General features: G+C 42.4%; 1 protein-coding gene and 1 long non-coding RNA gene across 7 annotated transcripts; both read left to right on the top strand.

Moving 5' to 3' along the window:
- The first annotated feature begins 27,623 nt into the window (after positions 1 to 27,623).
- LOC147624648 (uncharacterized) lies at positions 27,624 to 29,375 on the top strand. Its single transcript, XR_015269120.1, has 3 exons — positions 27,624 to 27,755; positions 27,843 to 27,933; positions 29,247 to 29,375. It is a non-coding gene; the product is annotated as an uncharacterized LOC147624648 (long non-coding RNA).
- Positions 29,376 to 30,955: 1,580 nt separating this feature from the next.
- On the top strand, positions 30,956 to 51,552 carry LOC147624647 (potassium channel KAT3-like). Of its 6 annotated transcripts, none has more exons than XM_086819668.1 (13): positions 30,956 to 31,320; positions 31,589 to 31,804; positions 31,993 to 32,145; positions 32,231 to 32,288; positions 46,281 to 46,598; positions 46,686 to 46,925; positions 47,387 to 47,485; positions 47,632 to 47,664; positions 48,128 to 48,313; positions 48,531 to 48,725; positions 48,824 to 48,899; positions 50,100 to 50,735; positions 50,873 to 51,552. In XM_086819668.1, the coding sequence occupies exons 1-13, from the start codon at positions 31,115 to 31,117 to the stop codon at positions 51,052 to 51,054; spliced, it is 2,598 nt and encodes an 865-aa protein (XP_086675794.1). In that variant the 5' UTR covers positions 30,956 to 31,114; the 3' UTR covers positions 51,055 to 51,552. The 6 variants fall into 6 exon arrangements, with proteins under 6 accessions (XP_086675794.1, XP_086675795.1, XP_086675796.1 ...); XM_086819669.1 differs by having other exon boundaries at positions 30,957 to 31,320; positions 48,128 to 48,292; XM_086819673.1 differs by having other exon boundaries at positions 30,961 to 31,320; positions 46,309 to 46,598.
- Positions 51,553 to 72,089: the final 20,537 nt, after the last annotated feature.

Below are 72,089 nucleotides of genomic sequence, written 5' to 3'. Positions count from 1 at the left end.
GGAAGGTCATCATCGACACCAGTTGTTGCTGGTTCTCCATTTGGAACTCTAGACAGGTGGTCAGCCAACACATGATGTGTTCCCTTCCTTACCATGATAGTAAAGTCAAATTCCAACAACAATAGTAGCCAACATGTGATTCTTCCCATGGTGCAAGGCTTGTTCACTAGATATAGCAAGGCTTGATGGTCTACAAAAAATATGAATTTGTTTGCCCCCAAGAGATAATGCTGATATTTCTTGACTGCGTAGACCATGGCCAATCCTTCTCTTTCTGTAGTGGTGTAGTTCACCTCTGCATCATTCAAGTGATGACTAGTGAAGTAAACTGGATAGTCCAATTTGAACTCACCAGGGCTAGCACCAATAGCAAAATTTGACGCATCAATGTGTACGTGGTGGAATATGAGATCCCAATTGGGGGGTTGCAATATGGGTGCACTTGCCAAGGCTTACTTCAGTCAATCATAAGCCTCTTGACACTCCTTGGTCCACTCAAAGATAATGAGAAGTTTATACAAGGGTCTGGCTATCTCAACATAAAATATAATAAAGCATCGGTAATAACCCACATGACCCATAATGAGAAGTTTATACAAGGGTCTGGCTATCTCAACATAAAATATAATGAAGCATCGGTAATAACCCACATGACCCATAAACCTTTGCACTCCTTTGTAGTTGGGCGGTGGTAGCTCCATGATCAGTTTGACCTTGCTATATCATCTATGGATATACCATTTTTTTGAGACTATGTGCCCTAGTATCACACCATGCTTGAACCAAAATTGGCATTCAAGGGGTTTAATATCCAATATAATCAGCAGCATTCAAACACTTTCCTCAAGCAGGTCAAATAATCTTCCCATCGAGAATGTGCACGTAGATCATCAATAAACACTTCCAACCACTTTTGCAAGTAGTCCTTAAAATTTGTGCACATTAATCATCGTTGAAAGGTCACCGGGGCATTTGTGAGACCGAACGACATGACCTTGTAAGCAAATGTGCCCCACATGGTATTGAAGGCTGTCTTATGTTGGTCTTCTGGTGCTATGGACACTTGATTGTACCCGAAAAACCCATCTAAGAAGCTGTACGCTTCCCTCCTAGAGCAGCAGGAATCGTATGTTATACCACCTCTAGCAGTACCCCTTTCATTTCCTTGTTGTAATTCCAGGTGAAACAATCCTTGTATTCCTTGAGGAGAGCAATGAGCTCTTCTTCCTCTATAGAAGTCAATATTTAGCAATGTATACGGGCCTTGCCTCTTCCCCTGGTCTCGCAATATTAACCTCCTTGACTTCTATCGGGCCATCGTATGATGTCGACAGCCCTTCTTCTTTTACCCTAGTGGCTGTTAGAGCCAGGCCACTCATCTATTTTATAGTTCTTGAAATGGTTGAGCACTGAAAGCCCATCTGTTTTATCCTCATTGTCCTTTTTAGCCTTTTCCATGATTTTCTTGGCCTCACGCTCTGCCCCTGCCAAGGCTTTGTTGCGTTTTCAGCATCCTGCTTTTGTAAGTTTGGATGTATCAGTTTCTTGAAGGGTGATTTTCTCTTGGTGCCTCCCTTCTAATGATATTTTGCTCAACTCTTCACCCCAATCCTTTGAGAATTCATCATGTCACCTTGTAGCCTCAAGATATCTCTACCATTGGGCATCCGTAGGTCTACTTCGCTAGTAGTAGCAGGGTGTTTCGTCGGGATAGGTACCATTTCTATCTCCACCATCGTTTGAGGCATTGAGCACTGGTACGGCTTCGTACCACAATATCTTGTGTACTTGATGTCTCCCCTCCTGATTCCTCATCCATGGTTTGCCAATTAACCATGCAGATAGAAGTCATGGTGCGGACGGTTCCAGATTCCAAATAGTGGGTTCCCTTGGGTTGCATTACATCAATGGTAGACAACACATGCATCCAATTTTCACTGAAATCAAGGGAGGTAATGATGCATACATTCTCGTTTCCTCCTCATCCTCGGTCTCCTCGTCTATAGGTTGGCATATTTGTAAGGATGTGGTTTGCTCCGTTGTGACCGCGTCATTACCAAACAGTTGCCCTTCCATGGGGTGTGCTTTCCAAGCTCTTAGATCAATCTTCAAGATTTGTGTCCCTGCGTACATATACATGGTCCAAGGCCCAATCATGCACCAATTTGGATTCTCTTCATGAAGGGTCATCCCAATATTATGTCATATGTATCAGGTTGGTGTAGGAAGTCCATGACCACAAATGTATGATGATAGCGAAACGTAAAAAGTTTGAACTTAACATTTTCCAAGAGCCCACCCAATGGGTTTCAAAGATGTTCCATCAGCCATCTTAATGATTAGATCTACTCTTTTTAAATCCGGTTTTCCCCAGTTTTCTTAGCAATGTTTGATAATGATGCTGACACCTGCCCCACCATCTAGGATAGCCAATTCTTGGTATCCATTATGATAAATCGAGATGGTAGCATTCGTGTCGTCACTCTCATAGTAGCGTCCGAGTTGGTTGCCTGGTATTTTAACGACTCGCATTTCCTTTGTATGCTTCAAGGGTCTTTCTGCCCAAGGTAGTAGAGCCTCATCAATATTATCAGCTGGCCTTAGTCCTCCCTCGACCCATTCTTTTACATCTATCCATAAGGTGGGTGAATTGTGTACCAGTTGCCCCAAGGGCATCTGGGCATGTATGGATAGTATAGCTGCGAGACTTCCTAATATATCGCTAGGTTTCTTTGATATAGAGTGTTCTTCCCATCGAGGGGTCTTGTACTCTTCCAAGGGAAAGAAATGAATAGATTTCCCCAACCCATTTTCCTCAAACATTCTAGTCATTGTGTTTATTTGGGAGTCCTCTTCAGTTCCTTCCAAAATCGGGGTTGGCATGTTCAAGACCCTATTTCGGGGTAGTTCATCTCGTGGATAGATGGTATCCCTTACTCGACTGGCCCTTGGCTTAGTTTCATAAAGTTGTTGGTACTCTTCAACTAAGACTTTGACATCTTCTAGCTTCCTTATTTCTTCGTCAGCATTGGGATACTCACCAACCCCCTTTGGGGTTGCTGGTTGTTCTCCTTGCTTTCACAGGTCTAAGCCTCCAAGGTTGACCCCTTGACCCCCTTCTTCCTTTGATTGTGTGGATATGGTATCAATTGTATCTTCTTTGGATCTGTCGGATTGTAACCCGTGTGTCCCCTTTTCTTAATTTCTTCACTCTTCTCCTGCGGCCAGATCTAGAAATAGTCACATTCACCCGATTCTTTCCCTTGTCTCCTGATTGAGCTTGAGCTTATGTTAGAACATTGAGCGGTGTGATCTTCCCAAATTGCACACTAATGGTACGAATGGTGGTCTAATTTAGTAGTAGAAGTGGAACCACTTGCTCGGTAGGGATGATCTTTGATCAAATGATCAACTCCACATTTAGTGCATGTGAGCACTGGCATGTCGTTGGGCGTGGTTGCCACTTGTTGTGGTTGGTGTGTACGATTCATATTCCTGTTCGGGAATTCAGCTACTCGATGTGGCCCACCGCATAGCATTGTAAAGGTCCTCTTCTCAGATTTGAGTTTATTTCCTTGCCCTTCCACTGTACCGTGGTTTGAAACACAAGTACTGGCGTGTCGTTTTGTAGGGCATAGTAATATGGTGTGACCTCACCCATGTCCTCGTTGTATTCACCAATTGAATTCTAATTCCCGTACCAGCTCAACATCTTCTATTGGCTCTTCAATCAATACTTGATTAATCTTAGCTTGTGGTGGTTGTGGTGGTAGAACTGGTGGTGGTAAGGCTGAAGCATCTTGTACCCAAAACATCCCCCTAAGTAAGACGAGTTGGGTTGTGTTGCAGTGGTAGTGGTAGTGGTTTGCACGGGTGGTGTCGGCAAGGCCAATGGGGCTCTATTTGCTGGTAGTTGTGCCACATTCTGAAACCTTGGAAATTTACACATTGACATGTCATGATTACCCAATTTAACACAATGCGCACAATACAGTAATGGTCTGCACATGGAGCACCACACCAATTCCCTGTAGGGGTAAAGGTGACTATGCCCATGACCCGACGTCTCTCTTCCTTCCCTGACCTTTAATTTCTCCAATATGGCATTGCTGAGCTCAGTCATATGTTTGACTTGCTTGCTTTGAGTTCCAATTTCTTGGTGACTCAAGACACGCGAAGTCGTGGTTGCTACAGACATTCTAACATCCTCGGGTTGCGGCAATTCTAACATGTTATCTTCATATTCGATTGCCAATTTGCAGCATGCATCAAGAGTAGCTGGCCGGGCTACTACCAGGTAATCATGCATTGTATGGTATCTAACTCCTCTCCTGAAACAAGGTAACAATTGATCATATGTCAATCTTTCCCGAATTTTGCATCTTGAATTCAAGTGTAGTCTCTCATAGATGCATCTTCCTTTTGATTGATGTTATGTAGTTGGGCCACAAGGCTCCATCTGTCACCACTACATGCAAAGCTGGGCACAAAAACATTCTTTAATTTAGTGAAGTTAACCTTGTCCTCAGGCTTAAGGGTTTTGAACCATTGATGAGCTTTTCCCTCTAAGGTCAGCGAAAAAGCATGTAGATTCAAAAATCTCTACAATGCTAGATAGGATCCCCATCCCCAGAGAATTTTTGGACAAGTTTTGAGATGATATAGGGTTTCATCTGGGAAGGTCAGGATTCTAGAGTAGAACCTAACTCCCTGACCATCCCCCTACCCATCTCTACTGCCATATTTAACAAGTCTGCCCTTGTTGCTACATTAAGGTCCATGGCTGGATTGTTTCTAGGTCTCTGGAGAATTGCCCACCCCCCTCCTAGACCTCGTCCCCTACCTGTATTGGCTCTTCTAGGTATCTCAGGTTCATGGATTGGTCCAGTTGTGGTACCTTGGTGGGATTCACCAATAGCGGCCTCCTCTATGTGTATGTAATTAAGAGCTCCATGTCTTGTAAGAATGTAGGGTGATTGATCATTAACTCAATATCCTTCTTGGTATAGAGTTGGTCCTCTACTTCTACAGCCCAGTTAGCTATGTTACCCTCTTCTTCTCTCTAGTTACAAACCCTTCCTCCATTCTAGATTCCTCGTTTTGTTGATGGGTTCCAAGTTCGGAATGTCTCCATCGCTTCTAACTGTAGCAATTTCAGGTTCTTTTCCTCATGATTGGAGAGGGTTAGCACTTCCTGTCTCCTTTCTCTCAGATCTTGCCCTATGAGTATCAAGCTCTTGTTTCTTTAAGCTCAATTCTCGGAGTTGTCGTTCTACCTCACTTCGTTGGAGGTCCAATTCCATTTCCTCAATGGTGGGAAAGAATATTTGACCCGTCCTAACTACACTTTCCATATCTCGTCTAATTCGAGGGGTGCCCGTATTTGATAGCTTAGAGGGGGAAGAGAGCTTGAGCTCTTGCAAGCACACACACACTCACAAAACCCTAATAGAGAACACACAAGGTGAGAGGCTGAAAATCTTCTTCTTCTTCACTCAACACTCAACACACCATATACAAGATAAGAGTACACACATATGAAAAGGTACTCAACCAAATACATACAAGGGTTCTCTAGTGCGAACCCAACTAAATGAGATGGTGCTATAACTATACCAGTCTCTAGAATGGCTATCACAGCCTGTCATCCCACTGGCCGCGTATCACCCATGATCTCACCAACCATGCCAGTGGTGTAAGTGTGGGACCTATCCCCCAGGCGGGTCATCAGTGTCCACTGCCTCACTAGACGAGCTCGATATCTCAACACTCCCCCTCGAGCTCAACTCCATCTCATGTACACCAAGCGAAGCCCTGAATTTGCGAAGCTTCTTTGTACCCAATGCTTTGGTGAAGATGTCAGCTACCTGATCCTGTGTGTGCTGACATAAACAAGGTCAAGGTCTCCTGCCAAGACCTTCTCTCTGAAAAAATGGTAGTGGACCTCTATGTGCTTCGTACGCGCATGAAAAACTGGGTTCCTGGCCAACTGTATGCTGCTAATGTTGTCACAAAAAATGACGACTTGTCTATCCAACTGATAGACCCAAATCTGCAAGTAGCTTTCTCAACCAAGCTACCTCACATACTGCCATAGCAGCTCCTCTTGTACTCGGCCTCTGTACTAGATAGAGCAACCGTAGGCTGCTTCTTGCTGCTCCAAGTCACATCAGTACTCCCCAAAGAAAACATGAAGCCACTAGTAGATCTTCTATCTAAGATACTACCAGCCCAATCAGCATCTGTGTACCCATGTACACATATCTCTATCCCAGTTTCATAAAACAGTCCACAATGCAAAGTAGACCTCACATACCTCAGTATGCGTCTCAATGCATCTAAATGCGGTTTCCGTGGAACCTGCATAAATTGACTCACCAATCCAACATCATAGCTCAAATCTGGCCTGGTGATCGTCATGTAGATCAAGCTTCCTACTATGCGTCTATACATAGTAGGATCCTCCAAAATCTCTCCCTAAATGTGCATTCAACTTGCCATTCTGATCCAATGGCACTAAGATAGGCTTACAGCATGTCATACCATACTTGGATAACATGTCCGAGTGCCATACTTTCTCTGCAGTAATCCAATACCATGTGGTGACCTAATCACCTCAATGCCCAAGAAATATCTGAGCTCCCCTAGATCCTTCATTTCAAACTTCTATCTAAGCAAGATCTTTACATCAAAGATCTCTACATCATGGTCCCCCGTAATGATCAAGTCATCTACATAGATGACAACAAGCACAACCCCTCTATCACCATGTCTCACATACAGCGAGAAATTTGCATTGGCTACATGAAAGCCAATAGTGATAAGATATTCAGAAATCTTGGCAGACCATGCTCTTGGTGCTTGTTTTAAGCTATACAAGGCTTTCTTCAACCTGCAAACATGCTCGGGGTGACTCACATCCTCATAACCAGGTGGCTGCAACATATACACCTCTTCCTGCAAATCCCCATGCAAGAATGCATTCTTTACATCCATTTGATGTAAAGACCATTGCTTTGATGTAGCCATTGCTATCACAACTCTCACTGTTGCCATCTTGGCAACTGGGTTAAAAGTTTCCTCATAATCAATGCCATATGTTTGAGCATACCCTTTGGCTACCAATCTAGCCTTATACCTGTTTATGCTTCCATCACTATTGTGTTTTACTTTGTACACCCACTTGCATCCAATGGCTTTCTTGCCTTCAGGCAATTGCACTAAATCCCAAGTCTCATTTCCATATAGTGCATCCATCTCCTCATCCATAGCTTTCTCCCAACACACATTTCTAAACAGCCTTATCAATGCATGTGGGCTCTACAACCTGCACAACCTTTGCCATATATGCATAGTGATGTGCCACATAACCATCATATGTAAACCTTTGCACAGGATTCTTCACTCTCCCAGATCTTCACAGCTTTGCATCCTCGCAGCTTTGCATTCATGGCTTCCATAGCCTTCTTTACACCAGGTGTTCTCATAGCTGGGGTCCCAAGCTCCTCATCAAGGCTTATCTCTGAGCCACTAGACTCTCCATCAACATGAGAATGCCCTGCAGAAATATCAGGCATACCAAAGGGCTCAACCACTTTCTCTTTTCCTTTATGTGATGTACTAATCACATTTGCAGGATTGGTATTATGACGCAGCCTGCCACTCCATGGTCTATCAACTAAACCACTAGATGAGGACTCTTCTGGTCCACTCAAAGACTGCGATTGCTGACTTGCATTCTGTGCAACCACATTTCCACTTACATCAACCCCAACAGCTTCTTTTTTAGCAGCATACCAGCTGCTCATCTCATCAAAAATAACATCCTTGCTTACCCTAAACTCACATGTGGTAGCAGGGTTATAACACCTGTATCCCTTTTGCTCAAGGGAATATCCAATAAACACACATTTTTCAGCTTTTGGATCTAGCTTAGTTCTCAACTCATCTGGCACATACACATATGCAATGCATCCAAAGACTTTCAGATGAGACAAATCAGGTTTTCTGCCCACAGTAAACCTCTCCTCTAGAGTTACATCATGTATGGCTGCAGTTGGAGTCCTGTTCATGATGTAAACTGCTATAGAAACTGCCTCAGCCCAATAGCTATGCAACATATTCTTCTCTTCCATCAATGCTTGTGCAATCTCAGCAATGTGCTTGTTTTTCTGCTCAGCAACTCCATTTTGCTACGGAGTGTATCTGCATGTAAAATGTCTCCAAATACCATTCTTCTTCAAAAATTCAAAGAACTCATTGGAGAAGTACTCTCCCCCTCCATCCGACCTTAGGCACTTTACATATTTTCCTGTTTGCTTTTCAACAACCATAACTCTGAAATTCTGAAAGTGAGTGAACACCTCACCCTTCTCCTTCATGAAGTATACCCACACTTTCCTTGTGTGGTGATCAATAAATGTCACATAATACCTACAGCCTCCCATAGACATGGTCTTCGTAGGACCCCATACATCTGAATGCACAACATATCCGTTACGTAAAAATACATGCTTTGTTTGCTTTCCAAATTGGCATGCTGCACATATTCTCTACATACCTTCAACTTTAAATTTTGGCAGCCCTGTCACAATTCCTTTAGTTTGTATAGACTTCATTCTCTACACATTCACATGTCCAATTCTTTTATACCGAATGTCTGTGTCTACAATAATTCTTGAACCATTTTGCAAACATTGTAGCACTCACTTCAGGCATGTTTACATTTAACGTAAATATTCTGCCCACTCTGTTGCCTTTTGCAACCAACCTGCACTTGTCTTTAAAGTCTTCAACACAACAACCATCAGGGTTAAATCGAACTTGCAAACCCTGCTCAATCATCTGGCCACTAGATTCTTTGTTATGTTCGGTCACTTTGCCATCCTGCATAGACAATGGCACATCTCCAACATGGGCAACTGGATGAGCAGTGTCATCCCCTGTTTCCATAAAACTTGGTCTTTCCAGGTTTTTCATCTCCTTGAACCACTCCCATGACTTGTCATGTGGTTCGAAGCACCTGAATCAATGTACCATATATCATCTTTATGTGCTACTTCTACATTTTCAGATATGACATTCACGACATGCTGCATAACAAACAATCTTTCATTATCCTCATTGTTTCTGCTTGAGGATGCATAGTTGTTCTGGTGCAATTTCCCATTTTGCATGTCAGCCTACTTCTTATAACACTCTGTTTGCACATGTCCAAGCTTACCACAATAAAAGCATCCACGTGTGTCATTATACTGCCTTTACCAATTTTCACGACCTCCCCCTGCCTCTGAATTGGCCTCTTTCACCTCCATGTTGTTGTTGTTGTTTTTGTGAATTCTGGGACTGTTGTTGCTGTTTTTGTGAATTCTGGGACTGTTGTTGTTACTGCTACTGGCCATAATTCTGATTACCTGTTCGACCACCTCCTTGACTGCGTCCACAGTCTCCTCTACCTCGTCCTCTTCCTGAACTTGTGTAGAAGGCCTGTTGCTCTGAACTGTTTTTGTTTTGTGAAGACTGTTGGTCTTCATGCAAGCTCTTCTCTTCTATAATCAGCATAAACACCAAATCTGTAAAATTGGGAATGTTTTCCCGAGTCTGGAATAGACGTCTTGAATGCCTTGTATTGTGGCCCGAGACCACGTAGACATAATTCCACCTTATTATCATCATTTACTACTGAGACACCAATAGATGCAAGGGATTCCACAATACCCTTTATCTTCAATGCATAGTCATTCACAGATATACTCTTTTTCTCCACAGTATGAAGTTCCTTCTTCAACTGTATCTTTCGAGCCTTGGTATTTGTTTCATAGAGATTTACCAAGGTGTCCCACGCCTCCTTGGGGGACTTGGCATCCTGTATGTGCCCAGTCATGGTGTCCTGTATACTGATAGAGAGCCAATACATGACTTTTCTAGCTCCTTGGTTCCAATCCTTGAGCTCTTTCACATCTCCAGCAGTCGGATTGATATCCGATATCTCCGGTGCCTCTTCATGCTCACCTTCTATAGTCCCAGTAGCCCTTTCCCATCAGGAAATTCGTCAACCTGAACCTCCAAGCATGGAAGTTATTCTTATCAAGCTTCTCAGCAACAATCTGGGTTATGCCATCATTTGACATCTTGCCAGATACACAAATTTACTAGAAATAGCACTCTGGTTTGTCCTGCTGCACAAATTGCTGTATTTTTTGCAGCGGTATTGTAGTACACTCAAATGTCACAACCAGTGACCTCAATGTGCATACATACACCCAATGTCACCTGTTGAACTCTTTGCAGTACACACAGTGTCTGCACAGTCAATCTGTCTTCTTACAGTTCTTAAAATAGAGTTCTGTAGAGAGAATCGATGACTTACCCGCAGTGCTCGAAATCGACTGCTTTCTGAATAACGGAGGTCCAGATGTGCCCGTGGTTAGCAGAGGTCAGCTGAGGGCAATTGCTTAGTTATGAGAGGTTTTAGGACAAGGATTTGAAGCTAGCTGATGGTGGAGAGCACTTTGGGACTCTAGAGAGAAGATTTTTGATAGGATACAAAGAGAGGACTTCGGAGGTAGAATTTGAGCACTTTCATGTCAGCTGCTCTACTGGAGATGAGTTTCGTGTCGACTGGATGTCAACTATGGTCAAGGGAGGCTGTTAGGGGGTAGATCAGAATCATTGAAAGTAGGAGCTCACCCTAGAGGACAACCTGAGTCAGCTGTGTTGGATTGATTAGGGAGGTTGGAGGGTATTGAAGAATCCAATTGGAGCAGCTAAGGATCAGGGGACCTTTGTTTGGTGTGTTGGTACCTAGTGGTCTTTTTGCTAGGTTGTGATGCTTGTGTTAGTCTCCCCTCATGGTGGTGTGCTTTAGACAGAGCTATAGAGGCAATATCTCCTGAAGCCATCATCGGCAGTGCTTAGTCTGCCAAAATATTAAGGCCAAAAGGATAAAAAAATGCTAGGAAAGTTTCATTCTTTAGACATCCAAGTGCATATGAAATGGAAGTGCATAAGCATAGATTTCATTACTGGATTACCTCTAGTTAATGTAGGACACGATTGTGGTAGATTTTTTAATGAAGGTCGCTCATCTGTGAAAAGGACTTATCATCTACTCTTGATGTTGCTAAAGTCTTTTTGAAGGAAATATTTGAACTCCACAAATTTCCTAGAAGGATAGTCGAGATGCTAAATGTAGATCCCACATTTGGATGGCTTTCTTCAAAGCTATGGGTACCTCTCTAGATCTTAGTACTACCTATCATCCAATGGTCAAACAATAGAGAGGGTGAACCAAGTAATCAAATATATTCTTCACACATTATGTGGATGAGAACCTAAAAGATGGATGAATTATCTACATTTGGTAGAATTTTCCTATAATGTATCTCATCAGGGATGAGTCTATTTTTAAAAAATTATGGACAAGATTATGTAGCCAAATTGGTCAGATCCACTTAATGGACAAGATTTTGTAACACCATTAAATTGGTCCGATCCATGATCAAAGTGGAAGTGTCAAAGAAATTAATGTTAAATGAAATGGAACATCAAATGCATACTATAAAGGACATCAAAGTTGCTCATGATCAAGATAGAAAAAAGTAGTATGCCAATCTGAAGTGGACTACTAGAGAGTTTGATGAAGATGATATGGTCTTTCTTCATGTGCAACAAAAGAGAAGTTCACTCTCTTTAGAAATGTATGAGAAGGTCCAGATATTGTAGACCACATGTGATTATGTAGAGAGTCAAAGATCAAGATTATGAACTTTTACTTCCTTTCTACTTGAAATCCATGTTGTCTTTTATGTGAGTTTATCCAAGTCATATTTTGGATGATGAGCATGTTACTTTGCAAACCCAAGGTGAGAGGCTTCAATGGTTAGGAGTGATGGGATTTTGTGCAGAGTTGAAGAAGAGGCTAATTCTTGGATTTTCTTTTGAAGCTATTCTTGCTCTTCCACAGTCCATGTGTGCTTTATCTTAGCTTTCCCCTTATCTAGCTTTTGGGCATCCATACCTACTTTGACGTGACATGTCAATGTAGGGTCCTTGAGCATGATGATAATTTTGTTAATTTTTCTTTCATCGCTCTTGGAGGGTTACATCTTCATATGAACTACATCTTTGGCATCTAGATTTTTCTTCTTCCTGTTGGAATTAGGGTTGCAGGAAAGCACACAAAGCTTGGAGAAGAAGAAGCAAGAATGCACACAACACAAAGTGTATTAGATTGTGTCAATGTACAAAAGATAAGTTAGCCCTAGAAGGATGGGCGTATATACAAGCCGGGGGAAAAAACCTCCTAAAGAGAGAAAAAGTGCCCCGGCGGTCCTAAGTGTGTTCACACACATCACTGCCTATGTATATGGCAACAAATCCCCCCTGGGAGTGATGGTGTGAACGAGAGCTGGCACTCATGTATAGGGGAGTGCCATGCCCGAAGTAGATCAATCCACAAAGGGGAGCAAGCCCAAAGCTTTGCGGAAAGCTTCGAACTTCTCACGAGGAAGCGCCTTTGTGAAAAGATCGGCGAGGTTGTCCTGTGTTGGCACATAGGCCAAGCTGATCTCTCCTGCTGAGAGTCTCTCCCTGACATAGTGATAATGCACCTCAATGTGCTTTGTGCGAGCATGAAAAACTGGGTTTCTCGCAACTGCCAATGCGCTCTGACTGTCAGTGAAGATAGAGGTGGAAGACTCCTGTCCAACACCCAAGTCAGCCACCATAAGCCGTCTGAGCCACATACACCCAACCGTAGCTGTGAAAGCTGCCCTGTACTCAGCTTCACAACTAGAAGTGGCCACAGTAGGTTGCTTCTTGCTCAACTAAGATATGCATGAGCTACCGAGCATGAAACAAAAACCACTTGTGGACACTCTTGTGTCATAGCAACCAGCCCAATCTGAGTCCGAAAAAGCATGTAAATCTGGCGGCAACGATCCCCCCTTGGGATAAAACAACCCAAGATGTATGGTGCCACTCAAGTAGCGAAAGATGCGTTTAACTGCCTTCCAATGCTGAGACCCTGGGCTATGCATAAACCTGCTCACCTGTGAGACTGCAAACTGAATGTCTGGCCTCGTAATGCATACATAAATGAGGCAACCAACAGCTGTCTGATAGAGTGTGACATCAAAGTGATCTCCAGCATCATGAAGACTCAACTTCAAACCTGTCTCCATTGGAGTAGCAATAGGCTTGCAGTCTTCAAGGCCAAATCTCCGCAACAATGTTTCAATATACTTTGTCTGACACAAAGCAATACCTCCATCACACTGCTTAAATTGTATCCCCAAATAATGATGCAAATGCCCCAAATCTGACATCTCAAAAGAGGCATTCAAATCAGCCTTAAAATCAGCAATATGACTCTCATTTGGTCCTGTGAGCAGCATGTCATCGACATAGAGAGCAATGATTAGATGTACACCATCCACACGTTTAACATACAAAGTGCTTTCTGTTGGACTATTCTGAAACCCATGTGCAGTCAAATATGCATGTATCTTTTCATACCAAGCTCGTGGAGCTTGCTTTAAACCATATAAAGCCTTTTTTAACCTGCACACTTTGTTTTCCTGCCCTCTTTGAACAAAACCACGAGGCTGCGATACATACACCTCCTCATGCAAATCTCCATTTAAGAACGCAGTCTTTATGTCCAGCTGATGTACATTCCAACCATTATGAGCTGCCAATGCACAAATGCTACGAATGGTAGTCATACGACAAGTGGGAGCAAAGGTCTCATCAAAATCAATGCCCTTTTCTTGAGCATAACCCTTTGCAACAAGTCTAGCCTTATAGCGATCAACACTGCCATCTGGCTTTCGTTTCAACTTAAAAACCCACTTACATCCAATGGCCTTTTTATTAATAGGCAAATCACACAAAGACCATGTACCATTCTTCATTATGGCATCATATTCACTTTGCATTGCAGCCAACCAATTTTCTGAATTTTGTGCCTCATCAAATGAAAGAGGTTCTTCCTCTTCACACATATTAGACACAGCCAAAGCATAACAATCTGATGCATAAGAGGCATGCTGAAAACCTGAACGAGTACGACTAGGCATAGGTGCATCAATCTTACTATCACGCAAGGTTTGCACCAGCCATTTAGGCATACCTCTAGCCTGCTCATTTTCAGCCCTATCCTCATGAATTACATCCTGTAAATCTGCATCAGAAATAGGCTGATCTATGATATCGTTTGAAATCTGCATAGGCTGAATATTTGCCTCATTAGGACTTACATTTGAATTCCCACCTGTAAACAGAGGCAACAATGTATCAAATACATCCCGTGAGCTCACACCTGTCTCTTTGGTACATGATAACAAAGGCTGCACAGCATCTTCTACAAAAACAACATCTCGACTAATCAAGATACGCTTTGACTGTGGATGATACAATCTGTAACCCTTGCTTTCAGCACTGTAACCAACAAAAATGCATTTGACAGCCTTATCATCCAATTTTCTGCGTTGTTGCACAGGCACTAAAGCATAGGCCAAGCAACCAAAGACACGCAAGTGACCAATAGAAGGCTTCCTGCCATGCCAAGCTTCATATGGAGTAATAGACTGCAAGGCCTTAGTGGGACACTTGTTGAGTACATATGCAGCACACATGACAGCCTCAAGCCAAAACGCATGTGGCAAAGCTTGGCTCTTGACCATACATCGTGCCATCTCCATAAGTGACCTGTTCTTCCTCTCAGCAACACCATTTTGCTGAGGGGTATACGGCACTGTACATTGGTGTTTTATCCCACGACTAGCCAGAAATGCATCAAACTCTTTAGACATGTACTCCCCCCCTCGATCAGTACGGAGGGTGCCCACAGTACAATTGGATACATTTTCAACCATAAGAAAAAACTGTTTGAAGCACAATAACACTTCGGACTTTGCCTTCAGTGGATATACCCATGCATGCCTTGAGTAATCATCAATGAAAGTCACGAAGTACAAGTGTTTACCAAATGACGGAGTTTGCATAGGCCCACATACATCACTATGTACAAGCTGCAATTTGCGAGTGGCCCGCACAGTACCATCCTTTGGAAACGCAGAACGCTGCATTTTGCCCAAAATACAGCCTTCACAAACATGTTTCAATGGTGCCTCAAGAGGGGGCAATGAAGCAACCATATCCAATTTCTGCAAAACGCAGCAAACTAGCAAAGTTCAAATGACCAAAACGAGCATGCCATAGTTTTGCATCTGAAACTGCCTTTTCATCAGAAACTGCATTTGCTGAATCTTCCACACACTTGTCATAAGAATTGAGCCTATACAGCCCACGAAACAAGGTGCCAGATGCAATAATCGTATCACCAGAAGTCAAATCATGAACAGTACATCTGTCATCCACAAATTTGATTACAAATCCAAGTCTAGCAAGCGCAGAGACAGACAATAGATTCTTCTTTATCCCTGGCACATACAAAGCATCTGAAAGTGTGAAAGCGCTACCATTTGCAGCCGTAAGCATAATTTTACCAACGCCCTTCACTGGGTAAGAAGCATTATTGGCACATGTGACAGTATTCCCATTAGGGACAGCCTCAAGAGAAGTGAACATATCACGATGCGAGGTAATGTGCTTTGTAGCACCACTGTCAAAATACCATACATGAGAGTCAACAGAAACTGCCAAACATGCATCATGTACAGATGGGTCATACTGGCAATACACGCTAAACGCCCATTCTGTATCCTGCACAACATTTGCAGAATCTGCATTTGTAGAAGCATCCGCTATTGTGGCTGCATTTGACTCTTTCTTCTTTGCCTCTTTAGCCTTTAGCTTAGGGCAATTCTTAATGACATGATCATTTGCCTTACAATAGTTGCACACCTGGTCTTTTTCTTGCCTTTATCAAGAGCCTTCTCAGACTTATTGTTGCTACCTGTGGAAGTAGAAGAAGTTGCAGACCTACTAATAGGAGAAGAAACCGTGGAAGGGGCTGCCTTACCACTTCTTCTCTGCTGCTGGGCAGCCATAAATGCTTGATCAACTGCACGCTGCCTGGCCCTGTTTTGCCTGGACTGCGCTTCTTGCAAGAGCTTGTTGACTAAAGTATCATACTTGACAGCATCAGGTCTGTCCTCATTAAGAAGTCTCCACGTGGAAGCAAAAGTCTGATATGTCTCAGGTAAAGCATCAAGAACAGTCTGCACAAGAGAATGATCAGGAATAATCTCACCTGCAGATATCAACTGTTCTTTGAGATCTTTAATCTCAGCAAGAAAAACATTCATGTCATCATCTTCTTGCATAATCTTCAATTCTAGCTCTTTACGCAGGTAAGCAATTTTTGCCTCATTACGACCTGCATACAAACCAGCTAGAATATCCCAAGCCTGTTTTGCTGTTTTAGCTGAACGAATATGTGGGGTGATGTTCCGTTTGACAGAAAGTGCAATCAAGGCATGAGCCTGCGCATCTTTACCATCCCAACGAGCTTGTTCAGCAGTGGGTAAAACAGCAGCAACAGTAGAGCTGCTAGAACCTGCAACATCCTCAACAGATCCTACATCCACAGAACCTGGACGTACATCCATACCCTGCACAATGTTCCACACTCCTTTTGCAACCAAAACATGCTGCATCATGTATGCCCAAAGTGGGTAGTTGCTGTCTCCATCCAGTTTGTCTTCAGCAGACAACATGCGAAATACATCATTGCTGTTATCAGCCATGGCCACTGACTGAAACTGATGCAAAAGCTACCTGTAATGAAGCAAAGACTGAACAGAAGACAACTTGTGCTATGTAGCACGGTCCACAATAGAACACGAATGCCTGTTTTGCAGAAAACTGCACTGTCGAGATTTCTGCAGAAAATGACGAAAACAGCTGTGCAGAACTTGAAATGCAAAAACGGAGCCCGAAACGACCTCAGATGCAAATTCTGAGAACGCTGAGCCCTACGGGCATATTTGCAGAGTGTAGGGACCTGCAAGCGCTCGTGAAAACTCACCTCAATCGGAGAACGTGAGTCGGAGGGTACTGACGGTGTAGCCCTGGGAGCCGATGCCTGCTCTGATACCAATTGTTGGAATTAGGGTTGTAGGAAAGCACACAAAGCTTGGAGAAGAAGAAGCAAGAATGCACACAACACAAAGTGTATTAGATTGTGTCAATGTACAAAAGATAAGTTAGCCCTAGAAGGATGGGCGTATATACAAGCCGGGGGAAAAAACCTCCTAAAGAGGGAAAAAGTGCCCCGGCGGTCCTTAGTGTGTTCACACACATCACTGCCTATGTATATGGCAACACTTCCTTGGTGGTATTGTTGAGCTATTAGAGTACCTTGTGTGGTCACCCATCCCTATGTGGTTGAATCATTGTATGAAATTTGGTTTCTTTGTTGCTTCAAAATCCACACTAGCTTGTCATCAACTTTTCTCAAAATTTTGGGGATACTTTCCTTTGGAATCCATACATGTTTTGGCTTTTTGTTCTTGGGCTTTGGCTATTTGGCAGGCACATAAGTTGGCTTCCTTGGTGCCTTTAATACCCACACTTGCTTTATTTGGTTCCTTGGGCCTTTAGGAGAGAGTAAGGTAGCAAGATTGGAGGTATTTGTGCTAGCCTTTGGTTTCTCTTGCAGTGTCTCCTTGATTTTTTATGAAGCTTTTCCCCTTTTGGTTAGACTTTTGCCTCTTTGGCTTTTGATTTTATAGGTTATGGTAGGGGTTGATTGGATGAGGTTTTGATTTTATGGTTAAATTGACCTTACCAGCTTGATGGACTTACTTTTAATAGAATTAATAACTTTTGAATCTCTAGGCGCTACAAGACAGGGCTATGGTAGTCCATGGTAGGAGAGACACCACAATGACACGATCAATAATCAGAGCATGCTTATAAACTATGGTGAGCTTGCTAGATAGTATGATTTACAGGTTTTTGAGGTGTAGTCATGTAGAGTAGATCAAGAATTATAACATGCCGTGGACGTGCAATCTCGATATGGACAGGATTTTCCTCATTGCCCAGGTGTATTCTAACCCATCCCCACCTTTTGCATTTATTTCAATCTTTTTATAATTCTCCATCTACTGTTTGTTTGAGTGCATGCTTGCATGGTTAGGTATCTGATCTATCAATTTTCTAGTTATTACTTTTGGTAACATTTAGGCCCTGGTCCTAGTTCAATCTTCCTTGAGATCGACCTTAGAGCATGCCAAGTACTCCATCTTCCTTAGTGTGCCTGCTTTAGTTAGAATAGAGTCTCCTAGGTGAATTGTGAAAGTGAAACTAGTTTATGTAAATAAATTTAAAAAAAACAAACAAAAGCAAAAAAATAATCACCCGCAAACCATCATCATGTGTGATCTAGGTAGGACTTTTGGCTCTTAGGGATGTAGCCTTGGGACCGAAGCTTGATCTCCATGGGATGGGACCTTGTGGCTAAAAATCTATCAATAAAGGGGAAAAAAAACCATGGTTGTGTGGAGGTACTTAGCGGATCTTAGATACTCTTGTATGAGGTCTTTGCTCTAGAGAGTGGTGCCCTACTTTAATATTTTTAGAATCAAAATAACAAATGGTTATAATAACCACTTAAAGAAGTTTCATTTATGAGGCTAGATAATAGCTAGAGATGGTTTCACCAAAGGATAGTGTGTCAAAACTAATGTCATAACCCAAGGCATGCTTTTTACTCCTTCTTAGATTAGACTAAATTTGGACCAATCTTCATATTACCCTTGTCCTACCAGTCGTTAAATATCATTCCCCTCCACCACTGCTTGATTGGTGTTTGCATTTTGCTTAAATGCACCTTATTCGTGGTACCATGTTGCCTTACACACCTTCCAAGACCTCTGACATTTCATACATCTAGCAATAGCCTCAACCAATCTTCATCAACATATTCCGAGGATGAAATCTACATCAGGAAGGGGGGCATGTTAACCCTCATTGGAAACCTCTCCAGTGTCATTGTATATTTTACGTGTGTGATCACCGCTTGTCTATGAAATGCGTGCCACATGATTAATAATGGATATTGTATTCTTAGATTAAGTATTTGCATAAGCCTAGGCGGTCATGGGTGGATAGCCATGGACCTATAATGAATGTAAAGGGTTGTTGAGTCTTATCGGGGGTGTAACTTCTATGTTATGACTACATGTACAATGCTAAAACAAATCATCCTTGGAAGGTGATAGATAGTCAAACATGATTGCAACACAGATTGGACAATGAGAACAACCACAATCAAGCTTGCATAATAGACGATAAATGTTCTTCTTGTTGAAGCCAACATAAGGAGGATGCCGCATACAACATGCAATGCCTATAGTTAGGTAATGCATGGTGCAAGGGGATAGAATTGTAGGTAGAACAGTGGCTCCACAACATCTCTCCCCTAGTGGTGCATAAAAATAGTGTGAGTGGGTCTGGAAAGGGGGAATACTTATCTGCCCTCAATAGTACCATTCTTGGTGGAAATCTAGGTCCAGGATAGGGTCACTTGTGTCAGTCCACAAAAAGTCCATGCTTATGGCCTATAGTCACAACAAAGTCGTATTTCATTCTTCTATTTGATATGTGCTCCTTCTCATCATTTTTTTTTTGAAATGTGTATGGTTAGTTAGTTTTTTAGTATGTGTATAGTTGCTATATTATTGTGCATTGTTGAGTTAAGCTAGATTGTCATGCGTTAGCTTTTTTCCAATAGGCTCCCTCTTTATATGGACATAAATTTTGTCGAGGAGCAAAACATGGAGGAAAAAAGTAAAGAATTTAGCATAAGTCCCCCCTTCCTACTTTCTATCATACCTTGACCTCATGGAAGGTATTGTAGGTTTTTTGCAACTATTCCTTCCAACTTTGCTCCATCAATGTTTGTTGGCTACTAGGAGCTCTCTTTGTTCCTTGTTATGGTGGTAGGTCAACTTCCAGCTTTAATGGCACGGTAAAGGGCTCTCATAAGACCGGATGGAGCTTATGGTTTCACCAGTATTGATGAGCAATGGAGTTAACGTGGGTTGCTCGCGTTGGGGCTTGGATAGCCATCAATGGTTTTGTAACCTTTAGCGATGTAGAGGCTTCACCAATGATCACCATGTCTTGTGTGATAGGGTTTCTCTTTGGGATCTAAACTTTTTTGGGCGTTAGTAGTGAAGGTTCTTTTACAATAGCTTTTCCTTTATTGGCATTTGAGCCATTGAAGCCTTTGTCCATCATTGATGAGGAGGTTTGGAAATTGGTAAGTGGCGGTAGTGAGACTAGGAGTATACTTTTATGTTTTGGTATCCAAATACAATGGTTACTCTCGTAGTAGACTTAAGCTTTTAATAAGCATTTGGGGATCCATTTTGGGGTAACCTATGATTTGGACTTCCTATGCTAATTCTTGTGTTGAGGTCCTCCTTTCTTGTCGGTTGAGGTGGTATGGATTGAGAAACCTTGGGAATCGATTTCTAGGTAGATTTGGGTTATCGCTTTGTAGCCCGTCAAATCTATTTGTTCTTTTGATATGCAGGTGTCTATTGTGTGCAGGTAGAAGGATCAAGAGTTTTTTGAATATTGGACATTGAAGTGGAGGGAGTTGAAGCTTCCATAGATTTTATAGACGTTGAAGCTTCCCCTCTTTGCAACCCTCGATAATAGTGAGAGGGAGTTGAAGCTTCCATAGATTTTATAGATGTTGAAGCTTCCCCTCTTTGCAACCCTCGATAATAGTGAGAGGTGGCAGAGTTTTATGAGTAGATTGTTCAGTTATGGTTTCACCCACAAAGACACACCCTATCGACCAGTCAATCATACATTCTATAGCGTTGGTTTAGGTAATCTTCTGACAAGCATAACTAGGAAGTTTGCCACCACCATCAGTTGCTTGCTGCCATCACAGTATATCTCTATTTATAATAGCCCAAGAACCTTGTTATTTCTACCATGGATACCTTTCACCTTTAAGGGGTATCTACGAGTTGGGGTTTTCCCAACGGGTTCCATGCATTGAAGGAAATTATATTATGACTAGCCCCCATATCAAGCAATGCATTATAAAACACTTACCATAAGGACTAGGCAGTTGAATGGATGTTCGTAGAGGCACTATGTGCTCCTCTGTGTCCCCTTCAACTTCTCCCACAAAGGCTTGTGCAGTAAGTCTAAGGTTCCCTTCTTGTTGTTGTTGTAGTTTGGCTCCTCTTTCCCTTGCCTCCTCTTGGGCTTGGGTCTTCTTTTGAGCTGCCCTTTACTTGGCGGCTTTCTTGTCATGTGAAGCATGTAAGGATTCTTCAGTAAGAGGTCTAGAGTATTTTTTAAACTTACTTTCATTAAGGAAACCAATAATTTTAACTTTGTCAAGAGTCTCAACACATATAGTATCTTGTAGAGTAACTTCACAAACCCTAAAATGGTACCTTTTTAGTATATTTAAGCTTTTTCTTTTCAACTGTGGACCCCATACATGAGTATAAGATCTCATACCTTGATCTCCTTGTCCTTGAGGTTTCTGTCAACCATTTCTTTCTCAATCCTTTTCTGTTAGCATGTTTTTCACTACAATTCGTCTCTTTTCAGTGAGTTTTTCTAAAACAAATAGCCGATTTATTACCATCAAGCTTTTCACTTATAGATACCCTTAAGGTAGAGATCATGAACTCCCAAGGCATTACTGTCTCAACTCTGTACACCATCTTAAAAGGCATGTAATTAATTACAACTTTGTATGATGTGTGATAGTCCCATAAAGCTGTTGTGAGCTTAGACTCCTAGTAAGTGAGTCGAGCTTCAATAATCTTTGTCATTATTGAAATAAGAACCTTGTTGGTGCTCTTTGCTTGGCCATTTTCCTGTGGGTAATATGGCATTGACTTATGTGAGCAATCATGAATAGGTTAGTGAGATTTTTTATTACATCATTGTTGATAAAATGCTTACCTTGATCACGCACTAGCTCAAATGGACATCCAAAGTGTGTAATGATGTTCTCATAGAGAAACTTAGTAGTCACCATGGCATCCGCTTTTCGTGAAGCTCTTGCTTCATTCCATTTAGTTACATAATCTGTGGGGATGATGAAGCGTGCTTGTGTTCCACATGTAGCAGAACTAATAGGACCAATGAAATTTAAGCTCCACTTTTCGAAAGGTTAGTCGACTCTAATAGGAGAATGCAGTGGCATCATGTCCTTCTTCTATGGCTTTGCACATCGTTGGCACTCGTCACATTTCAAGTTGATGAGAAGAAAGGTATATCTGATTCCACTAGATGTCTAGAATTAACCCTTACACTTTCTAGTTATTGTGCCACTTTCTATATTTTTACAAACTGGGAAGCGTAAGGAGGGGACAACCATGGGAATTATGTATAGGAAAATATTTAGATTTTTCCTTTGATTGCAGAGGGTGGTTGAAATTAACGCATTTGCTGGGAGAGGCGGCCGGCAGCACAGCAGACAGAGACCAGGCCAAGGTCCATGGACATGATGCTGCGTTGGCGCACTATCTTGGTCGGCTTCCTGTGTGGGATGGCATCGCCATTATCCACAAGGACTACACCCCTCAATCTGCTTTTTGAAAGCCCTCTCTAAGGTGCTCTGTGTAGCCTCTATGGCATAGAGCACCAAATGTATAGTTTTGATTAAAAAATCCCTTGCCTTGATGTTTTTGGTTCTGGATTTAGGGGTAAGCTTCTTGCTCGTATAGGTATAGCCAAAAGCATAGGCATAGAGGATCCTCAAGAAATAGACCAATCACTCCTTGAGCACACTCTGCCCAATAACAAGAGAAGGAAGCTCAATATTGTAAGAAAGCTTTTGTAAAGATGATGTATAACTTCTTATTATGAATATAATACAGTTTTTCAAAACTTATTTTCATCAAGTATATCATTGTTTTTTCTAGTTTGTACCATCTATGTTTTTGTGAATGCATTAGAAATGACCCTGGGAGCTCGGGGGAGCAGTGCCAAAACAGTGCGAATTTTGAGCCTACACCGTCGCTGTAGAGCCCAAATTCGCACTATTTTGGCACAGCTTTCTCAGCTCTTTCAGGAGCAATTCTGATGCATTGGATGATAAATAATATATTTTTACACACGATTAAAGGTATTTTTATCTTATAAATTACTGTTTTTCATAATCAATGTACTCATCAGAAATGATTCTTAGTGGCTGGGGGAGTAGTGCCAGAACAGTGCGAATTTTGAGCCTGCACCGCTGTTGTAGAGCCCAAATTCGCACTTTTCTGGCATAGCTTCCCTAGCCCTCCAGGAGCAATTTTAATGCATTGGATGACAAATAATGTATTTTTACATATGATTAAAGGTATTTTTATCTTGTAAATTATTATTTTTTATAATTAATATACTCAACTTCATTATCAAAAATGATCGTGAGTGGCTGGGGGAGCAGTGCCGTCAGAACAGTGCGAATTTTGAACCTGCATCGCCATTGCAGAGCCTAAATTCACACTGTTCCTGGGCATAGCTTTCCCAGTCCTCCAGGAGCAATTCTGATACATTGGATGACAAACAATGTAATTTTACACATGATTAAAGCTATTTTTATCTTATAAACTATTGTTTCTCACAATTAGTGTACTCAACTTCATTATAAATGTATCAAAAACGATCCTGAGTGGCTAGGGGAGCAGTGCCAGAACAGTGCAAATTTTGAGCCTACATCGCCGCTACGCAGAGCCTAAATTTGCAATGTTCTGGCATAGCTTCCCCAGTCCTCCAGGAGCAATTTTGATGCATTAGATGATAAACACTGTATTTTTACACATGATAGTTACATGGCTTGATATGCACACATACATTTGTGCACCACATTTTTAACACCCTCCCTTGGTTCCCAAACGGTTCCCATCCCAAGAGAGTAATTTGACATACATGACATGGCATTCTTTGCCCCCCTTGATGGAGACACATATACATCACTTAGCCTACATCATTGGTGGGGCTAAATGATGTAGGCTAAGTGACATGCACACATACATTTGTGCACCACATTTTCAACACCCTCCTCCCTTGGTGCCTAAACGGGTCCCATCCCAAGAGAGTAATGTGACATCAACATGACTTCAGCTATATCAGGATCTATTTTCATGGCATTTACATTGGGTCTTTTCATTAAATCCTTCCAGCTAGAGCACAATTCCTCAGTTATCTTCAAGGCTTCTACATATTATAAGTACTATTCTTCCCTTGAGGCTTGGTGGGTCTCTAGCTCTAATCTTTGCTAGTTTCTTAACTCTTTTGAGTATAGCTTCTCTCTTTTGGAGGAATTCTCTAAGAAGGGCCTGGTGTTGGTGACACTTCTCCTTTGTCATTATTGTTCTTTGAGGAGCTTCTTAGTATTGAACCTACACTTAAGCCCTTGATTAGTAACATTTTTGGCTCTTTGGAAAACTTATTCCTCGTTTTTTATTGCTCCTTTCTCGGAGGAATTGGTGTCTCTATTTTTGGAAACATTGGGGTCACATTTCTGATTGGAATTATGTCTCTACCGTTCTCATCATAAAATTGTGTTCCCATTGATATAAGGCATGCATATATCATGGCTAGTAAGTGCATCTAGTTTTCCTTCTCTTCAAGGATTGTTAGTGAAGTTATGGGAGCTTCACTTTTAACTCGCATATTTTAGCACTTTTTTTCCATTGAAGTGGTGCATGTGTATTAAGTCCAAGTGAGCAGTCGTATCTAACCCTAAGTCATCAGTGTTATGGAGACTTCTTTTTTGTACTTATGGTCTTTTAGGTTTACCTTAATGGTATTCCCCTCTTCACAGAGGTGAATGACATCATAACCCCAATCATGAATCATAGACAATTGGTGCATGGATGGTCTCCCCAAAATTACATCGTAATTGGTGGCCTTCCAAAGTCAACAACAACAAAATATGTATGCTTGTAGATTAGGCCACGTGATGTTACATCTATGTCCTTCAAGATTCCCACTAGCTTGAGGACTATTTTTTCTCTTTTAAGGGACTTGCCCCCCCATCTTTACCACATGTCTTTTGTTGTAATGCTCACTCCCTCTCCCCCGTTAAGGATTGATTGAGGACTATTTTTGCTCTTTTAAGGAGCTTGCTTCCCCATCTTTACCACATGTATTTTGTTGCGATTCTCACTCTCTCTCCCTCTCCCTCTCCCTCGTTAAGGATCATAATGGTGGTTACTCCTCTCAATTTGATTGGAATGATGGCATTCATATCATCACCCTCATATTACTTCTCCAACTACACTAATTGAAACATACTTGAATGTCCATCATGGTTTATCTATTTTAGTTTGGTCTATCTCCTCAATTTCTCCAATTGGTTTGAGCTTTTCTTTCATCCACTGATGGACTTCATCCCAAGCTTCTAGTTAACAGGCTATTTATTGAGCCACTGACTTTCGTGATTGGGGCTAAGAGGATTGCTTTTGAGGTTCCTATTTCCCTTCTTAGAGATGGCACATTAGCAACTATCATTGAGTCATCATCCACACCCATGTAGGATAGTGTAGTCAGTTAATGAGCTAGGCTTTGATTTACATGGCACCCATGCCCATTCTGAAGGTATTCTCTCAGTGTATCCTCCCATTAGGAATTCTCCAAGGGCATATTTCCTCTCTTGGTTGAAACTTTCTCTTATGATGTGCTCACGGAGCAACCTTGTATTCTCGGTTTCATTAAGCTCCAAGAGCTCTTTCAATGTTCTTGTTTTGTTTTCATACTCTTTGTGAGTTGTAGTGGGCAATCGTGGTTCAACCTTCCTTGGTGACTCCTCCTCTGGTTCCTAACTTGAGACACTCCCCTCTATGATAGGCTCTAATGGCATTTTAACAAGGGTTCTCGATGGGAACAAGGAAATCGATCCCAAATACCCTTCTATCTCTAGCTGGGTCTACTGCACCAATTTGTGTGTGTCGTTCAACCTCGAGATTTTCTCTCTCAGGTTAGAATAGTCTTGTAACTTATCGGGAAAGGGTTATTCTAATCCTTTGAATTTATACTTCCCTTCCATGGCTTTCTTGGCCATTTCAAGAAGCTTATCCTTTGGTCCATTATGATTTATTCATTCTCACTTTCCTTGCCTCGTTCCTCATCTTGAGAGTGATTTGAATTGGCAATTCTGGAGATCGAAGATGTAAGACAAATAACATTGGATGAAGAGAGGGGGTTAAATGGTCTTGATGTGACGACGTGTGACTTGTGCTGATAGTAGAGAGAACCCTAGAACTCTGGATTCAACCCCTTCTTTCCCTCCATGTTAAAGGTGTGTGTATACAAAGAAAAAGGTAGTTTAATGAAGAACTAGGCCAATTGATATTGTACCCTCTTGGACACCCTTAAAGAAAGAGACATGGAGCTCACAAAGTCCATTAATGAGGAGAAGAAAACCGCATAATCCAGAGAGGAGAAAGTTAAAGAAGGCAAGCTCAAAGTTTGCGTCTAGGGAGAAAGAGTTCGTCGAGGCCCAAAAGGCATAGGTCTAAATGTAGCAAAAACAACTTAAAATAAAGAAATCTAGCTGAGTGGATCATGAAAAAGAGCTTTCACTTGAAAGGGGCTGCCTCGACCTTATGTAAACCAAGCTTGCACAAGTGGAAGAAATAATAGTACAAGAAAAGATATCTAGATATGGAGGCATAAGAGACCACTCTAAAATAACAGATTAGTAACCTCCAAAAAGAAAGTAACTAAACAAAAAAGGCATGCAAAACAAGTTGGAAAAGAAAATATGCTTAAAATCCAACAGGATGTGGTTACCTATCTAAAAAATTAAATGCAAGATGCTCATGCTTAAAATCCATCAAGATGTGGCTAATAGTAATGGAACTGAGATTTGGCGATTAAAGACTAAGGGGGAATAATGTGGGCTAAACCTAAGCTAACGGAGAGCCTCACCCTAGCTTTGATACCATGTTAGAAAACATGGATCTAGAGTTTGCCATAGCCATGGAGATGGTGATGAAGAAGATGAATTCAGGTGGATGAAGCCTTAGCTTACTCGTGGTGTATGAGTGTGTGTGCTAATTAAGATGCACTCCAGTACAATTAGACACCAAGATGAATTAGCTTGGAGAGACTTGAGATAAGTGAAAGCAATGTGTTCATTGCTTGAAAATGGATCCCTTTTATAGGAGTTGGGTACATGCTCTTAGGCTTCCATATGTGGGATTATCCTTGCTTGCCTATGTGGTTGCTTGTTAGGTGTTTGATTCTTACTCACTCCCTACCTTCCCTATACTCAATGGCACCACATTTCTCAACATGGCATTCTCAACATCTTCATTGCATATCATGGACATCATCATCCACGTAACATCACCATCTTTGACTCGCATGTGCGTACCATAAGCATACATAATCACAGAGCTTTGCTTGACAAAGGAAATTTATATTTTATAAATATATGTACAAAAATTAAGAGCTTAATTAAAAGCTTAAACACACACTAGTAATTAGTACACAGGCAACAAGTAAAAGCAATCGCTTTTGAGAAGGCAAACGGAAGTGAAAAAGGAACAAACAAGCTAAGGGGTGTGGAGAACTCAGAGAGCATAAAATGAAAATGAAATTAACCTACTGAGCATAGGTATTAGTGATATTATTCAAAGATTAAGAAGGGTTAATTAAAGCGTAATAAAAAGTGGGCAAAATAGAACATGCAGGCTGAGATCTCACACGGGAGTGCTCCAAATGAGTTCATGAGGCCGCCATTCGATTCGTAGCACCGAAAGACCCCCCACGTGTGACTTGATTTGTGCCGATTTGCTGTGAGTTTCGGGAATTTGTCATTTTCCTCGATTTTTATACGCATGGACTGCAATGCCGATTTTGTGCATTTTTTTGGGGATTTGCAGTCACAAGCTAGGTCGCCCTGATGTCCTCGAAACCCCTCTAAGAGGGTTTGGCTTGAGATGCTATGTTGTGGAGAGAACAAGCATCTACAAGGTCAGTCTCTCCTTCTTCGTTTTGGATAAACTTGGGATTAGTGACTTAATTAGTAAAAATTTAGTAAAATTAGTATTTAACTAAGCTAATTAGTCATGTTGGGGCTGAGAGGGGTCAGTGGTGGACAAGGCTTTGATACCATGTGAATCTTAGGATGCATGGGGAATGTGATGGCTATGGCGGCTCAAAGATGGCATAAGACATGATTAATAAAGTTGGTTTAGCTAATAGAGTAAGATTAGTAAAGAGAGCAAATGTTAAGCAAGTCACTGAAAAATTCTGCATAATAACTATCATGGGAGTGAAGAAAGAGCCTAGCTCCGATACCAACTTGAGAAACTTGGATGAGAGCAAAATTAGGAGGATAAGGATAAGCTAAACATGGAGAGAGAGAGAGACAAAATGTAACAAAAAGCTTATGAATATGCTTTAGCTAAAAACAAGGCTTACAATATACCTTTCTCCTCTCACATAATATGAGAGAGAGTTGATCCCTTTATAGCTTCTAGGCTAGGGTTTGGTACACACAAACCTTATCTCAACATGAGATGATTTGCTACACACACACATACATATCTTATCTCTAATATAACCATATAATTTCAACATAAACAAGATATGGGATAAAAGAGAGCTGCGTGGTAATGTGTGGTGAGCCACGGGAGAAGAAGAAAAAGAAGAAGAAGAAGAAGAAGAAGAAGAAGAAGAAGAAGAAGAAGAGGGAAGAGAAGGAGGAGGAGAAGAATAACAAGAAGAAGAAGAAGAAGAAGAGGAAAAGAAGGAGAAGAAGAAGAGGGGAGAAGACTAAGAGAAGAACAAGACGAAGAAGGAAAAAAAGAAGAGAAGAAGAAGAAGGTGAAGAAGAAGAAGAAGAGAGGAGGAGAAGGAGAAGAAGAAGAAGAGGGGAGAAGACGAAGAGAAGAACAAGACGAAGAAGGAAAAAAAGAAGAGAAGAAGAAGAAGGTGAAGAAGAAGAAGAAGAGAGGAGGAGAAGACAATATCTTGGTGCAATACACAATTTTCTAGCCTATGCATTAGTAAAAAAATACTTAAACTTTTTGAGACCAAGAGTGACCATTGTCATATGGTATCTTTAGCAAATGGTCATGACCAAATTGTTTGGATTTAATGATTTTAGATGTGCCATTAGTTATGCAAGGATTCACTACTTGGGTAAATTTTTAGATTATGCACCTAACTCAAGGCCAACGTTATTCTACGCTGTGCAGTTATTTCACTCAAGTAGTTTATAAACTTGAGTTTGTGCATGAGGGTAGGCATGCTGTTATGTGTGGTGTAAGCATGATGTGCAGGTTATATCGACGATTTCTACCATGGAGCTGCGTTGAGCTTTCAACAATTATCAGGTTGACTTATGCACGATAAGTCCTCATCTTTACCGAATGATTTCATTTTTAGTTATTTACAAATTGTTTTAAATTCTCTAATTTTCTTAACTTTTTCATTTTGTAGCTAACAATACATTAATGTAAGACTTTCTTACTTTTAGATTCTATTTTATGTCATCAAGTTTTATTTAATATTTTTTATTTAAGTTTATTTTTGTCGTAACTTTTATGCACATGTTATCTATTTTTCATCACCTAGTCTGACAATAAACCAATAAATAATATATAGATTTATGTATGTTTTTCTAGTCTTAATTGATTTTGCCAAAACCTTGGGAAAACAAAATTTATATTCCAAACTTGCAATTCATGATGGATTTGAACTAATCCTGTGTTTTTCTCTTGCGCTTGTACTTTATGTTCCGCACGCTTCTTGAGGTCTGCTGCTTTCTGTCATAATAACATTATCATAAGCTTCTCATGCAAAATCATACAACATGACCCTTATTTTATAGCCAAATATTTTTTGGTTTACACATGTTGCACCACACATTGTCCACGCTTTCATAATTGCTCATTGACTTTTGGGTGCTCACATGCATTGCATCTCCACATGATTCTTGCCATAGCATAAGTCTCATTCATTGTGGTCCCATGCACTCTTCTATGCTTTGCCTTTGGCCCATTCACATTGCCATTGGCCATTTACATTTACCCCACATACATTTGCATTTGACCTTCATGCAAGCCCACATAAACATAAACATTATGCCCTTAATTTATCCAACATACATTTACATTTGACCCACATACATTTGCATTTGACCTTCATGCAAGGCCACATAAACATAAACATTGTGCCCATAATTTGGCACCATACCATTGTACCCCATCTCGGCCACCATAATTTCAACACACCACACTTGTTACCTTATCGATAACTCCTAGGGCCCCTCTACAAACTCTATCCCTATTCTTTTCTTCACTAACACTCTCTCTCCTTCAATATAACATTGACATTACCGAGGATCTAACCCTAGGTGATATACAGAGAGGTATGGTGTTCCCACTATTATAATTCTATATTCCAAGCAAATATATATGTCTTTGATACAACTATATATTCTTACCCCCTTCATCTAGTAGCACTTAACTGTAGATCTTGGTATAGAGTACTCCAAACTCCACCATATTTGATGATAGAGAGGACTTCTTAGATCTGTCTATTCCATATAATTTTCCCTCCACACATGCCATACTAAAAATTATCCAGGTTATTATACAGTGGTTAATAATAACAAAAGGGACACATGTCTTAGACTTCGTGAAAGCTCTCTTTACCCCCCACTGCATGGTCTGCCTTCTCCCCTCTCTATGGCACACTATTGAGTAGCAGGCTGCAAGCCTAGCCCTATGGCCACAACTCTTGTGCTATGGTGTGCACTTAGCGCCCCGAGAGTCAGTCCCATAAACACCAATGTGCTATTTTTAGTGAAGGTAAAAAATGAACTAAGGTTTATGAAGATACGCGTGAATTGTACGTCCGCAAATGTTAAAACCAAACAGGAAGATTTATTACTAAATTTAAATTAAACATGATTCAGACAGTTTTGCCACCTAGGAACCCTGGTTAAATTGATTTAACGCTGTTTCTCGATTAATTTCAAATTCTGCCTCCGGGAAGGGAAGGCGGAATCGCATGAGGTGGTGATACGTGCGGGCGTGCTCAGCTCATTTGCATAAATCGCCTCTCTCTCTCTCTCTCTCTCTCTCTCTCAGACACACACACACACACACACAGAGGCACTGTCTAAAGACAGTGGGTTGGAGAAATGTTAAAGGAGCTTGCGGTGCGTTGTGTGGGGCGATTGGTGCAGTGTGCGAAGGCAGGCGCTAGGCACGTGTACGGCTCTTCGTCTTCCGCTTCCTACCCGCGCGAAAGCTTCTCTAGCGGCCTGCTTCCCATCCTGGGCATCCGCAGCACTAGCTTTGCACGCGTCCAGAAGCACATCATCCTGCCCAGCGGCTCTCGCTACAGGTCAGTAAAACATAATGAACCTTAATTATAGTCAGAAAACCCTAGTCTTAACACTAACCAGAAAACCGAGAGATCCCTCACGAGTAATCAGAAAACCCAGAAACCCCTAATCGGTATTCAGGAAACTCAAAAAGCTCTCATGCGTAAACAATCTTAGTAAATCCTAATGAGCCTTGATCACAAAACCCCAATCAGGAAACTTAGCTAACCGTAATGTGGAACCTTATCCGATCAAAGATTATGTTTCTTTTTCTGATAACACGTGCAGGGGATGGGAGAACTTTCTAGTAGTGTTGGTGATCTATACAGCATGGATGTCTCCATTTGAGCTTGGCTTTGTAGAGACGCCTCACTGGCCGTATCTCATGGCTGATTACATAGTCAATTTCTTTTTTGCGATTGACATCATTATGACATTTTTTGTGGCCTATCTGGACACCGAGAGCCACCTCCTTGTGGTGAACCATTCAGAAATTGCTTGCAGGTAAGGATTAGCTCCATTACTATGATTTTACCTTAATGAGGGATCAAATGCTAAAATTGCCAACACTAAGTTTCTCACAACGTTCTATCAAGGCACTATGCATTGGCATTTTCCACACCTACCGTTGCAGCTGAATCATTGAAATTCTGTCCAAGTGTCCAACCAGTTCTTTGATTTGATTGTGGCAGGTATTTAAGGACATGGTTCATGCTTGATCTGGCTGCGACTGTACCCATACAAGCCCTTGCATTGTCAAGGAAGCATGATTCAGGTTTAACATACAGTTCACTCAACATGCTGCGTCTCTTAAGATTACGAAGAGTCAGTGCCCTGTTTGCTAGGTGGCCCGCTCTATCTCTATCTCTATTTTCTAATTATAGTCAAGATGATCATAAGAAATTGATAGAGAAACCAATGCTACTGCAGACTCGAGAAAGACATCCGGTTCAGCTATTTCTGGATACGTTGTTTAAGGCTCCTATGTGTAAGTACCAGAGCCAAACTTTCCAATAACATTGTATAAGAAAAATGATGAATAATCTCTCTTTTGACAACTGCATTTATCAAATGAGATCTTTTGTAAAGTATATCATAGGAATTATTTTACAAAGTGAAGGGGAGTATGCCAAATCGAGCTTCGACACAGCCCACAGTTCTGGTAAACCTTGGCTAAACGAGCTGTAACCTGTGCCTGCATTGCCCCAAGCATGTATGCATGTGTAATACTATTGGAGAAATATGAGAGTGTTTGCCATTTTGTGATGAAAGGACAGAGATGTGAGGAGAACTTGAAAGGGTGCATAATAGCTCTCTGTTCAAGTGCTCTTGTGCCAAAGATGAGTTGGACTAAGGAGTCTGTAGTTCAGATGTATGCCTTTGAAGGGTCTAAGTCCTTGAGGCAAATGACAGGGAACAGATGGAGCCAGATTTAGACAGCAGAAAGTGTCACCAAAGCAGGGGGTTTTCACACACCACTTATTCTATTAACACATCGAAACTCAATACTAATGCATCCATAAACCGCATCCACAATAGTGTAAAGAGATTTTGCACAAGACGCCACATTGGGGCTGGAATTGGCTTGACCCCCCTGAATATTCACATTACCAAGGAGTATTTAAGCAGTACGAGCATTGGGGCCTTCCTCCTGATGTCACCATTGTGGACATTTTCTAGGTTTCATATGGATTTATCTATTACAAGAACCACGCACCCTAGAACTTGGATATGGTGCCAAGAACCTAGACATGGCGCCTAGAACATGACAGTGGCCAAAAAGATGGAATTGTTTGTTTGTTTGTTTTTTTTTCATATCAACCCCAACCTGGCATCCCAAATATCTAGCAGTGCATCCTTTAGTGATCCAAGTAAAACCAAGCTTTGCATCCCAAGCAACTCTCGGTGAGTCACTAATCCAAAAACCAACAGATTTGTGCCAATTAATGAGTGCCCTTGCTGCCAAACAAAACTCTTCCAGTGCTACCCGGAAGGAACATAAGCATATGCGTGAGGCCTCCAAAAACATGGCTGTGTCATGAGCTAACTCAGAGTCAACCAGCTCCTCTTGACTACGAAGAGGCAACCTCAATCTAGAAATACCAGCAGTGAAGCGGAGGAAGATGCTTATGGCCTCTGCAACTATGATATATAATAATGGGGCTAAAGGGCAACCCTGCCGTACTGAGCGAGAAATTTGAAACCGCTCTCCCCTATCACCGCAAGTGAAAATAACTCCAGCCAACTCCTTGTGATTTAGTTGAAACACAAATGTGAACACAGGCTATCTAAAGGACATTTGATGGTGTTCACATCATGGACACATTTATAAAAGGGTTGGACAAGTTTGTACTTGGGCAGCCTGGTTTCTAAAGGGATTCATACTCACTTATGGAGAGTGGACAAAGTATCATATGGGCACCCGGTTTTCAATATATATATATCTATATCTATATCTATATATATATATATATATATATATATATATATATATATATATAGAGAGAGAGAGAGAGAGAGAGAGAGAGAGAGAGAGAGAGTTATATTAACGTCTACGGAAGAACCCAAGGGCCTATGAGACCAAAAGTAATACAATGGTACCATGGATATACTGAGCCATGGAAAACTGAAAGAAAAATTAAAATGAAAACATCTGATAGTACATGTGATCAATAGATGATCCTAGTGTCATGGCCCTGTGAAAATGGAACAGCACAAGTGTGGGCATGGTGGTTGCTGAGTCAAAATATTGAATGATTCACATGGGGGGTGCCCGGACAGAGTTAATGATGTGTGGACATCCCTAGGTGTGAAGGGGGGAACTAGAACATTAATATTTTAATGTTTTATTGAAGGTTGCCCCTAGGCCTTAGTGGCCCCTAGGGAACTTTAATAACTATTAAAGTTGGGGCCCTAGGATTAATATGGGGAGGGGGCAACTCCACTTTTGGAGTGCATGCCTCTCTCTCTTTATTCTCTCTCTTCCTTTTTGAAAGGCGTGTAGCAATCGTGCATGAGGAAGCGTGGAGAGCAAGAGGAAAACTAGTCGACTGCTGCAGAGAAGCCTTGCTGCTGATTTTCTGTGTACTGGAACAGGCCGTACAGCATCCGTACAGCCTTGTACGACAGCAGGTACTGCTGCAGGCAAAGGCGGCGGTTGGGGAACAAGTACAGACTGCAACAGGCGGCTGCAGTTGCAGTATTCAAGCAGTACAGGTTGGTACGATTGCAAGTACAGTCTTGTACTATTGCAAGTACACTGTACGATCAGAGCAGGTGTTGGAAAGGTGCTGGACAGACCTGGTACAGGCGGCGTAGACTGACTGTACAGCAGGTATAGTCGGGTACAGCAGGAGCAGGCGCACCAGTACCCTCAGGCGACAGCAAAACTGGCCGTACAGTTCTGTACGGACAGATTCTGACACGTGTGCAGAGGCAGTACGGACTGCTACAATACAGATTTTCAGGTCTATACATTCGGGTACAGCACTGAAGTGGATGCAGAGAGGAAGGTACAGACAAGTACACTCACACGTGTGAAGCAGGGTTGTTGAAACAAGTGTCTGCAAGTACAGATTGGTATCGCTACTTCCTCCGGTGCAGATCCACGAGCTGATTTTGGTAAGCTCTGAGTTTGTTCATCTATCTCTCTTTCCGTTGCTTTATGTCTGTTGCAGATTTGAGCTATCTGGCTCCTTGTGAGAGGAGGGGTATGGCAGATTGAAAAGGGTGGAGACAGAGATTGAACAGTGCATGTATGTTTGTGCTGAGAAGTTGAATCATGTGCATGAGATATGCCAGATGTATGCTCATGGCTGCCCTGCTAAATGGTCTTGGCTGATCAGAGGGAGGCACAGAGTGTTGCTTTGAGAGACAGATCTGAGTGTGAGAATCCTCTGTGCTAAGAGGTATTGTGGACTGTCAGATTGGACATACAGGTGTACTCTCTTGGCTGATTTTGTTGTACTTAGCCTTACATACTTTTGAAATTGAATAAAGAAATACTGCAAGGGGCGCCAAGCTTTGGGGCCAACAGGTGTCGCTTTGTTTCCAGATTTGGGCACTCTAGCTCCAATCTATTTTGTTTTCATATCTAGACTACAAGTGGAAGGGTGACTGCTAGTCCACCGCACTTTGGTTTCTACCAGAGGCCGGTTTCAAGGTTACGTTGCCGGGACCAATCATCAACTTTCTGAAGGGGGTGAGCTCGTGGTTGCCTCGAAGAAAGCCATCACTGAAAAATTCAGCAAACATGTCTGATACAGAGGATGAGTTCTTCTATCATGAAGAGGAAGAGCAAGAGACCTCTCCTGAGAGAGATGTATCTGAGGATATTCATGCAGGAGAACAGGCTGCAGATGTTGAGCAATATGAGGATGTAACACAGCCAGAAGATGTACTTGGTAAAGAGGATGATGATGCTCGGTTTAAAGATCGTTTGGCTGGTGTTATGGATGTATTTATGCAGCTCACACAAAGTGAGAGATTTGCTGAATTTATGAGATCCCGTACAGAGCCCGAGAAAAAGAAGGAGGAGGTTCGTTCTAAGAATCTTCCTCAGGGTCATAGTAGTGCCATTCCACAGGATCCATCTTTTGGCCAGTTTCCGAACATGCAGCATGCTTATGGAGCAAACTCACAGAGTTCCTTCTTTGGACAGCCATCAATTCCTCAGCAGAATATGCATCCAGGTTATTTTGGTGGTGGCTCGGTGTTCCAATCTATGACTGGGGGTTATCCTCAGGGAGGCATGGGTATGCCAGGGCCTTTTGGAGCTAATTTTCAGCCTGGTATGCAGGGGAATATGTATGGTGGTATGCAGTCCGGTATGCAAGGAAATATGTTTGGAGGCATGCAACCTGGAATGCAAGGCAATATGTATGGTGGCATGCAGCCAGGTATGCATAATGGAATGTTTGGAAACATGGCTGGAATGTATGGTATGCCAGGTGTGGGAATGGGTAATGTTGACCCAATGATGGGCATGAATGTTGGGGGCAGTAATCTTGCAAAGCCACTTCCATATGATAATCTAACGCCTATGGGAAAGGCGAAGGATTACAAGGAAGGGGGAGCTGCAGTGAAGTTTGATACATTCAGTGGGGCCAAAGATAAACTTAAAGCACTCACCTTTTTACAGCAGTTTGATGCTGCTTTTTTCGGTGGGAATTACACAGAGTTCTCTAAGGTGAGGAAAGCTGCCACTTTTCTCAAGGGCAATGCTTTGGAGCGGTGGTCTACTCTTCTTTTGCAGGGCATAGCACCCACTACTTGGGTACAGTTTAAACAGGTCTTCTCTTGTGTATGGCTCACATCTACATTTGAGGTGGATGTTATGACCGCATGGCACAAGTTGGATGCTTCAAGATGTGAAAATTTGGAAGATTATAACAAGAAGTTTTTGGAAGCTTTACTCCCAGTGACTTCTTACCGTGCAGTGCCTTGGTTTGAGCAGGTAGAGAAGTATTGTTGTGGGCTGCCCAAAGAGGTGCGAGATTATTGTATCAAGACAAGAGTAACGAACATGTCACAGATGATTGAAAATGCTATGACAGCTAATGCGTTACTCATTGGAGGATCATCTGGGTTTAAAGGTAGTAAGAACTTGAGCAAGAAAGCTGAAAAATCTGGGCATGCTTCTCCTGATGCTAAAGGGTCTTCAGAGACGAAGTATAAGAAGTTGCCAATGCCCAAGAGGACTTCTGAGGAAAGACAGGCTTTGAGAGATGCTCGGAAATGTTTTTACTGTACAGAAGAGGGGCATATGTCATTCAATTGTCCCAAGAGAAAGTCCCAAAAGGACTCTGACAATAAAGGAGATCCCAAGTCAAAGAAACCAAAGCCTTCTGCAGGGTTAGTTCCTGATCTTGTGGGAGAACAGCCAGGTAGTGAAGAGTCAGAGTTGTGCAGGGCATGGGGCAAAGTAAGAGATCAGAATGCCTTGATATTCTTTGACACGTGCTAGAGCCAACTTCATTTCACCAGATTTGGTTGGCCGATTGGGGATTTGTGCAGAGGAGATGGGGCCGTTACATGAGGCTAATATGGCTTGTCCAGGGTATGCAGAACCCGTTACTCCTATCATTGGGAAGCTCAGGCTTCATTTGCAGGGTTATGTGGACAGCGAAGAGTTCTTCATCATGCCACTTGATGGCTGTGATGTTTTGTTGGGGATGCCATGGTGCCACAGAGTACATGCGGTGGTGGACACCTACAATAGGAAAATCACTCTGACTCATAGAGGGAAAGAACATGTACTGGATGTAAAACTCAAAGGGGAATCTGTTCCTATTGTATCCGCTTCGGCGATTTCATCAGTAATGAAAAAGCATCTTTCCGCGTACTTGATTTAGGTAAAGGATGCACAAGATGATGAGTCTAAGTCTAATTTGTCTATGTTAGATAAGGACAGGACTGATTTCTTATGTAGGTTTCAAGATTGTTTTTCCGAGTCATTGCCAGGAGAACTTCCTCCTGAGAGGCCAGAAGATCATGCCATTGATCTAATTCCTGGTAGTACTCCACCGAATAGACCGCCGTACCGTGTTAGTGCAGCCCAACAGGAAGAGATTATGAGTCAGGTTGAAACCGGTCTCTGATAGAAACCAGAGTGCGGTGGACTAGCAGTCACCCTTCCACTTGTAGTCTAGATATGAAAACAAAACAGATTGGAGCTAGAGTGCCCAAATCTGAAAACAAAGCGAGACCTGTTGGCCCCAAAGCTTGGCGCCCCTTGCGGTATTTCTTTATTCAATTTCAAAAGTATGAAAGGCCGAGTACAACAAAAATCAGCCAAGAGATTACACCTGTATGTCCAATCTGACAGCCCCCAATACCTCTTAGCACAGAGGATTCACACACACAGATCTGTGTCTCAAAGCAACACATTGTGCCTCCCTCTGATCAGCCAAGACCATTAAGCAGGGCAGCCATGAGCATACATCTGGCATATCTCAAGCACATGATTCAACATCTCAGCTCATACATACATTCACTGTTCAACCTCTGTCTCCACCCTTTTCAATCTGCCATACTCCTCTCACAAGGAGCCAGATAGATCAAATCTGCAACAGACATAAGGCAATAGAAAGAGAGAGAGATGAACAGATGCGGAGCTTACCAAAGTCAGCTCGTGGATCTGCACCTGAGGAAGTAATTGTACCAGTCTGTACTTGCACACTTGTTTCAACAGCTTTGCATCACACGTGTGGGAGTACCTGTCTGTACCTTCCTCTCAGCATCCACTTCAGTGTAATACCCAACTGTGCAGACCTGAAAATCTGTACTGCATCAATTCGTACAGCCTCTGCACAAGTGTCAGAATCTGTCCGTACAGAACTGTACGGCCAGTTCTGCTGTCGCCTGAATGAACTGATGCGCCCGCTCCCAGTTGTACCCGACTGTACCTGCTGTACAGCTCTGTACCTGCAGTACAGCCACCAGACAGCAGTCGTACGGCTGTACCTGCTGTACGGCTTCTGTCAGAACCTGCAGCTCCTCTGCCTGCTCAGCAACTCAGCACCGCCTGCACCAACAGAGAAATCTGCAGCAAAGTACAGCAGCCGTACTGTACTTGCAGTCGTACAGTGCTGTACGGACTGCACACGTAAAACTGTACGACTGGATTTGCAGAGGAAAACAGCAGCAGCACAGAATTCAGCAGTCGACTTCTTCTCCTTTCTCTTCCACGCTTGAGAATACACGCTTGTCTCCCAAAAAGCAAGAGAGAGAGAGGAGAGAGAGGCATGCACTCCAAAAGTGGAGTTGCCCCCTCTCCATAATAATCCTAGGGCCCCAACTTTAATAAATATTAAAGTTCCCTAGGGGCCACTAAGGCCTAGGGGCAACCTTCAATAAAACATTAAAACATTAATGTTCTAGTTCCCCTCTTCACACCTAGGGATGTCCACACATCATTAACTCTGTCCGGGCACCCCCCATGTGAACCATTCAATATTTTGACTCAGCAACCACCATGCCCACACTTGTGCTGTTCCATTTTCACAGGGCCATGACATACCCCCCTCTTGAAAAATGGCAAGCGTCCTCGATTGCATTATGGTGATACAGCAAAATATCCAAAGTGAAATATACAATATGGCAAGATCAGCGTCTTAATCTCTCTAAACCATGCACATGTATCAACATTCACTGCAAACCAATGGCGTAGTAATAGTCCAAGTTGTATACCACTGTGAACCATACATATCCACAAAATCCCATGTGACTAGTACACATATATCATAGAAGTCCCATAAACAGATGTACTGTCAGCCATCAGTACCTTCGGGTGAGATAAAAACTGCACCAAGCGACCTCTAGATGTCATCTGAGCCTGTCTGTATCAAGGGAGTGGAGGTACTACCCCCCTCTTGAGCATCAGGTAATGCTCCAGACCCATGCTCTGTTGAACCCGAATGAGCCACAACAAGAGTCGGCTCTAACTCAAAGGCATTGAGATAAAGCTGCAAAACCTGAGGTGAATCTGTTAAGTCACCTTCCTCCATCCACTTCGCATCCATCGGTGAATAGTTCTTGAACTTCACAAGATAGCGACGGGAAACGTTACCTCGTACCTTCCTTTCTTTATGTGCCAGTATCTGCTCTGGAATCAGAACCTCATCAAGTTCCTCAACTTCCGGCTGAGCCTCATCTGATACATCCTCAGGCACATCCCCACGGAAAGGTCTAAGAAGACTCACGTGAAAAGCATTGTGAATCCTCCAGTGATCTGGTAGCTTCAAGCGATAGGCTACCTCACCAATCTTTTCTAATACCTGAAAAGGCCCATAATAATGCATGCTCAACTTAGGGAATAAGCGCTCTTTACCCTTCATCTTCTTGAGTCTAGCCTTTTCAAAGCGCAAAAGAACCCAATCTCCCAATGCAAACTCTAAAGCACGTCTGTGACGGTCTGCGGCTTTCTTTTGCTTCTGCTGAGTTTTTTGGAGTGTCAACTTAACCCTCCGATGAGCTTCATCCATATTCTCCACATACTGATCAGCCTCAAAGATCTTATCCTTTGTATGCAAAATGGGTGGTACCTTCTTCCCTCCTTTCCCAATCTCAAAAGGCGCCTTGCCTGTCGAGGTATGTACAGTGTTGTTATATGCAAACTCCACCAAAGGAAGATACTTTTCCCATTGTTGCTTGTGCTCTGACACATAACATTTAAGAAGATCCAACACTGTCGAGTTAGCCTCTTCCGACTGACCATCTGTTTGTGGATGAAATGACGATGAAAACTTGAGAGCATAGTTGTTTCTCGTACGCGTACGAACCTGTTCGTACGTACGAGTCGTACGGTACGATACCGTACGAATTCGTACGGTACGAGTTAGGTTTTCCCCCCCCCCCCCCCTCCAAAATTTTTTTTTCCTTGAAAAAAAAATTCCAAATGCTAAAAAAAAATAGAAACCCTGCTGTACGAAGATCCCAAATGCTCGCAATACTTCGCAACTTTCGTGTCCACTCAATATTCCATATGGGGTTGTGGAGAGACCTAAAAAATCTGGCGAGGTAGACTGGTAGTGTACACTTGATTGGTAGGATGAGAGAATCTTGCTACATCACTTGGGGATCCCTGGTATAGGTAGGCTAGACAATTAGATTCTCAAGTTATGCACAAGGGAGAACATTTGGACATGGCCATTTTGATCTAGAGAGGAGTCCCTAAACTTATCACCCTAGATGCACTCCTCGTATTTGTGCAAGGATGGTCCCTTAGTCATAAACGCTACACTGGGAGACCTTTGGTATTGCATTACCCATCCAGGTTCTTTTTTGGAGACAATCGGGAGATCCAACCGGGAGAGACACATATCCATGTACTGGTTTCTCAAGCACTGTAGACTCCTCCCCTCCCAACCTTCCCTCACATTCAAGCTTGAAGCTCCATAGCTTGTAAGTGTAAAAAATAAAAACCGTATTTTATCGTACGGTATCCCAAAATTTCATATCGTTCCGAATATTCCCGTACGGTATCGTACCGTACCGTATCGTATTTTCATACCGTGACAACTATGCTTGAGAGTTGTACCCATGTTGTCAAACAACCCTCTCCAGAACAAACTCGTCATCCGTGGATCACGGTCACTAATGATAGACGTAGACAAGCCATGATACTTGAAGATGTTCGCCATGAACAACTGCACCATATAATCCACTTTGATCGTCTTACGCACGGGAATGAAATGAGCCTGCTTACTGAACCTGCATATGAGTCCAAATGCCATCATTACCCGTTTGTGTCCGTGGAAGATCAAATATAAAATCCATGGCAATGCTCTCTCAAGGTCTATCTGGAATAGGTAAAGGCTGTAATAACCCTGGTGTCTTTTGACGGTCAAACTTTACCTTTTGACATACGATGCATTGCCTCACAAAGGCATCAACATCTCTTCTCAAGGTTGGCCAATAAAAGAAAGTCTCCATTGCTTTTACCGTGGCGTCAATTCCTCTATGACCTGCATACGGTGGAGCATGACTTTCAATCATAACCTTGAGGCGCAATGGCCTGGTAACACACAGTCTGCCATGCATCAATAAAAATCCATCTCTGAGAGTATAGTGCTCATGCCGCTGATCCTTAGACATCTGATCATACAACTTTTCAAAGTCCTCGTCATGGCATACTGCGCTTTCATTTCATCAAGCTCATGATGATAAGTGAAACGGCAGAGACCTGTGGCTTGCGTGACAAAGCATCTGCCACTACATTCTTTTTGCCTTCCACATGCACAATCTGGAAGTGAAACATAGACAAAAAGTTTGCCCAACGCATATGCTTCTCTGAAAGCTTAGTCTGCGTGAGGAAATAACGCAAGGTCTGATGATCTGTCTGCACAATGAAATCAGCCCCAAGCAAATAGTGTTTCCATGTAGAAAGAGCGTGAATTACAACCAACATCTCTTTCTCATAAACCTGTAAATGCTTCTCGGCATCTTGCAATATTCTACTCTCATAGGCTATCACATGTTCCTCTTGCATGAGAACTGCACCAATGCTACTTCCGCATGCATCACACTGGACAACAAAAGCCTTTCGGAGGTCTGGTAATACCAATACTGGATCCGAAGTAAGCTTTTCTTTGAGCTTTTTGAATGCTGTAATTTCCCTACCAGCCCATCTAAACGGAGTTGCCTTCTTCGTCAAGGCATGAAGAGGTGAAGCAATTTCAGCAAAGTACCGTATGTATCGCCTGTAATAGGAACACAATCCTAGAAAGCTGCATACATCATGCATGGTCCTCAAATCTGGCCAATTAAGAATCGCTTCCACCTTTGTTGGATCCGTACTTACTCCATGCTTAGACACAATATGCCCCAAGAAATGTATCTCTTGCAAGAAAAATTCACTCTTCTTGCCATTAATAACCAGCCTATGGTTTCTGAGTTCTGCAAACACAATGGCCAAATGCCTTCTATGCTCTTCCTCAGGTTGTGAATGCACAATCATATCATCGAAGAATGTGTCCACAAACTCTCTATGAGGTCTGAAAATCCTGTCCATCATTCTGTTAAATGTGGCAGGTGCATTTGTCAAACCAAAGGGCATAACCAAAAACTCATACAACCCAAACGTGGTTCGGAATGCTGTCTTATGCACATCCTCGGGTCTAATTCGTATCTGATGATACCCACTTTTCAAGTCAATGCGACTAAAGACTGTGGAGCCCGGTAAGCGATCCAAAAAGTCATCGATCCTTGGTATGGGTAATCGATTCTTGATGGTATTCTTATTCAGCGCCTTGTAGTCAATACACATGCGCCAAGAACCGTCCTTCTTTTGCACCAAGAGTACAGGTGAGCAAAAGGGTGATGAGCTAGGCTGTATCAACCCTTTATTCAAAAGCTCCTGCACCTGACTCATAATCTCTTCCTGTTGGGCTGCACTAACACGGTACGGCGGTCTATTCGGTGGAGTGCTACCAGGAATTAGATCAATGGCATGATCTTCTGGCCTCTCAGGAGGAAGTTCTCCTGGCAATGACTCGGAAAAAAGGTTAGTTATGTGCACAGTGTGTATCTACCGTGTGCTACACGCACGCAAGACTAGTTTCGAGGCTTGGGGAAGCTTGGAGCTAGGTAGGTTGATTGGCGAGCTGAGTTAGGGATAGACTAACGGGCGGGCGGGCGGCCAAGTGTGGACGCCCGATGACCGGCCAGGAGCCTATAAAAGGGTGGCAAAGGTTAGTTATTGTATTATAGAGAGTGAATAATATTTTACTATTAAAAAAACGAAAAGCAAAGTAAAAGGCAAAAGCATCACCTTTTGGCAAAAAAGCAAGGCTTTCCCAAGTATAAAAGAAGCATGAGCCTCTCTTGAGCATCAAGTTGAAGAAGAACCTCTTCATCGCATTGCCATCTTCCTTGAAGCGTGGAGATTATCTTCTCCATCATCATCTACTTGATCATGAACCAAATCATGGAATTTTTCATTGTTGCTCGCTGATTCAAAGTGCCTCCATTGACTAGGGTGTGCCACGTCATCACACGCTCGTACATCTGCACGGATCCGTACAGCCGTACGGACATATGCAGAGTTGTGCGGACAGAAAATTTCAAAAACCGTAAAATTGCTCCAAAAATTGCTTTTTGGAAGTTTTTATCGCTCGAAAACCATTAAAACAGCTTTTATATCAGTTTTCTTGCTAGGAAGAGCTTTTCCATGGTTTTCTTCATTGACAAGGTTGTAGGAGTTGTGGAGATTACTCATGGGATGAGCGAGTGATTCTTGGACTTGGATTTGGACTTCGACTTGGATTGGAACTAGAACTTTGGACTTGGACTAGAATTTAGAATTTGGACTTGGATTTGGATTTGGATTTATTGGACTTGGATTCATTGGATTTGGATATTGGATTCGGTACTAGCCCAGTGAGAGATACTTGTGGGTCATCCCCGTAGTGTGCTCGACATCAGAGATCTTGTGCCTTGACATCAACATCGACTTGGATATCCTACATCGGCATATCTGTTTGTTTTGTATTCATTGATTTTATTGATCCCGGCCAGCGTGCCCTTGGATTGTTCCTGAATAAATTCTTGAAAGGGGGCGGTGTGAGGGCAAAAGGTCGAAAGGACCAGATGTACGAGAGATTAGAGCAAAACAACACAACATAAAATAGGTGAGTGAGTCTATATATAATGGTAAGTGAACATATGTACAAGAGCCCTCTGATGTGAGGTGACTCTGAGTAGAAAGACGAGTGTAGAAGCAAAGATGATGTTGGAGCTGAAGCATGGTCGATGACGAAGGCTCGTGTCGATGTGAGGCAAAGGCACTCCGTGAGGTGGTCGGTGTCGAAGGCTCACGTCGGTGGATGCAAAGGCACTCCGAGGTGGTAGTGGCAGCGGAAGATGAGGTGATGGAGGCTCTGGTGACAAGGGTGCTATGGTACTTGAGGTGGTAGATGAAGAGCAGAGAGGGCTGCCGTCTTGAGTGGTGTAGTGGTGCAAGCTCTGGTGACAAGGGTGCTGTGTACTTGCAGGGTGCAGGCTCTGGTGACAAGGGTGCTGCGTACCTAAGGGGTGCAGGCTCTGGTGATGAGGGTGCTGTGTACTGGAGGGGTGGTGAAGAGTAGAGAGGGCTGCCGTTCCGAGTGGTGTCGATGGTGAAGATAAGCAAAGAGTGGGCTGCCGTCCCGATGGTGTGATGTAGCAGAGTGGGCTGCTGTCTCAGAGAGTATTGATGATAAAACGATGATGTCTTGTGTTGTAGCAGAGAGTGGGCTGCTGTTTCGATGGTGTGCGCTGAGGAAAAACGCTGAAGTGCTCTATGTAGCAGAGAGGGCGGCTGTCCCATGAGCTGAGGATAAAACCCTGATATGCTCTACTATAGTAGAGAGGGCTGCTGTCCCATGATCAGATATGCAACGCTGATGTGATCTATGTAGCGGAGAGGGCTGCTGTCCCACAGTGTGGCTTGTAGCAGAGAGTGAGCTGCTGTCCCAAGGTGTGGCCAGTAAACGCCGAGGTGCTGTACTGTCAGGCGATGATGATAAAGCAATGTGGTGTGTGCGCCAGCAGTAGCAACAGCAACAGCAACAGCAACAGCAACAGCAACAGCAACAACAAATAGTATCGGATATGGTCAAGAAGTGGTACACGATGATGAATGATGAGGCTAACCTATATATATGGTGAGGGACTGTTGGTCGGCCAGCCTAAAGGCTGTTGGCCAGCAGCAAAGACACAAAAATCCTAAATAAAACCAATAAAAGCCCAATAAATTCCCTTTTTGGGGCTGGACAAAAAAGCTGTTTTCACACATGCGGGGCCTATTCCCCGCTCAGTGTGGTGTACTTTGCAGATCTTTATTCCCTTCTCTCTCTCCCCTCTTTGTCTCTCTATCATTATCTTTTGGATATGTGGTTGAGTCTGTCACTGCACGCCCCGTTGGGCTTTCAGAAGTAACATAATGCAATGTGTATACATCTCTCCAATGTGACCTGTAACCTCACCCGCCTTTGCATCCTTTCGGACTATGGTGATCATGGGCTGTAGATGTGTCCTGAATAGTACCGCCACTCTGCCAGACCCGTGTACCCCACCACGTGTGTGTCTCCTCTCGGTTGGCGGATGCCCACTCATAGCTTGAAATGCGTGGTAGCCCTCTCTCTGGGCTCTGGTGGGTCTCTGTGAAGAAGATATTGTCCCTCTTTATGAAAACTTCCGTAAGTCCCCCAATGTCCGACCATAGTGTCCCATTGCAGTTCCAAACTGCCAACTCCAGGTGTATGGTTCCACAGACTCCGTTCCGTGTCTCTATTTCGGACGACGCTTTGTGATGATGACTTGCGGCCCACTTCCCCACCTTGCGGGCCTTGTGCACTTTGGGCATGTTTGCCCGTCTGTGCTCTACCTGGGTTTGAGAAAGAAAGAAAGAAAGAAAGTTGTATCAACGAGAGAGAGAGAGAGAGAGAGTCTTGTGAGTGTTCTCATCATCACGTGAGATTTCTCCTCCCCTTCTATGCAGGTCACTTTATTGGCTGTCCACTGTGCAGGCTGCCTTTATTTTTTGCTGGCCGTCAGTAACCCAAAAGCACAACAAACGTGGATTGGCTCAGCTCTTCCTAACTATAGAGCCAAAGGGCCATGGATTTGTTACATCTATTCTATATACTGGTCTATAACAACGTTGTCTACAGTTGGTTATGGAGACCTCCATGCACAAAACTATACAGAGATGGCTTTCAACATCCTGTACATGCTCTTCAACCTAGCTCTAACATCATATCTGATTGGTAATATGACCAACCTCATTGTAGATGCGAACAGTCGGACAAAAAAATTTGTAAGAAAACTGGACATATCTAGCACTTTTTAGCATTAAGTAAACAATGTATGAGAAACACTTACTCTTTGTGATGTTTTTTGACAGAGAGATTCAGTCAAAGCTCTGGCCAGCTTTTCAAAGCGGCACCATCTGCCACTTGAATTGCAAGAGCAAATGCAAAATCATGTCCGGCTCAAGTTCAAAACAGAGATTTTGAAACATGACGAAATAATGTCTGCACTACCAAAGGCCATCCGCTCAACCATTGCCAGGCGTTTGTTTTTTGACATAGTGGAGTGTGTCTATTTGTTTCATGGAACCTCTCACAATTTTCTACTACAGCTTGTAAGCACACCTAGTTTTTATCGTCAAAGGAGAAACATGCTTTTCCAGTGTCACCATATATGCTTGAAATAATTAGTTCCTTTCATACATACATATATTCACACCATACATATGTGCATACACCCTGCGTGTGCACACTTTTTTTAAGTGAAACCACTGCTTCATTAACGTACATTCATAGCTGTCCCAGTGTGGGACAGCTATGACTCATATTGCGCGCGCACACACACGCACACACACACACACACACACACACAATGACAAGATACATTTCACACAGACATGCATCCATGTAACTGCATAACATACATGCCTACCTTACTTGCAGTACAAACATACCTACCTTACTTGCAGTACATACATATATACATACACAGCTACTTACCTACCTACCTACATACATAGTACATGAATAAGTTTTGAAAGATTGAACTCTTCAATGTTCATAGTTGTCATTGCAGGTGACAGAAATGAAGCCAGAATATTTCCCTCCCAAGGAAGATTTAATACTTTGCAATGAGGCCCCAACCGAGTTCTACATATTGGTATCGGGGATGGTGGTAAGTCTGCAAGGTTCCTTGACTACTATCCTGACTTTTTTCTTGTATGGTTTGTCAGGTCGTCACAAGTAAATTACACATTTTATCGTGATGTAAGGTTGTTAGGTGCTTAATAGCATCACTGCTGAAAATTTCTACTTTTACAGGAACTTCTCGTGACCAAGGACGGAACCGAGCAGGTAAAGTAGTTTCAGACAAATTATATTTCCTAATTTACAAGTCTATACAGTTATTAGATTCAAGTATTTCGAGGGCTCACCTTACTCTGTGTCTCAAGCAAACAAGAACAAAAATATTTGATGTTACATTTCTTAAGTTCATGGGATTATCCTAAGGGAGGATATGTAATTAGGGGTCTAGAGGGTTAGGCTAGCGGTTGTCAAGTGGCCAATTTCTTTCCAAGGCTAAGAATACTTTTGGGCCTTTCATTTTTATGCATAAATTAATACCTTGGGCACTTCTGTCTTCTCATGGCCATATGGAAGGCTTAGGAGATGTCCAAGGCATTGATTTATTCACGAAGGTGACAGGCCCAATAGGAAGGAATTGGCTGCTTGGCAAGCAATGGCCTAGTCCTCTAGACTCCCTGATTACACATCTGTCCTTGGGGGAATCTGGAAAATTTGGGAAATCTTTCTTCAGATTGTGGAAATTGCAAAAGCTGGGGATGTTGTCGGCGAAATAGGTGTAGTATGCTTTAAACCACAGCCCTTCACAGCACGAACAAGAAAGCTGTCACAACTGATGAGGATTGATAGGAGCAGTTTTATCAACATCATACAAGCCAATGTTGCTGACGGGCAAATGGTGGGCAACAACCTTTTCCAGGTTTTCACCTTCAAAGTGCTTACCTTCTTTATTTCTCGGGTTAGGCCTAGCCTTCACAGGCAGATCCCCAGCGTGGGCGATTGGGCGGTGGAGATCCTCCACCCATGAGGGGAAGGGTTTCTGTTTATAAAGCCCCTTAGACTTTCATAAAGAGGTAGGTAAACTGATATACATGGTATTGTGCTTTTGGTAACCAGTGCTTTTAACTTTTTTACAGCATCTAAAAGAGTCTAGTAATGGATACATTTCTAAGATTGCAGCAGAGCTTGAGTACACGTTGGCTAAAGGGGGGTCTGGGATAACAATGAGTCTTAGCTTCATCGCATCAAAGGGAGATAGTCAGCTCATGGAACTACTGTTGGCACAAGGAATGGATCCAAACACGTTGGATTATAGCCACCAAACCCCTTTGGTAAGTTTTAAATTGCATGTAAATCACCTCTTTTGTTCCTAAAAAAGTTAGCCTTGACGTAATAGCAGGTTTTCCAACCTCTTTTCAGTTGGCTGCAGCATATAGCAGCTGCCAATGGATTTCTAGAATGTGCTCGACTTCTTCTTGAGTATGGAGCAGATCCCAACATTCCAGGCATGTGCACCACAAAACAATCGTCTCTCTCTCTCTCTCTCTCTCTCTCTCTGGTATTAGACTACTATAGCTGGTAGCTTTAGAGAGGGTATACAAATATGTGACTGAAGTAAAAGATATACCAGAAGGCCAATTGCCATGAATGGCATGGGAAGCAGGTTCAAACTTCAAAGTCACAACGCACCACTAACTTACCATTGGATGCGTATTGGATGTGAGGCAGCTGAGGAGTCAAAAAACCACTTGAAATCCCATCCAAAGAGATGAAACGGGCATAGATCCAGCTACAATTATCAGATGCATTGCTTCAGAGATGGCAGACAGCCCAGAGATGGTCCAGAGTACTATAGCACACACATGCACCCAAAGTACTGTACTACATACACTCAGGACCAAGGCCACACGCAGCCACATATCGGCACTCCCATGCTAGTACAAGCCCGACTCCATACCCGATCACACCGACTGGGTATTGAGATGGGAGCCTGGGGAGCTCTGTCAGAGAGTGCTCGACTTTGCACCCTTTGCCAGATACAGATTTGAGGAGACTGAGGAGCATCACTCTAATAAGTCCTGCCTATGTATACATCAGGAGGCCAGTACACGGAGCTACTGCGAGGATGTGACGATCTCCAGCAGCTTCTCCAGGCTAGCTTTCACACCCCCACAGCTTTGGGCACTTTCATAGCTGCTATTGGAAGCACCTTATGGAGCACTAGGGCACCAACCAGACAGCACTTGATCCACATGGTCCCACCTGGACCATGTGGATTTTCTTGTTTCCATAAGGAGATTTTTTCTTGTTTTCTTGTATTGTATTTTTCAGGTCCCCTGGGCCATATTGGCCACCCGAGGAGGATACGACATTCTCTCTCTCTCTCTCTCTCTCTCTCTCTCTCTCTCTCTCCAGCAGTTCATCTTCTTGCAATCTAGGATTCTGCTTTTTTCTTACACTCTTCCGATCCATTAGACGGGTCACAGGATGAAAGCCTTGAATCGGTAAGATGGGCTCATTGCACCTCAATTGGTGATGGTCTTATTTGTCATGTGGGTGGGGAGTTGTATAGGTGTGGAACTATCAAGCATGCCACCATGTAAAATAAAGACCAATAAAAGAACTCTCCGTTTAAGGCCAAAAGGTTACAAAAAACCAGGCATAAAATGGATCGAGCTAAAGTTCTTTATATTGAACTGGTGCAGATGAGGAGAAGAGTGTTCCACTATGGAGAGCTTTATCTGGGCACCACGAGGCAGTAGCTAGACTGCTATGGGAGCACGGGGCAACTTTGGCCTCAGGAGCACAAGGAGATTATCTATGTGCTGCTGCGGAGAAGGGGGACCTCAGGCTTTTGCAGAGCCTCATGAACTATGGAGCAGACATAAGCTTGGCCAACTCAGAGGGCATGACAGCCCTTCACCAAGCAGTTGCCGCAGGTTGGAACCAGGCAGCTAGACTTCTCTTGTCTTATGGGGCAAAGATGGATGTTTGTAATCAGAATGGTCTTACTCCCATGGATATGGCAAAGCAACTAGGTCAGGAAGATCTTATGCAGCTGCTTCAAAACCCACCAACGCTCTTTATTTCTTCTTCCAAGCCTGTTCAGCTCAGAACCCAGAAAAGAGCCAAGGAAATGAGGAAAGAGAAAAGGACAGACCGGCCAAGGACTAGTAGCCTTGATGCTAGCATATTTAAGCAGATTCAGAACCAAGCTTCACTGCCATATCCCGTGCGAATTACCATTCACCAACACCATCCCAAAAGCCCAGAATCCATCAATAAAGCTGCCAAGCTCATACCTCTTCCTGACTCTTGGGAGGACCTCATCAAGGTTTCAAGTATGTGTACCATTGTATTTAATTACTCTACATGCTAAAAAGTATTCAAATCACATTTATAAACGTTAAGACCTCTAAATAAACATATGCCAACATATTATCAATATCATGAGATCTCTTGCTGCATTTTCTTGTAGGTGACAAGTTTGGGTACTTGCCTGTGAAAGTTTTGAGTGAAGATGCAGCAGAGATTGAGGATATGAGTGTGATAAGGGATGGTGATAACCTATACATTGTTGGAGAAGAAGAGCTTAACAAAACTCAACAACACATCAATCAAGATCAAAGTAAACATTTGAGAAGAGACTTCAGGAAATGAAAGAACACACTTCAAGAGAGGGTAAGTGATCTCAAAAGGGAAGGGATCATGAGAAGAAGGTACCTTTCTTAGGCTCCATAGCTTGTTTATGCGAAGCTCATTTCATTTCTCCCTCCCTCCAATTTTCCATGGCGTCAGTTTGCCCAGTGTAGGTTGCCCATGTCCTAGTATATTCTTTGAGGTTGCCTTCAGAAGCCTACTTGTATAACATGGCTTTCTCACCTTCATTCATTAAGGCAAGGTGTGTTTAAAGGGTCCGGACAAGAACTTATTTGTTTTTACATTTTAGTAATCTGGGTCACTTCACATGAAGTTCAAATTCGTGCCTATTACAAGGGCCTTTTTTCCCTCTTACATGCAACACAAAGGCTAAAGTGCTAGTGAGAAGGATGCCACAATAGAATGTGAAGGTGCAAAGATTTTGATATTCAAAAAATTGTCCACAACTTTGTTGTATTGAATGTTCAAGTTCAATAAAGGCCTCATCTTAGTTTCAAATATATTTTTTTGTGGTGAGTTTATTTCAATGCAAGATAGAAGGTAAACCATGGTATTTATATTTACAAACCTTAAGAAATACATTTTTTTGATTATTATGAATGCTTGTTTCACTCTTTCAACTTGATTACAAAATAGAATCAAAGACCATAGGTCACATGTAATGGTCACAATATAAGAGGGTGCTATGTTTGAATCTTGGGTGTGGTGTACAAGTCTTCCAAAATGTGTTTAGTGAGGATTAATGACTACCATCAGAGAATCAATTGGGAGGATACAAAAATGTGTAGAATAGCCAATGCATTGAAAGACAAGTACGGTAAAGAACCGTTACCCTATTCCAAGAATAGATGATCTCCTTGATGAATTTGAAGGTGCATGCATCTTTTCAAAAATTGATTTGAGGTTGGGCTTCCATTAAATTAGAACAAAGGAGATGAAATTAAAACAACATTTAGGATTGTTAAGCATGTTAATATAAAACAATAACATCTATAAGGCATCACATATCAATTATGGTAATGTGAGTGTAAGCCGTTCTCTTTCACATTTATTGGTTTCTTTATTGGAGATAGGGCAATCCATAGTAGAAAGTCCACCCAAAGTGGTAAAAGAGATCTTGTAGCTTCTCAAAACCTAACTGTGGAAAAGAGGGCAATAATCTCCTTGTGAGAGATCCAACATATGCTGTGTATCTAATCTTGTCCATTGCAACGTGTGCAATTGGCATTAAAATTCTATCATGGCTATGTACTCGAAAGAAAATTTTTAACCATGGAGACTTGTTTTGGCATTTTCTTATTTCTTCTTGCACTCTTTCTCAACATGGGCCTTTTTATTACAATTATAATAAAAAAAGGTTTTTATTCTTTCCTTTTCTCTTTGTGTTGGCAGATAAAGATGAGTGTCACTCTTTATAAACTTTATAACTACTCCTCTAAAAGTATTGAACTAAACTCAAAAGTAAGAGGAAGGTTCCCAACTCGTGTAAGAAGGTGACAAGACCATTATAGTATGGTGGCCAAGTTGTGTGATGCATGTTAGAGGGAAAGCTAAAAAGAAAAGAAAGTAAATTGCACTCATTAACATGGAGTATACACATGTGCAATCTCATATGGGAAAAGGATACCATGGAAGCTTGCAAGAAGCAAGAAGCAAGAAGCTAGAAAATGTGTAATCTTGATTAGTAAAATAATTGGTACCTTATTAGACTCATAGTTTTCTTTTATACTTGAGTCCACATTACACACTATATTATTGTGTCTACCCTTGAGGCCTTGGTCCTTAGTCCTATGTCCATATCCATTATTAATGTCCCATGGACTTCGGCCCATATAAGTATATACAAATAAAGAGTAACCACATTACAAACCATCTCCTCCCATTGGTTTACATTCAACCCATGAGATGGAATGCAACTCCCATGGCCATGTAAGCTCTCCAATTCTGTTCGTGAGAGCATGATGTCTTTCACACATACAAAAATTACATTATATGTTCTCAAATCAATCCGGAATGGCGCCACGTATCCATATTGAAGTTCCATGGAAGATTTCTTGCATGAGAACTAAAATCTTCCACTTATGGGGTCTCTAAAATTGTCATAATAGTAATTTTCAGCACAAGCAAATAGCTTTCATTTGACATCAATATCACACATGATATTCACCCAAAAGCTCTTCAAAATTTTCCAACATAGAATTACGTTGCCATGAAGTTTCTTCAAGAGGTAATCCACACCGTTTGATCAAATATTCAACCACAGTATGGTTGTTGCAAAGCACTCTTTCTCGCTGGCCCACTCTTTCTCGCTGGCCCACTATTCTCTATGGCACATATTCAACCCTTCCTTCTTCATCCATTGGTGGCAACTCATAAAAAAATTATAACTCTAGTCTAACATAGGCCTTCAATTGTGACACATGGAATACATCATCTATCTTGGTAGTCAATGGAAGTAATAGTTGGTATGCAACCTCTCCAACTCTTGTCTCAAAACTTTGTATGGACCATAAAAGCGATGAGCCAATTTGGTATTAGTGTTGCCCTTGAGAGAACTATATCTTAATTTAGGGAGAGTCCCAAGAATACATAATCCCCTTCTTGGAACTCCAATGGCCTTCTATACTTATCTTCATAGTGTTGTATCCTTTCTTATGATCTCTTGATATTGCTCTTGCATTGTTGAAGTAATGCTTGCATCTTTTTTGCTTCTTCTTTTGCATTTGTATTAATACCCTCTTTCTTGATGACCATCATTGGTGCATTGATCTTGTATCCATATATGATTTAAATGGTGGCATGCCAATACTCACATGATGGGTACTATTGTAACCAAACTCAGCAAGAGCCAACCAATCATCCCATGCATGTTGAGTCTCATGGCAATAGTGTCTCAAATAAGTCTCCGCCCACTTATTCACTCTCTCCGTTTGACTATCGGTCTCAGGATGATTAGTGATACTAGGAGTCCACTTTGTTCCCAGGGTCTCAAATAGAGTAATGAGCTCATGAATTTGATATCTCGATCACTAACAATTTGTTGTGGTATACCATGCAATTTGAACACATACCCCACAAATTGCTTTGTAATCATAGATGCGATATACTTGACCTTTTAAAACGGATGAAATGTGTCACCTTTGTTAATCTATCCACACAGCTACATACAAGCTGTCCCATCCCTTCTTTGTATGAGGAAGTCCTCTGATGAAATCCATAGCAATATGAGTCCACTTCCCTTTGGGAATAGCTAAGGGTTGAATTAAACCCCCCTGGCTTATGTGTTGGATCCTTGTTAAGTTGACAAGCCATGCACTTTGACATATATGCGTGTATGTCCTTCCACATCCCTTTCCAATAAAAGCTTTTTCTTATCTTATCATAGGTCTTAAAAAGATCCAAATGCCTTGAAATAAGAGATGAATACATTTCTTTCATCACCTTTTGCTTGTATTCCAACATGGACACAAGATTGACTCTTCCCTTATAGTACAAGAGATCATTATGGGCACAAGATAGACTCTTTCCTTGTAGTACAAGAGACCATTACGAAGCTTAAAAAGGGGCAATTTTTCATGAGAACCATACTGTAATTTCTACACCATTTGTGACACTTTGAATATCCATGATCTAATTCTTATGCACTTTAGAGTTGGCCAATAAAGAGCATGCCCACATTCTAGATAGAGCATCAGCAATGTATGTGATCTCAAAATCATAAGTTCGCAATGTGGTGAACTTCCAACTTTGCTAAGAGATAAATTTGGTTAAGACAGGAAATACCACAACACTCTATAATCACTTCCCAACAAATAAAAGTGATTCTACGTAAAGGTAATGATGTCACTTCTTGACGGCATGTAAGATAGCAACCATGTCTTGATCATAAACATGCATTTGCATTTGTTCTCATTCAGCTTATGGCTCTCATAAGTAATCACACCATGATCTTGGTATAAAACCACCCTAATTCCTTTTCCATTCCAATTTCTTTTTGACATGTAAATGGTTTAGAGAAGTACAGGACAACCAAAACAGGGGCTAAAATGAGCATCCTTTTGAGATCTTCAAAGCTCTTGTTTACTATTGCATCCCAAAAGAAGGTTTCCTTTTTAAGCTTGTCTCGATAAGAGGGGCTGTAATTTTTGAATTCCTCTTAATGAATCTTTTATAGAAAGAAGATAAACCCAAAAATTCTCTTAGTTGAGTGATATTAGTGGGTGTAGGCCACTTCTTCACACATTCAACCTTCTTGGGATCCACCTTAATGTCCCTCTTTGCTCACAATGTGGCTAACAATGTGGCTAAGATACTCCACTTCTTGAGCCATAAACCGAGTACATTTTCTCTCTTTTGCATACAAGTGGTTATTCCTCAACATCTCAAGCACTTCTCTCACATGCATCAAATGCTTATCCCCATTCTTGCTATAGATGAGCGAAGAACACCAATACAAATTTGAAGAGAGAAGGTTGTAGTACTTTGTTCATCAATGCTTCGGGCGCATTGCACACAACTTAAATGGAATTACCATAAAATGAAATAGCCCTCTTTCCATTGTAAAAGCTTTTTTAAACTCATTACCTTCCTTCATTCTAATTTAATGGTACCCTGATCTTAAATCAATCTTAGAGAAGTATGTGGAAACCTTAAGTTCATCTCAAGAAGATTATCCACATGAGGTATTGGAAATTTATTCTTGATCTTATTGAGATCACAATAGTCAATACACATATGAAAAGTTTCATCTTTCTTCTTCACCAAAAGTACGAGTGAAGCAAATGTTGACTTGTTCAATCTATCCCGTATCCAACAATTGTTTGATTTGCCTTTTTAAATTTATCCTTTTCCACCTTAGAGAGCCTATGTGGGGGCTGGTAATTGCTTTTGCATTTGGTTTAAGCTTTATACCATGATCAACATCTCTCTTTTGTAGTAGTAAACTCTTGGCATTTGAAACACATCTTTGTTCTCATCTAAGATGTTAACTATACTCTCATGCATTACTTTCTTTTATCCATCCATGACCTCTGTCAAATTAGATGAGTAAAATCCCTTTAATGTAACACTTTGTTCTCCATGCATAAAGCTCATGAACCCTTGCTACAAATTCATGTTGAAAGTCCCAAGTGTGGACAACCAATTGTAACCAAACACAATGTCTATTGGGGCCCCATGTCCCAACACTAGTAAATCAACTTTGCATGTGTATTAATTAGTGATAATGGCATCATCCACATCATTGCAAACCATTGTACAATCCTTCTTCCATTTTCCATTTAAACCATATACAAAGAAGAAGGATGCAACTTGAGATTATATAGTGACTTTTGATTTCACAAAGCTGTGCATGCTACCACTATCCACCAATATACGTGCCACTCTTCCATTTACGAAAGCTTTAAAGTCTTAAGGTATTTGTCTCTTTTTGCAACCGGCCTATCCATCATAAGAGAGTGAACACAAGGTAGCATTATGCCTTGATGAATCCGTAACAAACACAATAGTGGGTAATCCATCATCATAATCCCCATCATGAATACCACTGGGATTAAAAAGAATCTGGAGCCCCACTAATCTCATGGTCATGATTATCATCCTTATGCTCATTGCAATCCACCAAATTTTCAGCACCATGCTCAAGTCCTTCATCATCTTGTTCTGTGAGAATCATGCTCAAAGATAACTTCTTTGCCTTGCATGCTTTTTAGTGATCCTTGCTTTATTTCTCCCCATATTTGAAACATGAGCCTTTTCTCTTGAGCTCATTAATGCGATTCTCATTAATCACATTGCTCTTGGTTAAACCACTTAAAGGCTTCCCATCACCATTCGAACCCCTAGAAGAACTATTCTTAAATCTAAAATTTGGTTTTGCACATGAACTTTGACCAGATAATGTGACTTTGCCTTGATCTTGAAATCGGTCTTCGAACCTTTGGCTAATGCAGTTTGAGCTTTAGTTTTAGTGTGTAAATACCTTGGCATTTGGCTAACACATCACATACTTGAACCTCTCAACCCTTTTTCACTAAGCAATGCAAGATGAGATGTGCTCTTTAAGAGCATTGTACATCATGAGTGCCATAAGTTCACCAAGAATGCAATGAGTATTTTTTAAATCTCGCAAGGAGATCAAGGTTTGAATAATCCTTATCACCACTAACCCTTTACACCACCACAAAGGTTTTCAAGGATTATCACAATACCAAAAAAACCACCAATCACGAAGGTTGAAAAACCTTATGAAATGAAACTTTCACTCTCACCAAAAAATGAGGAGAGATTTTTGCAATTAGCGGAGCTTAGATTCTACCATGATTTCTGCACCAAATCATGGATGGTTTACTTCAAAGAAGATCGCCTCCAGTTGCGCGCCAGCGGGTTAAATCAACTAATGGAGTTGATTAACCTCTTAATCCACTTCGGTTAAGCTCACCAAAAAACTTCCTTTACTTTGTAGTCTGTAGTTCTAGACTTGCATAGTCTGCATAAACTACGCCCGATTTCGAGAAAGTCTACTGATGGATGCCGATGCCATGAACTGAGCAATGAATGCCCTCTAGTAATGCACTAAATTAATGACACATTAGCCACAAAATTAAATGATTTCTTGCAAACTAATCTCTTAAGACACTGTCTGTGTTGTTGGCACTGATTTTTGAGTATTACTAGTATTGCATGCATGGTATGTTTTTTTCGCAATTCTTGCCGCGCTTTTTGGGACACATCACCGTGGTTTCCTAGACACGTATGTACCTTTTGGGTGCGATTTTCGAGACAGCCATTGGGGTTGGACTAGTATACATAGAGTATGATGCTTTTTGACACTACACAAATGGCTCCATGTGCTCCTTCTTCAATAGGCTCTCCTTCTTCACCAGGCTCTCCATCTTTAGGAGGCTCCCTATGCTAGCTTACCCTTCCAAGCTAAGGTTTTGCTCAATAGAGAAATAGGTAAACAGACTTCTCTTTATCACTCGTTTTCTTCTTAAGTCTTTGGCAAACAAGTAGCCTCCAAATGCGATTAGCGTGTTTCAGGACACCATTAGCGTGTCCTTATCGCTTTAGATGGCTATTGTCAGAATTAAGTAGCCCACGAAATGTGATTTCAGTACCTCCCCAATCTTGTCATCCCCCCAAATTGCTTTTGAGGACTATTAGCTTTTAGAGTCATTTTTCTTATGGTTCTTTCTGGAGTTTGGTCATGGCAAGAACAACGTCAATTGCTAGGAAGAGTGCAGAGGGTCCTCCTATTTTGCAAACGTTGCTACAGCTAGAGCTTCACATCCAAGGAAGGGAAAGTCAATGCACATATTGAACCAAGCAAAGAAAAGAAGATTTACTCAAAACGTAAGTGTTCTAAGGCAAATAAGACAAGCTCAAAAGGCTATCGGGTTTGCAATTCCTAAGGCACCGTTTCAGAGACTTCTAAGATAGATTTGTGATCAATGGTCACTTGGAATGAGGTGGCAGAGGAGTGTAGTCTACACCCTCCAAGAAGTAGCAGAAGATTTCCTTATAGAATTCTTTCAAGACACTATGTTAATAGCTGCACAGGCATATGGGTTGACAATCGTGCACAAGGACATGAAGACATTGAATAGGGTACGTTGGAGATATGACAAGCTTCTTCATCGTGTGGAATAGGTGGACATCAAGAAGAGAGATATTCTCCTAGTACCACCATCAAAATAAAGTCAAAGGAAGGTGGTAGAAGTGACACATGATAAAAACACAAGGGGGAAAGCACTTTATGAAGAAGAATCTATGAAGAAACAAAGAGATACTGAAGGTAATATATTGGCTTAAGAGATTGACCTTCAAGATATCAAAAATTTGCAAAGATTATCAAACCTTGGGGATAGTGTGAATATTGTTTTATAGATAAGATTAATGTTGAAATGATGATTGCACTTAGTAAAAGATTGTTTGAAGATCTTGAGAAAAAGTACAACTGAACTCTCTGACATAATAATTCTTATGGGTTTACGGTAATTTTCTTAATATCTCATTTTGTAGTTCCATGTTATGGACTATCTTTGGGAGCATTGTCAAATTAGTTTTGCTATTTGTAATATTTTTAGGTGTCGATGACTTGAACATCACATATGACAATGAAGAAGTGATCCAGTAGACAATGGATCCGCTGAGCCGTGGGTTTGAGATGATAGACTTGGGTCTTATGTATTTCTTTTTAGGGATTGAGATCTAGTAGGAGTCTGGTAAGATCTTCAACAGAAGTATTCTTGGGGGATTCTCATAGCATGGGATGATCGATTGCAAACTTGTGTCAATACCTATGGAGGTGAATGTGAGGCTTTCTATATAAGATTCTTCACCATTAGTAGACATTAGGAAGTACATGAAGCTAGTAAGGAGTTTAATTTTTATCACTAACACTAGACTTGATATCAGCTTCAAATTTGGAGAGTCATTAGAAGTAAGGGATGCAAGTACTTAGAAAGACTCATGAGAACGACATCACTTATAGTGAATGTGACACTCTTATGGGTTATTGTGATTCAAATTAGGTAGGATATTGTGATTATAGGAAATCAAATTTTGGATATTGTTTTTTGCTTAGTGGTCCCGATGGACCAGCAAGAAGTAGAATATAATGGCACTTTCTTCTACATAAGCTGAGTGCAAGGTACCTTGTTTTGCTACTTGTGAAGCAATATGGATGAGGAGGATTTTAGTGGACATGGGAGTTCAAATTAGTGGGGCTACAGCCTTGCAATGCGTGAGAGCTGATTGAGGATGAGATAGTCAAGCTAGAGTACTGTTTTACGGGAACCAGAACTATGCCAACATCTTCACTAACGCTCTTGGGAAGGACCACCTCACTTGGCATCTTTATCGACTTGGCGTTGGGCCAAGAACATAATTCGTCTTTGAGCAGACATTGAGGGGGGGTGTTAGTATACACTCAATGCTTACCTCTCAGCATGTATCACATCTAAGTTTAATACACATTTGTAAAGGCCCACATTATGAGAAAAGCCCATTGGTGCATATGTCTTTGGTGGGCACTTTGGCTTAGATGTCGATGGGGTCATTATTGTGACCATTAATGGTTAGGAGATGGTTAGGGATTTGAGTGTTAGTTGGGGGGTCCAGGGGTGGAAGCCCTTGGCTTGACAGTATAGGTTCATTATTAGTGGGTGATGGTGGTTGATTAGTTGTGTTTTGAGGGTGGTGCCTATGTCTATGTTGTGTAACTGCTCGTGTTGCTACCACACACCACCTGCACCACTATATATAGACAAGTATCCACACCCTCTACACTTAGTACATGATCCATCAAGAGTCTATCTACATCGCCATCTAAGCTCTACTTGAGAGCGTATGGGTGGACATCACCATCACATTGTACCTATCTTAGAATTTTAAATTTTCTCCATTCTCTATCTATTGCATTGTCTATTATACTTTGTTTTTCTATCTATCTTTTTGTTGTGCTATATTTGTATATTTGAAGCTTGCATGATGTGTCAACATTACTAGAAACCTTTTCCAAGGCGGTGTGCATGATGTGTCAACAACACTAAAAACCTTTTTTGCTGGGGTAACTTGTCTTCAACTTACACACATTGTTCTTTGTGGAAAGATGAGTAGTTGAAATAATGAGATGAGGGGAAAATAGAGATCACAAGCTCTTGCACACACATGAATTAAACTCATGAACCAAACAATGGGATTAGGAGGGACATTAGGACTTGTTTGGGGTCTTCTTGGGCCCTTTTATTTGGACACTTAGTGAAATGCTTAAAATGCTAATCAAGCTTTGACAAGCTAGTGGCCTAGGCCTGAAAATGCATTTTTCCTTTTCTACAAAAAAGAAAATAGGCCAAAAGGTGATCTAATCATTAGATCTTCTGTCGTTGGGAAGGAATATGGGCCTAACTGCCTTTTTGTCTTGTAGTGAAGTACCTTTCACAAAGAATGTTTGAAATTTTTTGTCACTTTGTTCCCTCCCTTTTTGGAGGTGCTGCAGATCCCATTCTCTCTCTACACTCTCTCTCTAAAACGAGTTTAGGGTGTTTTACTTGGGTAAGGGCTTATTTTTCTCTCTCTAGGAGCCATGGCCTGCAGATCTGGACCTCCTACTCCATCATCCTCTCCACCAGCTCTCATGGAAGAGCTCACCATCCCCTCTTGTGAAGGTACAGATCTACACATCCTTGCAAGATGAAGCTCTCCATCTCCATCACTAGCAAGCTCTCCATATCTATCTCCTCAAGGCCTCCATTTCCATCTCTGTATCCATCTGCATCTCCTCCACCTCCACCTCCACCTCCATCACCACCTCCATCTTCATCTCCTCCCTCTCCATCATCTCCATCACCATCCACATTTCCATCTCTGTATCCATCTACATCTCCTCCATCTCCATTTTCTAGGTACAATGGCTCTACGGGACATCACCAACAAGCAATCAAAGTTTCGCTTGCACGTGGACTTAGACGAGGAGTATGCCACAATCCGAAGTAATCGAACGAAGGGATGTATTCCTGCTAAGGTGCTACGACTTCAAGGTGCAAAAGCCATTGATCTTTGGACCGATGGAAGTATTTATCCCCTTGATTCATAGACTGGTGCACCTCCCCCTTTTCGTAATATCACGCAAGTCATACGCTTCTTGGGTGATGGTTATAATGGTTTCTTAGGGTACTGTTAGAGGCTCTATTCTTTGTACTTGGAGGAACTCTCAAATCAAAATCACCTCAGGAAGCTTCTAGAATTATGCAAGGCAGAAAAGGAAGAATGTGCGTCAACTTTCATGGCCACAAAGGAACATATGCTGGCTCGAGTCAAGGATCTAGAGAAGGAGGATGCAGAGCAGAAGATGAAGCTTGATGAAGGTGTGGAAAGCAGGGATCGAGTTATAGAGAACTATCTCCGTCTTCGAAACTCAACTCGGAACCTTCGCCGACGTGTCGATCATTTCACTCACCTCCCCATGGGATATAATGCAAGGCAGCGAAAGCGCAAGCCTCTGAGTCTTCTTTCCAAAGATGGGGGGGCTCGAGCGACGTGTGTGTCGAACAAGGTAATCACAGCTTCAAAACTAGCATTACATTCTTTTTTCATATAGTTATGTCATTGACTCTGTACTATGTGATGTCCAGGGAATGTGCTAAAGCAATATTAGGTTGTTCCAATACTGAGGAGTCTATCCTTGAGCACTGCCACCTTGTAGTTGGCTGGCATCGCTGGTATGCCATCATCTGGAACAAACAGGTTGAGTTTGTCAACACTGTTGTTTAGGATGTCTGAATTTTGTAAGACACGACATCAACTACAGAGGTTGAGGACTATAGGATGCAAGGGATAGAAGAAGATGTCTTGGCGGGTTAGTTAATATAAGATCCCCCCTCCAAATGCCCATAATGATTGTTGGGTCAGCATCTCTTTTAGTATTTTGTTTAATAAGGGTTAGTTCTCCTAGGCCTATATCTTAAGCTAAATTAATGTCATATCAAAGTAATGAGAGTGTTAGTGTCGATAAAAACAAAGTAAGAGTTTGAGGGGGGGCTCGAGGAGGTATTGGCAATTGTCCCAATTCCGAGGACGCTCAAGGATGGTACGTAGATCATCGGTGGGCTCCGGTCGTTGACTCCTTTCTTGTGCGGCCAATTGGCGAGCCAGATCCTACATGCAGATATTAGCATTTTGCTGAGCTGGTTGGAAATGGTAGTCTCCCTGACCATTCTCTCACAGCATCCAGTTCCTCAAATCTTCTTGTTGTCACCTCCTGTGCTCTTCTGGCAGTAGCTTCTCTTTGATGGGCCTCAGTAATTTGATTTAATTGTTGTGCTGCCAGTCTTTGTGTATCCTATAATTGTGATTCCAGTTGTGATATTGTTTCTTGTCTTCTTTGTGCCTCTGCTTGGTTGGTGACGATTGTCTCATTGAGGGCCTTGATTTTTTTCCCATGTGCTTTGTTAGCCTACTCTCTTTCCTGTTGCAATCCTTGCACTCTTTCTTGTTCTTCTTTGAGGTGGGTTGTGAGGAGCTCTATTTGTTGTCGAAGCATATCCTCATTATGCTTTGCGCCATCTTGGTACTCTTGCATTTCCCTAGCATGCTTAGTTGTGAGGCTCTGTGTTTGTGCTATCTCTTTTTGTAGCTGCTCCTTTGTTTGCTCTAGCCTTGCATTCAAGTCAGCATTTTCATCGATTTTCTGTACAATGGTTTGACTTAAAACTATCTTATTGCTTTCCAAGGCACTGTATCTATTTTCCTGTTCTTTTGTAGCCTTTAAACTCTTCATGATGACTTCTTTATGAGTTTCTTCTGCTGCCACCAAATTTCCTTTTACGCTTTGTATTCGTGCATTGGCCTCTTCCAGCTGCTTCCATAGGTTGGCGTTCCTATCATGTAGCATGTGTGTTGTCAATAAATGGCAACACCACACCTTTTGTTCCTGTTATGTAGCATGTGTGTTGGCGTTCCTGTCATGTAGCATGTGTGTTGTCAATAAATGGCAACACCACACCTTTTGTTCCTATTCCTAGTTGGTACTACTGGCAACTCATATTTCTATAAGGGGATCATGGAGTAGTGCGTTTAAGCCTTCCAATGTATCCTAGATGAATTGCGCTGAGAATCCACATCCTTGAAAGATCCAAGTTGCGACAGTGGCTTATTATCATTTGGAACCTTCTTTGTTTGCTTGGATTGGAAGTATCTAGGGAGTGTGGGTGCTTACTAGATTCTGTTGGATCCTCCAATTCTTGTGTTTCCACTGGTGCTTCTTCGATTATTGGTTCTTCCAAGGCATGGTCCTTTGGTGTTTGTTCTTCAGCTCCCTCTATTGGTGTATCCGCTAGTCGTGAATCTTTGAGCGGGGAGAGGTCCTTGAAGATAAGTTGTGTAGGGCTCGTTGGAGGGGAGAGCTGCTGTTGTTGTTCCTGGACAGTTGGGCTTTGTAGCTTTTCTTGGAGGGCCTCTTGGTATGTTTTGATCTCAGATTCCGCTGTCGCTTCCAATTGTTGAGATTCTGTGGTGACTAGTTGAGATTCTGTTGTGACATCTACTAGTAGCCCTCTCATTTGCTTGTATGTCTTCTTCTTTCGGTGCTTCTTGATTTTCTTTATGAGCTCCTTTGTTTCCATTAACACTCCATGCCCCTCTTCCATCCTTCCAGCAACTTCTGTAGGTTGGGCAGGGATGAGCTAGCTGCAACAAGCTGTCCTCTGGTTCTGGCTCTTTTAATGACCTCTGTGCCACATGGCTAAGTATTTGAGTTAAGAGGTACAGGTTATTGATCTTTGATTGATGGGCTTTTAGGTAATTCTCCATCTCCTTATGCATGTAAAATGCCCAGTCCTCCTCCTCCTCTTCATCAAGCTTTCGCTATCCTGTTTAGGCCCACCCTGTTGTACCTGTCCCCACCACCGGCTTTATCTGCATCATTAATGACATTGCTCTGCAGGCTTTTTCGGTGGCTTTATCTCTCTGATGTTTTCGTATTCCATACCATTGGAGTTATAGGAATCTCTCCTTAGAATCTCCTTGATTGGTATTGTATCGAGGGTGTGCGTGTGGGCTCTCACTACAACGGGGAGCTGTAAAGCTTCTCTAATGAGGTCTTATGTAATAAGAAGCTCTTCAATAGCGCCATCCACATTTGTAATCTTGCCTCTTTTTGTCTGCTTGTCGTATGTTATGAGGTATTTGACACAGAGATCGGTGTCGATTACTCGGGGTAGCACTTTAGCCATTCTGCCTAGGCCGACTTTGTCCAGCTTAGCTTTCACTTCGGCATCCTCTAATAAGTGGAGGCACTCCTTGCTGTGGCATTGAAGAGTGACCTTGCCATGTGGTGTGGTGACCTCCTTCCTAATGAGTGTGCCTTAGAAGGACTGGGCGTAAGGGCCAAAGAAGTTAGTCTTCAACTTCTTGGCACTTTGGGACCCTGTAGCACTACTGGCTTGTGTTGTAGAGGGTTGCTCTCGGGATTCGGATTCTGAAACAGACATCTATAGAGGGTTGCTCTCGGGTCAATCGAATGACTGGTGGAAGCTACCTTTTTCTTTAATTTTTTTTCTTTTTTTTTTGGGTTAATTAGTGTTAGTATATGACACAGGACGTGCAAGAGTAGTCGTGAATGAGGAAGGCGTGAATTAGCAGACGTGAAGTTAGGGACGTGAAAGTCTTCACGTGAGTTAGCAGACGTGAAAGTCTTGATGTGAAAGTCTTGACATGAAAATCTTGACGTGAAGGTCGAAGATGTAAAGTCTTGATGTGAGTTAGCAGATGTTAAAGTCTTAACATGAAGTTCGAAGACGTGAAAGTCTTGACATGAAGGTCGAAGACGTGAGTTAGCAGGCGTGAAGGTCGAAGACGTGAAAGTCTTGATGTGAGTTAGCAAATGTGAAAGTCTTGACATCGTGAAGTTCGATGACGTGAAGGTCGAAGATGTGAAAGTCTTGCCGTGAGTTAGCAGATGTGAAAGTATTGACGTGAAGGTCAAAGACATGAAAGTCTTGACGTGAGTTAGCAGACGTGAAAGTCTTGACGTGAAGGTCGAAGACGTGAAAGTCTTGACGTGAATCCGCAGTCTCGTGAGACTGCGGACGTTGATGGCACGGAAGCGGTAAAGCTATTTACGCCCTTATAGCATGCCACACTTCCACACATGCATGTAAACACACCAGAACACCAGTCCCAAAAGCATGAACAAGACTTATATTTCAGATCTGGCTGTCACAACTTGTACTCAAATCAACAAAGAAACAAAGAATTCTTTGACATCACTAAACACTAGCCCCACAGCTAATCAAAAGAATTTACAACTTTGGCTTGAATCCCCATAAGAGGTAGAAAACCACAAAATACCACACACAAAAAAACTAGCTCACTGCCAGTCCTCAAGACAAAACCCAGTCACACGAGTGATTCCTTTGCACTATCAGGCTTTATTCCCTCACTCTTTGCTTCAGCTCTACCAGCTGCAGCAACTTACTTCACTGTCAGTCTCACCAGCCTCTCTGTAAAACTATCCCCTTGGCAGCTTCTCTGCAATCGTGAGCTCCCCAAAACCCAACACCAACACCAGCCCAATATCCAGCCCAATACGGCTTCCACGTCACTTCAGACCTGCAGCAGCTGACCCCTTTGGCGCCTTCTTCTTGCACGCTCTCCTCTGCACCTCTACGGCCAGCTCTACAAGGTGTTTTTTCTGGACCCCGGCACCCCAGACTATATCCACCAACCCGTCAACAGCAAGGCGGCCTTCTTCTCTTATATTTCACCACACTTCTGCTCTCCCCTCAGCCCACACGTTGGCGCCAGCCAATCCTCACTTCGGCCTCCACACTGCTCTTCACCACTGCGCTTCTGCGCCAACTTCATCCCTTTCTGCAACAAGTCGCCAGCCTGTCAACTGTGCACGCCCTCCACACCAACACCGCTCTTCACTCACACGTTGGCATCCCCACAACTGGCGCCTTCACACTGCTTCACTGCACTTCACAAGAACTTCCACAAATCTGCGCCAGCCAATCCTCACTTCGTCGCTAGTAGTTGCACCAGTCACCAACCAGCCCACTCCATCCTTTTTCTCTCCTCGGTGCCCACGGCGGTCTCCAGTTACCACTAACCCCACGCTTCTTTAGTCGCCAACTGTTGCGCCTACCACCTACTCTCTCCGCAGCGCCACAGCAAATACAAACAGAAAAAACGTCAGCACTTCCCTTGTCTTCTTCTTGCAGCTGCGCCCAGCGTTTTTACTCTCTCCTGCAGCTACATTAGAGAGCTCTTCGAACAACGCCGCCTCCCCTCCTTTTCGTTTGCAGCTGCGTTGACTTGCCGGCTCTGCTCACCTCTGCGCCTATAGTAGCTGCAGCTACGCCTGCTTCAGACCCACACGGTGGACATACCAGCAGAGCCACGCTCCTCTCTAAGCGTCTGTGGCTGCAGCCAGCCACCCAAACACAAAGGGCTCCACACCTCTGCATTCCACGAGACCCCCTCTACAAGGCTCCACTCTCTGCTCTCGGCCTTCAGTAGTCTCTCACACCAGCGGCCCTCTCCTCTTCAATCCAGTTGCGCCGACCAGCTTCCAGAAGCATGCGTTGGCAGCCCCTCATACCTCCACGCAACTTACCTCCTATGGCCACGTTCACTATTTATTTATTTTATTTTTGAAAAAGAAAGGCCACCATGTACTTTTTTCACACCATGCCCATATCTACATTGGGCATCAATCATTAAAAAACTCCATGCTTTCCACACTCCTCTTTCTCAAGGTAACACCGGCCCTCTCAGTGTTCAATGCCCACGCCTCCATACACATTCCAAATACAGCATACGAGTGCCCACTTACTTTTTGAGGACGCGCACACAATCAAAGCCATCGAGCAGCTGATATCATCCTCAGTTGACCTCTCATCGGACAGGCCTGTACATGCTCACATCAATACATTTACATCTGTACACCTGACAATGCTCTCAAAAGCAAAACTTCACACACGCCATGTACATGTATGTACACATTTCAACTCCTTTTTTGTCTACACATATTTAGCAACCCCCTACTTCTGCTGAGACATTCATGTCCAGCAGCTGTACAAACAGGGATGAAATACTCAGATTTTCTTCTGTACCTTCTACATCTTCCTGACATGCATCATAAGCTTCCTGATCTTCTTCTTTCACGGCTAACATCAATCGAGCAAAATATTTCTTCAGTCGTAGACCATTCACTCTCCTTTTATGCTTCTTTCCATCCAAATCAGCAAGCTGATAACTCCCATTATCAAATTTTCTCTCAACTTTATACGGACCCTCCCACTTTGTCTGGAATGCAGTATGAAAAGTGGTATCCAGCTTGCTATTATACCTGAGAACCAGATCACCCTCTTCAATTTCTTTCTGCTCCACCTTCTCATTCTCTCTCTCTTGTCTTTTCAATTGCATAGCCGCATAGTGATCAAATGCTAGCTCTCTGTCCAGCTGAACTATTTGCAAAGCCAGTAACCTTTCTCTGTAACAATTAATAGGCTCATGCCCTTCTTCAATCAAAAACTTCAAAGCTGGAATTTCCACATCAATAGGTATGAGTGCTTCTTTCCCATAAACTAAATGAAAGGGTGAGAATTGTGTACCAGATTTTACTGCAACCCTGTATGCCCATAATACACGATTCATCTCTATATCCCAATTCTTGATATGGCCTTCTGTGCGCTTTTGCCGCACAGGTCGTAGCTGGGGACTTACCGAACACCGTATGCGAGCCACGAATGGCTGCAAGCATACAACCAGGAAGGCAAGCTCAAAACAGAATGCAAAAGGTGTGTCACTCACCGCTTAACTGCCGCCTTGAAGGATTCCCGCGTCGCAGCCGTGAAGGAGGAGCCGCCGTCGCCGCTCTACCGCCTCTCCGCCGCCTCGCCGTGCCGCTACACAGTGCGCTCGATCGCTCTCACTCTCTCTCTCTCTCTCTCTCACACATGCAGGAGAAGGAAAACAAGGAGATAAGGCAAGAGCACTCTTCTATTCACAACACATGAGAATGAGGATTTTAGGGTTACATTTGACTCATATAGGTGACTTGGCCGTTCACACTTGGGCGCCCATACATGGCCGGCCGACCCTAACCCTTATCCTACTGATATCCAAGGTGCGCCTCTCATCGGCGATCACCCAATCCCTTCATCCTTAACATATGGTACCGACAAGCCCGGCCCATGACTCAGAATATTTAAATTAATGATGTAAAACATAGTATGTGTCCGTCATGGGTTAACATGCCCCCCTTCCTGATGTAGATTCCGTCCTCGGAAGCTATGGTATGGTAAGCTCGAGAGGGTTGTTGTTGTTGACCGTCTGCAAAACAGGGAAGTAGAGTGAAAGTATGCTGGAATTCAAAAGATATAAAGTGTATAAATTCAAGCATGTTAGACCACAATGGATGTTGTTAGGAGAACTTAGTTTAAGGGTCACATGAATGAGCTAGTGTAGCAAATTAACAGGAGTTTAAAATTATTGAAAGTAAATCCAGAGTAAGCAAGGTGTCAAAGGTTAATCAAGGTTTATAACTGGCGTAAGTCAAGGTAAATAACCAAGCTTAATAAATAAACAGATGACCACACTGTGTCTACTCTAAGAACAAGTTAATACCACGAGTCTAGGGACACAAGAAACATTAGAGTTACAGGAGCCTTTTGCCTTTTTTTTTTTTTAAATGCACGTGACAATTTTTACACAATGGCGACCTTCCTAAGGCAAAACTAACATCGATCCTGGTACCATGTTTAACACAAGGCATTATCCAGGAATCTATTAGCTCACTTTAGGCAAGGCTACCCCCTACCAACCAAGGCATCGGTTTGGAGTAGAATACTCCTCGCCTACCAAGTGTCAATAAGGCGATAGGCCAACATTGAAGCACATCATAGACTTGTATTGTTATTTATTGTAGGCTTGTTTTTTTTTAAATCTATTTCTTTTGATCCTCGCTCCTGAACTATATTTTGTCTTGCATCTTTTCGACAAAGGGGTAATAGCTATGTCCTAGAGGTCAACACACACATGGCCAGGTGTCAAACATTAAGATGGTTTTACCCTAGACCTAAGACAATCGTATTCCAAGGTTAACTAAAGACGTCATGCTGCCTAGGAATATTTCCAATAAAGTTAAGCTCATTAATGATTTACACTAGCATGCAAGTAACTTCAAAAACTAAGTAGTACATTGACAATTTCCATGTGGTCATGCATTATAGTTTATGCAATTGATTGAACAGTAAAAACGAAAGAGAGTGGGTATGGAAGAATTACACCTGTAATTGGAGATCTCCTTGATTTGACGAGACAGCTTGCAATTTGATGTAGATATATTTTGATGAACGTTGCGGCAGTCTCTGGACTTGGAAGCGAACCCACCTCAAACTTTTTAACCTGTACAATCAACTAACAAGCACTATACCTCGAGAGGCACATCAGTGTGAAAATTTCAAGACTTGTTTAAGGAATCTGAACTAGAAAAAACTTGGAAACGCTAACCTACCTACCAGTCACACCACACTACTACTGAGGATACGGTAAGAGGATGTTGTAGAGTCCTGGCTCTAGCCCTAAGGCTAAGCCTCTATCCGCATCATCCAAACAAATAAAGTCAACCTCAGTAGTGCCATGAGTTTCATCCGTCCATTCATCATTGTCAGATATTTCCTTTTCATTTTCCCATCCACATAAACTCATCAAAAATGTAACCATGCGAGGATAGTCATCTTGTGGAAAAGGAAAGCATTGGGCTAACGGGGATATGTCCTCTACGGAGTAGGGGTCAGTCATGGTCAATCTCAAATTGGATGAATGTCAGGTTGTAAAGGGCCAAAGGGTGGAACGTACAAGTCTGACGCTCATGAGCAGGGCATTGAAGCGAAAGAGCTTAGACGACGAAGATGAAACAGGTGATGCGGAGAATAACTTGCACACAAAGCGACGCAAGCAAGATTACTTTGGAGTGCAGTCTGAGAAGAACATATGGTGGCAGGCGGCATAGACCCTTCCGCACGAGGACCATGACAGTCTGAGGTGGTACTTCACCCGTACAGGTATTCAAGGAGTGATACACAGGCAATCAAATGGTGAAGTCTTGCATGTGCCTGGCACTGGTGACTTTGAAATAGAGTGGCACCTTGGTGGTGATCTCAAGACCCTCAAATGCATGTTGGGAACTAAAAGCATTGCTAACACTTTGTTTCCATGCATCTTTTGTCGTCATCCAAGGATGCCAAGTGTCGCAGTGGGGAAGGCCAAACAAGCAACCAAGGTGAAAGGTCGTAAGCAGGCAAGTGCAAAGGGCTCAAATCAATTACAAAAAGGGAAGGGTATGCACGTCTGGCTCAATGGAATTATGAGCTGCAATCAAAGCAAGGCACCATCTCGCGCAGATGAGGATGCTACTTGGAACCCTATTCTTTCAATTCCACTGTCGCGAGTACATGTGTGTACCTTGCATGCAAGACTTAGAATTCTGGACAAATTGTTGATGCTCCACATCAATTATGCTTGGAACATGGAGCCAGAGTCACAGCGAGAACAGTGTATCCAAGAGCTTGAAGTTGTTTTATCATCCGTGGGGCTTCACGCAGGTGCTGTCACCCTCTCTAAGGATCGCAAAAACCCATCAAGTACCCAAGATAACCCTAATAAGAGATGTATGGGTGGTGCAAAAACAAGACACTTGCTCTCAAACTATGGTGAGGCTCAAAGCCATACACATTTTGAATTATGGAAGCAGATTTGTGATGTAACAACCTATCGAGGCAATGAGGCGACACTAGGATTGAAGCGTGCACATGTGTGGGAAGCTTGTGATGAGATGATGAGACTTCTTGAGTGCCCGTATCTTGATGAAGCAGAGATAGCTACATTCAAGACTTTGATTGACAGATTCACAGAAGAAATGATCGATGCTTGGGGGGAAACTCATATAACACACTACATGCATATTCTCTATGCGCACAGTTCCTTCTTTCTAGATGAATATGGGTCTCTTGCACTCTAGAGCAACCAAGGCATGGAACAATCACATTACCAAGCCAAGGCGGCCTATTTTAAGAACACGGGTCATGGCGGTGGCAAGGTTCGCAGCAATGCATTTCACGAAATGTTCAATTGGTTTTACCGTGCACTTACTGGGAGAAAGGCCCAAAAGCGAGCCAGAAATTTGTCTTTGAGGTGCAAAATCATGAAGGTGGTAGGTGCAAGGCGAAAGAGAAGGGTGCAATGCGTCAATGGCACGTGAAAGAGCGAGGCAATGGCACAGTGGTCGACAAAGAAATGGCCGCGTGTGGTTACCCACCCAATAATTCTTGTTCGCCACTTTTTGGCGCGTTCATTGTAAATTGACTTTTTTGTAATTTTGGCCCCCTATAAATATCATTGTCATTTTTAAAAGTCTTGACTTGTGAGCTCTCTCTCTCTCTCTTCCTCTCCCCTTGACTCTCCCTCTCGCGCTCTCTCTCTCTCTCTCTCTCTCTCTCTCTCTCTCTCTCTCTCTCTCTCTCTCT

The sequence above is a fragment of the Cibotium barometz genome, chromosome 25 (assembly GCF_041138505.1).
Source record: "Cibotium barometz isolate CiBa-2024 chromosome 25, ASM4113850v1, whole genome shotgun sequence".
Classification (NCBI taxonomy): domain Eukaryota; kingdom Viridiplantae; phylum Streptophyta; class Polypodiopsida; order Cyatheales; family Cibotiaceae; genus Cibotium; species Cibotium barometz.
This window is presented reverse-complemented; position numbering and strand designations above follow the sequence as displayed.

Coding starts and splice junctions, on each gene's coding strand:
- LOC147624647 (XM_086819668.1), top strand. CDS start 31,115: ATGTTAAAGGAGCTTGCGGTGCGTTGTGTGGGGCGATTGGTGCAGTGT. Junction 31,805..31,992: donor CATTCAGAAATTGCTTGCAG/GTAAGGATTAGC, acceptor TGATTGTGGCAG/GTATTTAAGGACATGGTTCA. Junction 46,599..46,685: donor ACAGTCGGACAAAAAAATTT/GTAAGAAAACTG, acceptor GTTTTTTGACAG/AGAGATTCAGTCAAAGCTCT.